Genomic DNA, 72,089 nt, shown 5'->3' with positions numbered 1-72,089 from the left:
AATCTATTGTCGCTGCCCATGACAGAACTTGGTGTAAAGCCACTGGCAGAGTACCAGGTTGTTGTCTGGTTGATGGCTGCAAAATCAATTCTGTTGAAAAGCAAACGACTGCAGACAGCAGGGGGCAGTATGATTCTCTGCTGGTTCTCCAGCAGATCAAAGAGATGTACTGATGCACCGCTCAGTGAGATATGCCTGATGAATTGAAGAGATAGAGCAGCTAATAAAAGGAAGCACAATGAGCTGTTATTGGAATTCAAGGATTAATTGAAATCTAAGTATCAGATCAGAGCCTTCTAACACATCGGACTATAAAATCTAATAAGGGCAACCAAATATGAGAATATGTGAGGTTGCAAAAACACCAGATGCAAGTAGATCCAAGACAAAACTATCTCTTCATCAAAATCAATGAACGTAGTAAGAGCTCCTTTGATATTGATAAAAAGGTGTGAGGGATTAATCTGAACTCAATTGATCAACTTTAGTAGATTTTGAAGATTTAGTAGAAGATGTGACCAAACAAAGCCACTCAGATGTACCAGTCTAATAAACTGGCTTTCTCCAGAGCTCGTCTATTTTCTTTTTTTTTTTTTTTTTTTTTTTTTTTTAAACATCACATGACAATATATTATAAATAACAGCCTGAGTGAAAGTGAGTAAACTGTTTCCGTGTCCTTTGAGGTTAGAAGGAAGCAATACCATTACTGAGCCATTGCTCATTAGGACAAGAGCAAGGCCATCAGGCCAGCAACCTCTGTCTGGCAGTTCTGGGTCAACACCAACCACACTGCAAAAACACCATTACCACGCTACATTTGTCGAAGAAATAAGACAGAAAACACTGCTGAGGCTTCAAAAGAACAAATAAATCTTTAATCTTGAGTGTCTTCAAAAGTTTCCTCGGGTTTGGTAATAACAGGGACTGTGGAGAGAGACGGAGAATCTGTGTTTCTGTTTGTTCGGAAGTCAGTGACTGTTTATATGAGGAACAAAACTAGAGGGAGAAAGATGGAGATGCTGCATTACATCTTTGATGTTACTTCAGATAGTTTACTCAGTAGAACACCATGTGGTGCTTTGAATGTGTTTTGATGCTGGCATTTTAAAAAAGGAGAAGTAGTACTTCACTGTATGATATTAATTTCTATTTAGCTATGGCTTTTGTATTAATACGAACACTGTGATTGAACTAAAATACACAAATCCATTGAGTCACAGCTGTGAGAATATTTTTCACACCTTCTTACTTCACCTTATCGTCCCTAATTTGGTTCATTATTCAAAACAATTTGGCAGATGAATTCATACCGTCAGATACATCCTGGCGAGCCTGCTGAGTCAACCCTATGAAGTCTTTCAGTTCCAGCACCACCCTACTCTATCATCAAATATGATTGACAGCGCATTATCGCCAAACCTAATCTGAGGTCATGTGATAGCCAATGGAGCATGCCCAGTATAGTGGAGCGGCAGGCGGGTGGAACACCAGGTAGCAGCATCTGTTCTCTGGGTTTTTCTAGAACACACAGTGCCTGTGGCGTTGCAGGCTTGGCTTGCCGAACATCTGTCTACGATGTGCGGGCCGGCTGGATGAGCAGACCCACAAGCCGACCAACCAGTCAAATGAACGTCCTACACACACACACACACAAATGTCCTTCAGGAATATCTAGGTTAATGTCTCTGTGATATCAATTCGACTCCACTCAGACCTTGTAATTTTTTTTTACGTTTTTGTAGCTATTTTCTTTTCATTCTCTCTAAATAAGGACCACAGTTTTTACTGCTCACAATTCACAATTCTGTAACCATATTCATCACTAAAATAACTGTGATGTGGTTGTGGCGCGATATGAAATGAGCTAAGGAAAAATCCAGGTCTGCACTCGTTGAGTGCAAACGTCATTTCTTGGCAATTCATTGTTGAAATATTCTCATTTTGCCCCACAATAGTATAGTGACAGACAAACGAAATCAGCTTGCTCCATGTTTTTAATGCCACAATAATTTTTAATGGTGCTAATTCATCTTTTATATAAATGGGTGATTTAAAATTCATAGGTTACAGCAGCATAAGTAGAGGAAACAAAACTTTTGCATTTCTATGTTCAGAATGACAAGGACCTGCTGTGAATCAAGAGGCAGGGATCGTAACCTTGCCAGGATAATTGAAGAAACTTTGAAGCCACTGTCATGCCAATCAAGTATTCATGTGTTGTCTCCCCGTGAAGAGGGTTAAACATTTCCAAGATAATTAGGACTGGGTTCAATTTGAGAAAAGGCAACCGTTTGAATGTGGTTTTAATGAATCCAAAACATTCTGTATGGGACATTGCTTTTGTTTAATTAGAATATGTTGAATTTACTGAAAAAGAAATGCATTAATGCCCCCAAGAGAAACTGCACATACTTCTAACACTGTGACAGCCACGTTGCTGCATTTGTAGCTCCTTTATTGCAATAATACATTTTGCATTGTAGCGTTGTGATAATATCATACCTGAGTAATATCAGTAGGAGTGAAAACAACACAAGCTTGATAACAACTCAACAACAACTCAACACTTCACACAGCTCAGACCAACAGAAAAGAGCAGCATGATGCATTGTACCCGCTTGCCCCCTTCAAAAACAGCCTTGCTGACAACAGATGGCCATCTCTCCCACAATGCAGAGCGGTCGCAGATGCCAACAGAAGAGGTGACAAACACTCTGCAGGTGTCTGTCCCTCTGCGTCTGTGGCATGTGCGCACATTTGTGTGTGTGTATGTGCGTGTGTGCGTGCGTTTGCAACAGGGGACAAAGAGCATCTTCTCGCAGGGAGAGGAGAGTGTAATTGATAGCAGAGGACAACCTGCAGGAAGGAAGTGCCATCATATGCTAAATGGATGGGTTGGCACAGGCTGGCACAAACTGTTGGCACAGATGCAGTAGAACTCAACATTATTCATTATGGAAACATATATGAGTATGTTGAGAATCTCTTTCTCTAACAAATGGTTTGTGAAGTAATGCTTCCAGAAGCACTTTGATCAAATCTTTGAATATTAACACTTGGTGTAAATCCATCATCTACTGATATACGTTTAGCTTCTGTAACACTGTAAACTCAGCATGCATATATCCTCTATCAATGCTTAATTTCATGCTGAAATATAGCGAAGCTTTTGCACAACTATGCAATCTGTTCCCTTTCCCTGTGCTGGTCAGGCCAGGTGTGGTGGTTGGCAGGGGCTAGCAGAGCCAGGTGAGCAGGCTGCTGGCCAGGTGCCCTCCAGAGGCCCGCTGGACTGACCAGATACCAGATGGCTGTTGAGCAGCAGCAGGCGAGCGCACACACACACAACAGCACACAGTTAGATGCACAGTGATATACACATGCGCACTCGGAAACACTCTTGAGCGCAGTAAAAAGGAGCGCATTAGGAAACATTGCAGCTCTCTGGTGAGTTTCAAAGTGAAATGCTTAATGTGTTTTTACTGTATTTCTCTCCCAGCAGCTGAGGTAAAAAGCATGCACAACACAGCCAGTACAACCCACTGCACCTCAGAGCTCACATAAATGTCACTCATAAAGTCGAAAGCTGGACTGAATCATACTTTTTTTCGAGTATTCGAGACAAAAGTTTTCGTGGTTAAAAATATCATTTGGCATTTGACTATTGGCCCATGGTTTGAACTGATACAACAACGAAAATTATACATGTATTAGAATATACGCAGTGTAACTACGCTGTGTCAAACAAGATTTATTCTGGGTCAATGTCTCCTTCAGGTTTGATTTCCTGCTCCTGAAGATTTCTGTGTAAAATAAAAGTTAACCCTTTTCCCACCCACTGGCACCAAGTCATGTTATGTGTCACACGAAAGTTCTTTAAACATATTGAATGTAAAGGCACAGTGTTTGTGTGGCAGTAGTTCATCATAACTAGCCTTGGAGCTCCTCTGTTTCCACATAGCCGCCCACGCCGGTAATAGACTGCTTTGGATCCAAGGGCTGCTAATCTAGAGCTTTGAATCTCAGCCCAAACCCGATTAGCCTGACTCCTTGGGTTTGGCTTGATTCAGGATCTAATTCCCTCTGGCTCAAATTAGGTCAGGTTTAATTTTATTCATTACCCCCCCCCCCCCCCCCCTCTAAATTGGAGCACTATGTGTTTGTTTGTGTGAATTTTGAATTAATTGAAGTGTATTTTGAAGATCTGATGTTGTAATGTTTGATGTTTGATGAAGTATGTTGTTGGGAGCCAGCTGAGAAAGGGCTCATATTAATAAAGCCAGACCATTTCAGAATAACAGGGTTAAACTGACTTTTTTGATATTATAGTTGTTGAGTTCAGTTCAGGTCTAAACAGAAATAGTGTTTATTCCATTTGATCTTCCATTATTGTTGGAATCCTCTGCATCTGACAAGATCTAGTGGCTATTGAAGAATATCCTTACAGGTTAATACAGTCCCAAGACCTGCTTAAACTCTAACAGCAACAGTTACTTATGGATTAACACAACAGTATCTAAGATATGAAATACCATATTGCTGGTTATAACCCATGTAGTTCATAATAACCAGCCTCCATGCAGAAACAATGACAGTCGCCTTTGCCACATTAACTGATGGTTCATAAATCACACTTGTGGGCCTGGTTGGGAGAAGACAGATCGACCATCTGTAAATATTTATTCAGCATCTCTATAATTAAACAGAGCCAATGCATCATGTCAGGCATACATGTGTGATGTCGCTGGCTCACACACAGCGCTGAATAATACAGAGTGGAACAACTTGGTCAACCATTTGTTGTAGATCGAAGCGGGAAGGAGACAGAGCGCTGAGGCAATGGAGGATAGATGAGTCCAACATGTTAGAGTAAAGCATGGACTGATGAATGCAAGGTGCTGTCGGACAAAGAATGACAGTACAACTGAAAGCAACAGATGAAATGATGAATGCAAGATGTTGCAGGAGAGAGAGAGCAAACGGGTGAGAAAGATGAGCAGCTGGGGCAAATAAGTCGAAAATGCCAGAGGAAAGAAAAAGACTGATGATGGTGTGTCAGTTGCTGTTTGACCTAATGCAGCCCAATAATAATGGACTCCAACCTCTCCATGTAGGAGATGATTTGGGATCATCATCACTGGGATCTAATCCATCAAATTATTTGGATTTTAACATTTGGAGGGAAGTTAGCCCGTGCGTGTGTGTGTGTGTGTGTGGGAGAGAGAGCGAGAGAGAGGAGGAAAAGTTCTTTAATTGGCAGGAATATATTCCCTATGTTCTCCATGGCCTGATGTTATTTTCACAGGAGTCACAGGCTAACAAAAGTTTAGTGATTTACCATGAGACAAGTGGCGCGGATTGTGACTGAGTGGCTGAGTACGAGTAGACAGGCAAAGGGTTAAGCTCATCTCAATATCAATTTATTTTTCTGAATATGAGATGTCACATTTCTGTGCATTTAGCTGCTAATGAGAGAAACTCTGTGTGGCTCCCTTAAAGAGGAAAACACATAGTTTTATCTCAGACCTAATTGGCACTAAGAAAAAACAGCTAAACAGCCTCTTTCAGCCTTGGCCTTTTTGTCATGAAAAGCTGCACAGTTATTTGCGTCCCTATTGTCTGTAGAAATTCACATAGTGACAAGCTTGAAATCAAAGCTTGTCTCACTAAACTTTCTCATCGCAACAGCCTGGTTGACTATTTCCTCTACATACCCAATAGCCACATGATTTTTCATGTCATTCTCATTTGTGCAGCCAGTCCCAGATATCTGAATGGAATCAGCCCGACAAGCTGCTAAAGCTCTGAAGTAGCTTTTCTTCTCCTGGATGTGAAAATTTGTAATAGCTACAGAACATTAGATGTCTCTTTATATTAGTGTTTGGCTGTAGGAGGTATGATGATGTTAGCTAGCTTGTTACTGATGTTGTGACAGTGTTTGGTGGTGGTTGCTACCAGTAGTTGGCTTACTGGCAGGGTGTGGAGCATATCACGGCATCAGTAGTGTTGGTTTCTGTTAATTCTCGTGCACACAGGGTAACTGAGCCTGTTTGTTTAGTGGCAGTAATATTCTTTAAACACACTTTGAGTGACCTTTGCTATTACAGGTAATTACAGCACATAGCCCACACAGAACATAAAGAACTGACACAGAGTAACACTTGCTCCTTAGACTTTTTATACCCACTGAGTCCATGCTGTAAAAAAGCACTTGGACAACTATTAAATGGCCCTATTAGGTTTCAAATATCTAACGCTACTTATCCATTCAGTCACAGGAGTCCTGTTTCTTGCTTTCCTCTGTCAAATGCAAGTCCAACATTCACTTATCCCTGTTCTCTTCAGAGAGAAAGTCTCTTTGGCCTGCTAGATGTTTGACTTTCTTCGACATAGTGGGTGGTTTTTCGTTTTTCTTTTTTTTTTTTTTAATCAACATCTCAACCATGCAGACCAGCAAATCCAAACAATGAGGAAAATTGCTTTCTGACTCCCAGCAGAATTGGCAGGCGTTTGATTCAACACTTATACCTGATGTATTTGCTTCGTATCTCTGAGACATTGGTCCTAAGAAGTGGCAGTAGTGAACTGTAGTGTTACGATTTAATATTTGCATTCAAACTGTATTTAGTTAAACGTATATAGTTTCTGTATGGTAATTATGCTCTCTTGTATGCTATTCTTTGTGTGTCGCTGTGTGTATGTGTGTGTAGTTTTTTTTATTTTTTTTTTAATTATTAAAAGGATTGTGTATACATTTGAATCCATATGGGACCTGCCATTTTCAATCTGGGACATTTCATGCAGACAGAACAATGTTGCCACCTCCCTCCATCCCCTGACAACTGACCCCAGATAATCTTCATCAATCTTCCCTCCTCCTCGCATTGATCAAATTTATGTGCCAAGGGAGAGAAAAGCAGTCCCATGTATATTTAAACAAAATATCTCAAGCCAATCTACATTGCAAAACTTGGAGAAATCTGACATTTAGAATGAAAAATTGATTTCACTAACAAACATTCACCAATAAATTGCTTTTAATCAAGATGATGGTTTGACGTGCCTGTGGGGTTCCTATCAATTTTAACACTTTTATTAATACATAGAATTGGAATAAATTTATTTTATGTTGTCCACAGGGACTCATGAAGTACTCCACAATAAATATTCCATTGGCCCTGTCATTCTTTCTTCATCAACATATTAATATGCAAACATTTTTTTCTGACAAACATAGCAAGTAAAATTGCACTCTGGAGAAATATTTGGAGTCAGGCTTGTAGGTGTCATTTAATACATTTCTCATCCAGACAGCAGGAAACTACCAAGACAAACTTAGAAATAAACATGACAGCTGCGCTAACTGAATATATTTTAATGTGGCTGTGATATATTTTTGTGTAGAATTCAACATGCATTTTTACGATCAGGAAAAACACTACCATCCTTTTGATCCATCCATCCATTATCAGCCACGCTGGGTTGTGAGGGGCCGGAACAAACCCCGGCTAACACTGGGTGAAGAGAGACGCTGAAAAGGGTCCCCAGTCTGTTGCAGGGCTGACATACGAAAAACAACCTTTTATGGCCTGCAACCAATTTTAGAGTCACCAGTTAACCTACAGTAATATCTTTGGACTGTGGGAGGGGAGCACAGAAATGCTAAAGGACCACAATTTAAACCCCAAAGCTTCCTGCTGAGTTGCAACAGTGCTAGCCAATGCCCCGTCCCCTTGATGCTCCAAAAACACACCAGCGACAGCAAATTTAAAGACAGTTTTAAAGGTTAGAATACGAAATACAAACTAGGCCTGTTTACTAAGATTTGGAATTATCAAATTATGCAAATTATAATATCTGATGCTGAAACACAGCACCCGTGGATTGTGTTCCAGTCATCTCTGTCGCACACTGACTGACAGGTGACCAGATGCTTTAACATAATCCATGTTGGCTAACCTTGATGGCCATGACATCCACAAGTCATGATATATATTAAGTCCACCATTAAATCCAGATCCAATGTAGCTGTACCTCCCCACAGCTATGTATCATATAGTTTTATCCACAGTCCACCCCTCCCCTTTGCTTCCTGGAAGCTCCAGCAACCCCCAACTGCACACACACAGACATACACATACCTCACATGCCCCCTCAGAGAGATGGATTGTGTCCATTCCCATCCCTCTCTCAGGCCAGCATCCAGGTGCACAACAGCTGGGATAGCCAGGGGAGGGGGCCGATGCATAAGGAGCGATGGGGGAGACAGAGGACCAGGGATGGGTGGATGGAAGTGGGGCCAGGGGGTGTAAAGGATGTTCAGGAATATGCTATAAATTTCTTCAGTAGCACGCTAGACACTTATGGTGTCTCGTTGTCTTTCTGGACAGCAGTACTAATGAATAGTGCTGCTTTGGTTGGGAGCCCAGTACCATCAAGCACACTATTACTATCCTTCCTCACGGACAGTTATAGACCTTTTATAAGTGAGCAAGAGGAAAGCGTAATAGTAGCTGTAGACAGGTGAAATAATTGCATGAGTTTTGCATGCAGAAAATACTTCCTCTTAATTTATGAGCCTCCTTTGGAGCTTCAATTAAGATTGGAAGACATATGCATCACAAGCACTAACTACTAACATATTCAGTGTGAATCAGTGACTGATCAGTAACTTTCTCCTTTTCATGTATAATTTAGCACATATGTAACTTATATTTAATAAGAATGAAACCGACATACCTCCACTGCCAGGCAGACAGACTTATTGGCTCAATATAACCATTTGTATGAGTGGGACACTTTTCGGGGAAACACACAACCATTCTTCGTATGTAACTGTAATGAACAGGTTTATGTGTTACTGACTTAATAGTCTGAAGAAGGACCAGAAAATATCACTAACACCACCCAAAACAAGCCATGACAAAATTAAACAAATTAAACCTTTAATCGATAAAATAAAAACAATCAATCTCCAAATTACCCAGTCATTTGTGTGTTTTCTTTTACACGCAAACATGCCAGTCAAGGTCACACATCATCTACAGAACAGTGCATCACTGATCAAGCTAACCTGAATTGTGAAACAGGATTTCCCAACTATCCATATGTTACAGGGTTTATACGAGGCTTCATGTGGCGTCTATAGGAGAAGTCTGCATGACATTAGAATGGTATGGGCTGGGATCCACTGAGCAGGAAACAGCGGGGTTTGAGATGACGGATGGAGTGTGATCTCCCACTGTGTGTCATGGTAAACTGTTTTTGGATGTGATTTGGCTCGGAGGAGTGGAACAGAACGGACAGAGAAAATCTAAAGCACGAGAGAGAAGTGCTCTAAAGTTACCAGCAGTACTGAAAAAATGATCAGGAATCAATGAATGATTGTTTTTGTAATGCGGCAGTAGCAGTATGGTGAGTGAAGGGCACACTAATGAACATATAAAACAATCACAGAAACAACAATAAGCCTTTCCACATTAATATGGCCCTCCTTCGTCAATACTTGCAAGGAGACCACACATAGCTAATCCACACAAACTTCGAGCACTCTCGTGTGTATGTGTGGGTGCTGTAACTCAGCGTGTCATCCATCATTCGGTAAAGCCACAGTAGGCAGTATACAGTGTGTTTGGCCTCGACTCCTCATTCAACGCTCATTAGCCATCAATCACCTCCTCTCTACCGACTGCCTGCACGGGAGACCTCCTGACTTTACGTCCTAGCAAGATGTTCACTTTGGCACATCACACCCACACACACTCCAAAAAGCATGTACTTGGTCACACCATGAAGTGTATGTCAAATATGGACGTCTGGGGAAAGGTTTACTTATTGAAATTTAGGTTACTGTGGAATATTTATGATTTGATGGTTTGCCAGTTCTTGAAGTTAAATAGCTTGTTTATTTGATGAGTTTGATGAGAAATGGAAAATGTCAAGGAGAGTCCTTAATCACCACAATCCAAGTGCAGTAAAAGGGCAGCCTTTCCCCTGATTTTTCAGCTTCTTTAAAATAGTAAATAGTACGGATTGTCATTTGGTATTCTGCATGAATACAGCTGCGAGGTTTATTGTTTGCACAATATGGGAAATTTGCCATTATTTTGCACTCGCACTGTGTAGCAGAGGAAATGTTCCATTGACAATATGTTAGTTATACCGTTTTGTGAGAAAAGCGGATCATCCTTTTCAAGCCTTCCTTCACCATATTGAACAAGCATGTGTGTTTCGGTCTGTGTATGCTTGGATGTGCATTTCCATTTCTGTGAAACATCTGAGGCTGTTTCAACTAGAAACAAACGCATGCTGGATTACAGGATGCTGCCACAACTGAGGGTGAAACTGGGGGCGGTGATGGTGAACAGGGGAGGGGGAGGAGAGAAAAAGAAGGAAAAAGATTACTTTTTTTTTTTTTATTTTTTTTATTGGATCTTTCTGGGGAGTTTTCACTTTCCCCCAGGAACATAAGGAAGCCTTGTGTATTTTTCTCCCCACTCACCTGCTGTGTAGTGTATGGAGGCCATTACTTGACATTGATAGCTGCATGGGCTATCGTCCTTGGCCTGTATATGCCACAGCTGAATGCACTCTACTGAGGAGACGTAAGGTTAGGGCGTTCCCTCGCTAAGCAAGCTACAGCGTTTGTGGTGCAAAGCTTACACAGCATCCCTCCTTCCCAATGTGTTGACTAACAAAAATCTTCTTCAAATAAGGCGGTTTAGTGGGTCTTAATTCCTGATATACAAGTGCTTTGTCATTTTCTCTCACAAGTCTTTTGCATGTGTGATATACGCAAAGTGTTTTGTGAGAAATGCTAGTGATGAAAAGCGATTTTTACTTTATATCCTCTACCCCTGACTTCCCCATATTCACTTGCTCTCTCTGTCCCCCTCTCAGACTGGTTCCTTGAATTCCTCTATCTATTCCTCCAGCTCTCTTCATCCATCTCCACCTCTCCTCTATCTATTTTTGCAATTTTCCTTTCCCTCACCAGAGTTCCCTGTGTGTGTGTCGGCCCGTATGGGAGAGGGAGAGATGGATAGAGAGAGAGCCAAAGAGAGATCTGACACATGGGCCCAGTTCCTTAATAATGTCATTCGGTGTGAACGCTATTAGCAGATTACCCATGGCCCAGGGCAGCCTAGCCATGTGCAGGAACTAGATAACCTTGTGTTCGGTAATTTAATATCAACACTTCCCCTCTTTTCTTACCATGCTTTACAACACACAAATACCCTGCTTGTCCCCCGAGGTCCTGTTTCTTGAAGAGAGAGAGAGAGAAAGAGGGGGGAGAGAGAACGAGAGAGGGAGGATTACAAGATACTGACTTCTTGAAGATCCCTTTCCTCTGCTGAGTAGTGTGGAAAATTGTCCCTTGTCCATGGATGTGAGAAAATACATAAACAGGCTTATCGTGGAAATTCCATCACATTTAATGCAGTGAATTTAACATCAAAGGAGCCGCCCATCTTTTAAAAAGCCCTAGATGGGGTCATGTCATTCCCCCCACTATCGTAGGCCCAACATTTACCACATATCAGGCCAATGTGAAAAGCGCAGAGGAAATTTCCTGTCACACAGTTTGATACTGAGCAAAGCGAAGAACGGGTGAGCGAGGCAGGAGCAGACTAAAGAGAGGGGAGAGAGAGAGAGAGAGAGATCCAGCACTTAAAGGAGCAAGCCGTTAAGGAATCAAATCCCACGCTCTATCCCCCACAAGCTGAATCACAATCCTGCATTAGCTGCGATATCACACCTCGTCCTGCTGCTGCTCTTTTTCCCACCGCCCGTGAGCCTAGCAGGAGCGAGAGGCCAGACGGCCCGGCCCTATCACTCACTGGCACCCTCTCACACCGGCATTACCGAGCCTTTATCTCATCTCCTGCAGCCCGCCACGGCCGGCCGCCTCCCGGTCCTCCAGGCTACTTTACTAATAACCTATTCCTTATCAGTCACTGTGCACCTCTGCCTGTGATCAAAGAGCCAATTAATGGAGCGGGGAAAGGTGAAGCATTCAAATAATAGAGACAGCTGTTTTTCTCTGTTTGAGAAAATCCATTTTGTATTGTTATCAGCTCCAAGCAGTCCCCCCCCCCCCCAATCCCCAACCAGCACTAAATTCAAGTCTCTGTCTGCTCCTGCCTGGCTTGATAAGAGTGAGTGAGAAAAGACAAGAGAAGAGAAAGAGGAAGAGAGGGGAGGGGGTGGGAGATGAGGGGCAAAGGAAAAGAGCTGTGGTCACAATGAATTTTCTGTGGAAGAATGTGGCAGAAATATCACAGCAGGGTCCAACTCATCCCAGGCGCTTATCAACTTTTAAGTGGTTCAACATAGAGATAAAGATGGTAAGGAGTGGAGGTGGTGTGTGTGTGTGTGTGTGTGTGTGTGTGTGGGGGGGGGGGTTAAAACTTCTACAGCAGATGAGCTGTTTTATGGTCACTGTCATTCAGTTTGAAAGGGAGCAGCAGATCTCAGCTGTTTCAGGGCCAACACAATCTTAGTTAAGAGGTTAATTGTTCTGGTGTCGGAGCAGCATATAAAAAGCTCCATCAACGATTTTCTTGTCCCATCTTTACTTTAACACTTCCTTCAGCTTCATCATTTGTGCTTGGTAAATTTAAAAGGTACAAGATGAAGCTGTTGCACCGGAGGTCTCCGTCTAACAGCTGTGTGAGATGGCCTAAAACCTAATTACTGCTCTGGTTCTGGTTCTGATAACTGTCTTTCTTCTTTCCAGCATCACTGCGAGTCCTGACACCTGAGGCTGCCATACAACCCTAAAATAGGTAATGTAGCTTTCCTACCTGCACCCGTTTATTAAATACTGCAGCTGTTTTTTGTTCTCTAAAGAGGTCACTCGCAGATGGAAACTATTCTTTGTCGCTAACACTTTGGCCAGACAGAAAGTGTTTAGAGCCAGTGAGACAAGACCACAACATTTGAACATATATTTATGGTGCTACAGTATATTGTCAAAGGGCAGTAATTTTATGCCTTGACCGATCCTGCAGAAAGTTGACTGATGATGGGATGTACATCCCACATGATTTTAACCCGAGATAACATCTGTATGGGCGGGAACAAGAGAGAAATGTTCTTATATCTTCATTTCCTTTTTTCCCCATTTATGTTTATGATTTTCACATCTGTTTGTCACGCTCAGTTATGAATTTTTCCAAACAAGGCTTTATCTTCGCGATATTGTGTTGAATTAGTCTTTATTATAATTTCTCTGTGCTTCTCTTACCGTATCAACAGTCATCACACTGGAAAAATTAATAAGCTGTGCATGAGCTTAGCAGTCATACTTTGTTTTTGGCTACACAGCCTTCATCAGAATCAACAGATTTTCCACTTACTGTCTGAATGGCACTAAATGTAGAATAAATATGAACCAGAAGGAGTTCATGACTTCTTCTCATGACACTGTTTTGCTCCAGGCGTGAGTCTGATTCAGCATTAGACTGTCAAATCTTTGGATCTGCTCATATGAATTTTACACCCAGAAAATGGAGTTGTTGTTGCGCTTCCATAAAAATGGGAAGGTAATGGGAGCAAGATCAAAATGAGGTGAACATATGCTGACTTTGTGTTACTATGGGATTGTACACTAAATGCTGTTTTTGCTCAAACGCCACAATTTCCGTTTGTAATGAAAGATAGCCTGGATGGCATTATCAGAGACAGTAGTGCCCCTCGTGCCTTATGACCTGTTAACTGAATAGTGAACGGAGTGCGTCTTTAATGTTTGGCATGCTTTTGTTAATAAATATTGGATACTGCTGCTGTTATAGAAGAACCCGAGTCTGAAGTCTCTGAGGCAGGTATTAACATATTTATTACACCGTAAAGAGAACAACAATACCAGAATTATACTGCAAAGTTTCACAGACTGACAGACCATAGTTTACAGCCCAAAAAAGAATAAAAAAAAAAGAAACCAAAAGAAATAAAATCAACAAGAAACCACAGCTCTGACATAGTAGACTGGAAAGCTCTCTAGAGGACACTGACCCTAAGCGATGGCGAGACCGCTCAGCGTCAGCCTACCACTAACCTGTGGTTTTCATGTCTCAATTAAGTATTGCACAACAACTTCAAATCATTTGAGCTCTTTTTTTCACAATAAATTTTCTCAAGAGAATGCAAAATAAACACCCTCCCACCCCTGAAGTTCAACTCACTCCCCCAGATTAATGCTATGGCCTTTGCTGTTCACTGTTGGCCCTACACATTTTCCCCAAGTTTTTTTTTTTTTTTTGTTAAGTAAGAAATGTAAATTTCCCCCCTATTGTGAAAAACAGGCATGCCTAAATTCATAGCCTTAGTCTTTTTATTTATCTATTTATTTATTCTTTTTTTTTTTTACAAGCTTTTTATTTTGTATGCCCCCCTCCCCCGCCCGACCATTGAATTTACCCCAGCTGAACAAGTCGACAAGCACTTTAGCATGTCTTCACAATGGAGAAGAGAAAAGGAGAAAAAGGTGGAAGGGAAACAGGAGAAAAAAGAGCGAGAGAGAGAGAGAGAGAGAGAGAGAAACAACATTTCTTATCTGTGACCTTAGCTTGTGCCGTCGAAATAGGAATCAACAACACTTTTCTTTAAAATTAGCACAATTATTTTTAAATCTGTTCAAACAATTCAAACTCTTGATGTATTCTAGAAACGCCACAGGCATAAAGGAACATAACAAAAGTTTTTTTTTTCACTTTTTTTTCTCATTTCTATTCATTTATGTTTCATTTATTTATGAGGTCTGCATTGTTACCAAGTAGTGATATGGTTTTGCAGCTGTATGAGCTTCGACTTTGGGTTTTTTATTTTCCTGTTCTCTTGTGCCCATTTGGTTTCGACTAGACCAGTATCAGCGCCGTGACTGATGCTCTTATCGTGCTGTAAGAGGTAGAGTGAGACTTGTTTGCCACCGAGGAATTTGTAGCAAAACACACATAGAGGAGGGAAGAAAGAAAAAAAAAATAGAGCTTCTCAAAGAATCATTGAGCGATATTGTTTGTCTTCCTTTTTTTTTTTTTTTTTTTTTTTAAACCCAGGTTTTGCCCTGAAAATGACGAATACACACGTTTGTTGTATACTTTCAAATATACTAGTGTTAAAACAGCTTGGCTGTTTCTTCACAGCTTCTGAGGAGTCACGGGTATGGTGTCAGACACCTTTTTGGATTGTTTAACCCTTTAGAGTTAAGAATGCAGGTGTGTATCTTATTTCGACAAGCAGGGAGAGATGAGGAAGTACAGAGGGAGAAAACTGCCCAGTGGGCCTCCACTTGTTCCTTGAGGTCAGAATTTGTAACGCGCTTCTGTGTAGCACCAAGGTGTTTGGGGTGAAGAGCCTTTGTGTGCGTCAGGGTAAGTGCTCTCTTACTGCGAATGAGAGGTTTGTTTGATTTAGATTGAAGGTTTACAACAAAGCTGTGACTGATTATCTGTCCCCCAAAAAATGTCATACTCTGATATAAATAAATAGAAAACTGTTGTAAATGACATTGGTGTGAAAGCCGAGTCTCACATTCACCTCTTTAAGAATAAAAAAAACTTAACTGCTTAAAGCTGAAATGGGCACTTAATCTGACATTTGTGTAATGAGAAAATGTACAAACTAGATCAAAAAATATCCCAATAATTTCTTCAAAAATGGTCACATAAGTTATTAGTGTTCATGTCACATTAGTTATTATTGCTCCAGTTAAAATGTAACACTGCTGTGAAATGCTTCTTATGTTTAAGTCACACCTTCTCATTTCACAATGCAAGATGAGTGCTGTCGGTTTCCAGGAGAAATTAAAATAAGTGATTTGATGATGCTGAACTTGGTTTTGCTCTACAAATGTGTGAACAAAACCTGTGAAAATAAATAACCAAATGCTTGTGAGAACAAACCTCTTTTCAAAAGTTGTTTAAATCAGGATTTTGGTCCTTGGTGTCGGTCTTTGGCTGTTTTTGGTGTTTTTTTTTTTTTTTTTTTTTTATCTCGTTTTAATACTGTGTGTTACCTGTCGTTTTGCAGTGTTAAAGCTGTCAATGGGACTCTACACCTCTGCATTTGGAAAGTTAGTTTGTTAAAATGTTTTTTTTGTAATTTTTTATTTGTATTTAATTTTTTATATATTTTTTTGGTCATTTTTCTGTTTTTCTAAAAAATAACAAATATTTAACAAACGTTCAGTAATGCGCATGCACTGTCTGTAACTATTGGGGCGGGGGGGGAAGAAACATTATGGCTGCTCTTGATAATATGTTAAGAAAAAAAAAAAAAAGCGAGCTCGGTGATTTTACATTTTTCCACCCTCCACCCTCATCCCCAACATCCCCAAAAATGTAAAAACAGATTATGCTATCACTACATACAAAATGGTTGATGAATTATGGCTCTATACCAACGACACAAGTATGCTGAAAAGAAGCATGCCGAAATAACCTCTGTGACAGTGCAAATACATGTATGTATGTCCCTTGTACAAAACATTTAGGTTAGCATTCCACGCAACATGCTAGTTCTCAGAAAAGATCTGGGTCGGAATCAAGTAGCAGCTCTGAGATATAGCTTGTGTCTTTTCTTGAGGACAAAGGGAAGTAAAACTTATAGTAACTACGAGGGATCTACTACTTACACACAGAGTAGAAAAGCAGCTTGGAAAAAAAGATAATGCTTCTTTTTTTTTTTTTTATCTCTTTTTGCACCAGCTGGAGAGAGAGAGAGAGAGAGAGAGAGAGAGAGAGTTATGAAGGACTTAGAGTTGTGACTGGTTGAAGTACTATGCATTGTCACAAATGTCCAACACATATACAATAAATAACCATTGATGACACCACAGGACATAAGTCTTTAACACCATGACATCTATAGAAAAAGAACATGAAGAAAGATGAAAATGTTTTTCAGAGTTGAAACAGGAGGGGAGTGTTTGGGGTGAGTCTCCACAATGTAGATTTTCAGCTCAGCGACTGCTGTCCAGGTGATTTGACAGTTTCACTTGTGGGATGATGACTTCACTTCTTGTTTGAGAGCTTCGGTAACCCCTCCCCCCCAAAACATGCACATGTGAATGGCAGTCAGTACATCTTCCACATGTGCAGTGGGCAAAGTTTCGTATCTTGTCCAAGAATTCTTCCTTTTACATCCTTTAGGGAGATGGATTTGTATTTCCCAGCCCACTGACCTGGATATTATTACAAGTGAGAGGGAAATAACATTGGTTAACAGCTGGCTCTGCTTGCAATCTGCTGCACATCTGCCCATTTCACTGCGGTCTGTGGACCAGAGATTCAGTCCATACCTCTCCCCTCTCCAGGCAGCAAATTTGTTTATGTATCCATCCGTTGGCGTGTCTCTCAGAGTATTTCAATCTAATTTCTTTCCTTACAAAGGATGCCCCTGTCATTCTGCTCCATACGTATGTTCCCTTGGTATGCTGTTTGGTAAAATGTCTTCTTGAGGTTGACTAGTCTCATGTCCCAGGTACAGGAAGGATATAAGCTTCAATTCAAGGATGGAAAATAAAAACATAAAAAAGGGGGAGGTCAGATATACATGTCTTGAGTTGGAGGGCAATCTCTGCTCAGTCTCAGTATTTACAGGAGAAAATAAGATACGCAACAATGACAGTAACATTAACAACAACAAGCACAACAACAAGAATAGCAAGTGTAACGATAAAATGATGTCAATATTTAAATTCATTCATTCAAAACAAAGAATATCTTTGTGTTTCTCTTAAATCATGGCAAGTCAATATGACCTGATTATGGACCTCCTCCTCCTTCTATGACTACGCTGCAAGATAGACGGAAGCATTGCCATTTCTTTCTGTTAGCCATGATAGCTTAGCATCTTTGCAAGGCAATGTAGACAGTCATGCTGTTGTCGGGTCAGGGTTGGCTGTTAGGGTCTGGAGGCCTTTTGCCTCCATCCTCAGTGGGTCCCTTAGCGTGGTGTGCTGTCTAGGGCAGAGGAGGACGGGGTGCTGGGGGTGGATGAGCGCGTGGTAGCAGCGGGTGGGGTAGCAGCCGGACTACCAGTCCCACTGCTGGGAGTACAGGCTGATGAGCTGATGGGAGCGGGGGTCTCTGACCCAGGGACGCCCCCCTGCTGCTGGCTGGCCTGCTGCTGCTGGGCCTGGAGGGTCTGACCGCAGACGTGATGGTGTTTCTCCCAGTCTTTGTGCTGGCAGAAGGAGCCGCAGTAGCGTGCCGTGTTGCAGCCGCTGCATGTCTCACTGGCCTTGCGTCCGCAGTTCCAGCAGCTCTGACAGACAGACAGAGGGTAATGTTAGCAAACACAAAAATGGATTCAGCAGCAGGCTTGACAATCACACAGAAAGTTGACTAATTCAGCTGATGAACTTTTGATAACTGGTGGAACTCTAATTAGGAACTGTTGTTTGATTCATTTTGTGCTTCTATCCATGCATAAAGATAATCACGTTTAATGAACGACAGCAGACAGCCACATCAAAAAAGAAGTAGTGATGCCAAGATTAGCAACAGATTCCAGTGCACCAGTGTGCACATTAACAGAGCGAAGCTCTGCTTTTATAGAAAAGCTTAAAACAAACCACAGACAGATCAAAAACCCATCTCTTATAGCATTCAGGGCCCACTATATATCTTAGAAACCACAGAGAGAGCATGCCGGGGTGCCTGCATATACAGAGGAAACAGGAGAACAAGGTTACAAACAGCTTCTCAAAGTTTTCCTCTGGGGCTCCTCTCTCATAAACATCACTCCTGCAATTAACATCAGATGTGAGTCATATATTCCTCTCACTTAACTGATTAAAAGTCAAGGTCTCCAATGGTGATTAGCAAATGAAAGCTCTTCTCCTCCTTTCGTCTCAACTGAATTGGTTCTAACCTTTCTACACATGCTAACTACTCCTTTGGAAAAAAAGAGGAAGCAATATATCTATGCTTGATTAAATGTGTTGGAGTGGAGTGTTGGATTACTTTGCTCTTCTGTATCTCCGGAAAACAACATTTCCTCTATTTGCATTTCAGCTGCAAGTAATCATTGTAATAATTTGGCGTGAGTTGCAAGGCAACAAAAGCACAGACAAAGTTTGGTTTGGCGTGTTTGTATGTGTATGCTCCTACCTCGCTGGAGTCCTCCTGCTGGTTGATGATGGAGAGCGCGTCCTCGGCTGCCTGCCGCTTGGCCTCAGCTACTGTGCGCTCCATCTTGGCCCGCTCGCTGCTGATCATCTCGTGAGCTTTGCGCTCAGCCTCTGACACGGCCTTCTGCAGCTCTGACATGGCCTGCCGCTTTACCTCATTCACCGCCTCTTCTGGAAAGAGTGTGGAGACAGAGGAAGTCAAGCCTCCCGAACCTGCAATGTAGTTCGCATTATAACACCCTGTCGTTGGCACTTCGTTCTCAGTTATAAGATGGCAAACAGTAAGTAGTGACTTGTTTTTACTTTTATCAAGGATAATGTGGTATCACTCAGAGTGGGAAAGAACATGATTGACTTTTTACTCAATTTTATTTAAATCTGCAGGAACACATATTCTGTTGTTCTGGAAATGATTGGAATTCTTTCAGTAGTAAATAAAACTACTACAGCTATTGTAGTTTGTAGCTTTCAGGGCAGAACACCTTCTTATCGAAAAACCAAATCTAAATATACAAGACAAGGCAAATTAACACAAGACTCATGAGTTGTTTTAAATCACTGCAGGGCATCATATTTGTAGACAGCCATCTAATTAGTACATTCTTATGATAGTGACTGATGTCTGCTTCATCAGTTAACTCCTCTAATGGGTCAATGAATGAGGAAAAAAGGAAAGTTGAAACAAACTCAGCTGAAGCTAAGCAAACAAAAGTATAAAATGTTCCTTTTAATTTGAGAAATATCCACAGGACAGCAGCGTGAGCCAATTAATCCCAAGTAATCACTCAGACAATTTGCTTATGAGAGGGAGCAGTGTGTTATTTTGTGGAATGAATAACCTTGCCACGTGGGTGTTAAGCAGTGGAATTCCTACTGAGCGTCAAAGCAAAAGGAGGGCTTTTTGTTTGCTCCCATCAAGCCTGTAACTTGACTAATTGTGTATGCAAATCAGGCAATTTATATTTAAATTATGCATTTCCATTGTGATCCCAGAGGCCCATGCAGTGAGGGGAAGTGGGAAACTGGTAGGACACTGTGCAAGGTGCTTGAATATTTATCACCAACTGTAAACATTTTGCCCATTTCAAACAGATGTATTCACCGTATTCACTCTATTGTGTTAAAAATCCTATTTTGCAATCCTCTCTGGGTCACATTTAAATCGGTCTCTCCTCAGCCAGCGTATGCGGCTCGAGAGAAAACGATATCGGAAATACTGAGAATAATGCCGATAGAATGAAAGATAGCAGTCGCCATTTATCTTACAGACAAAAGATAAATATAGCTTTACGTCTGACAAATATGCTTCAGTGCATTTCCTTTGGTCAAATTACACATGTACAACAAACAGAAAATCTGTTTCAATACCAGACGGAATGTGCGATTTTCTAAAGACAGAGAGGTTTTCTCCTCATAGTGACTGAGCAAAATTTTTAAACCAGGGTGGTTTTGTCTTTAACCTACTATGCTGCCTGAAGTCATGGAAATTGCCCGGGTGCTGTGTGATATATGCCTTGTGCATGGAATTGTGATTACACACCAAGTGCCTTAGATGGAAGATCGATCAAAGCTGCTGAGGGGAGGCGAGTACAGGAGAGCAGGCAGAGTCCCGATGGTGATACTCAATTCAATTTAAATGCATATTACTTGTTCTGAGTATCTCACGCATCATGCTTGGTCAAGCAAGGGGGCAATTTCTTTTCCCCGAGGGTTTAAAAAGCACATATACTGTATCTCTGACGGTGAAAACAAAGTGGATTCTTCAAGCATCCAACACTCAGCAGAAAATTCTTTCAGTTTTTCAGGATAGCAATAATGGTGATTGCAGCTGCGCTCGTGAGTTTAAAGAATGCTGTTTGTGTACACTACAAATTTAATGGCAGCTAATGAAAGCTGTTAAAGCAAGAAATTAGTTTCGATACTTGATCTTAACTGGCTCAACAAATTTGCCTGCACAATTTTACTTCACTTTCTTAAATAGAATTGCTGCATTGTCTATCACTGAGGGAATTATAAAATGCCAATAGCAAAAAGGATACCTACTGGTGCCTGTGTACTTTTAACAGAAGAAGCAGCTGCTGTAATAGCTACTTATGTCCCTTATTTGATGCAACTGATCCAATAAAAACATTTTATGACTTCATATTTGGAATGGGTCAAGTCTGGTGGTGAAACTCTTATTTAATTTTTTTTTTTTTTTTTAACATCCTACTTTATCGAATATAACTGATTTTCTGAGAGCAGCCTGACATTTGTGTTCAACTTTACAAGGAAAGAGGTTGCCTAGAACAGACTATATTGGGATAAGAGGGGAGAATGGAGTTTGAAAGAGTGCCTCTCTAACAGTTCCACCCTTCAGTCATCTGGCTAAAAAGGATGGCCTTGATTTCAGCAAAGCAAAATGTAAAAACTGCAGAGATCAACAGAAACTGTGTGTTTGTGTGTATGTGATTATGGGTGGCATAAAAGTCCAGCTCACCAGCTTTCTTCCAGATCTCTTCAGGGACATAGCCAGAAACAGGCCGATGCAGCAGCTCCCTGTGAATTTCTGGGAAGACACAAACAGACGCAAAAGGCAACAGGACTGTAAAACAAATCAGTGTGTTATAAGACATCTTTGCAACTCTCATAAAATGGTTGAGGACATGAAACTCTAATATATAAAACTTATCACTGGTGCGATCAGACTTATTAGTGGAGGACCTAGTGCTGAACCCTGCTGGACTCCATGTTCAGAATAAACTTCTCTAAGCAAGAGGCAGAGGCAAAATATGCTCATGTCAGCCAGGTAATTATGAGGCTGTCAAGTAGTTTGACATGGCAATTTGGGCAAGTGAGGCAGGCTGAGTAAGTATTACACAGTAACGATAAGTGTTACTGATGTTTTCTTCAAATTATAAATGAATAAAGAAATTGCTAGAAGGGATACCAAAAAAGAACATGAATTCAATTGTCCTAAAGGCTGTAAGTCTGCTGATGAGATTCTTGTGAACAGATAAAAGTCTTATTTTCCATCATGCCAGATATCTCTGTGCGATCTCCTACCTGATGTTGTATTTTCCTGTGTTGTGGGGCTTTGCTGCCTTGACTGCCCACTGGTGGTGCCCTTCTTCAGCTCTTCAGCATCACTGTATCGCCGGATCCAGTAGTTGAGCTCTTCTCGGTCGGCCTCCTGGCACCGCCGCAGTACCGTTAGCGAGCGCCGTGTTTTCTCCACCATGTCCATGATGCAGTTCAGCAGCTGGGGAGTTGACAGGGAGGAGACACGGCGCTGAGTTTACATACAAACATGAATGGATTCACTGAAACTAAATTAGGATGTTTTTGGGTCATGGGTTAAAGCAGCATTTATCATCTCATTTAAGTTATTTGTTTCACTTAACACGCAACACTGTGCGTTAAAAAGTAGTTTTGAAAATCTGAAAATATATTTTGAACACATTTACTGCAGAAAAGGGGATATTTCTGTTCAGATTATCTGACTGGTTGAATTGGTTGGCAATATGAAGACAAACAGCATCAGAATGTGAGACTAAAGGTTCTGGTGTATGTGGTTCAGGTAGTTTGCAAATGCAGTGACATGTTGTATCTTTAAAAGGACTAAACTGAAAAGTGAACATACAGAAAACAATTTCATCTGCATTTCTATCGTAGGAAAACATGCAAGCATGCACACTCTCGTCTCCACTCCGTTAAAAAAAAAAAAATCTGTCCACAAAACATTTAAAGGTGTTTTCAGTTTGCACATAGCAGTTAACATACGATTAGCACAAAGCAAATTTTCAGACTCATCATCAAACAATGTCACATAGTTTCAATTTAACGCTTTTACAACAACTGCGATGAAATGTGTTGATAATCTCTGTTACTTACAGAGACAGAACTGTAGTGTATAGTAATAAAAAATGTTATTACTTTTCTTACATGGTCAAGGTGCTTCCATTCCTCAGCCCACTCTCTGTCTGTCAGCCTGTGGTCGATCACTTCCTCCTGTCTGGTCCCTGCATGCATTCCTGTAAGGAAAAAAAAAAAGAGGAAGAAGAGAAAGAGAGAGATAGAAGGATAAACAAAGGGGAAGTCAGAATGACACAGAGGATCAATTTAACATTACTCTACCGCTTGCATGCTCTTACTTTCATCCATCCTTCATTTGGTCCCTGGTTGGGACACTCTCAATCCATTTATCCCCCCCCCCCTTTTTTTTTTTGGCTGTCTAGCCGTAGCGCTCACCCACCCTCAGGGTAGGACTCAAATAACGGAACTTCAACTCCAATAAACATTCATCACAAGGCGAGACATGGTAAATGTCCCCTATTTTTGGAACAGAGCCAAAATTGTCATTATAGCTTCATCAAGGCTTGGTCTACTCTGCAAAGAAAAATGTCCCAAATATGACGATATTGTGCATATATGTGTCTCTATAGTGAGATCATCCATGTTGGAGTGTCTTACTTCAGTCCACATGCTACACCAGGCCAAGATGGATACTGACTGATTATTATTATGATGCTGGCATTTAAAGAAGTGTAAAAATGAGGTAACATACTTTTGTATTTGTGAAATCTTCTTTATGTTTATCTTACTGTTCGACTGACACCATTCCAGTGGGAATAGTTTTTGGCAGGCAACTTAGTACCCTCCCTCATGTTCTCACCAATGGACCTGGCTCGCTCCCTGATCTCCCGGTGATTGGAGGCGGGGTGTCTGTACGTGTCTCGATAGTGATGGGCGATGGCCATGTCGTCCAGCCTGTAGTGCTGCGGAGGAAGCGGGCCTGGGTGGGGCAGGCCATTGGGTTGATAGGACAGCCCATTGGATGGACTGAAGCGCTGGGCGGGGCTTATGGTACATGGCCGTTTGCTGGGGTGAACATCTGGGTGAAGGCCGCCATCTCGCTCAAACCCGTTCTCTTTGGTTCTGGGTAGAAACAGGAATGAAAAGACTTTGAGTTACATTTCATTAGATGTGTCTAACTCTATATGCTAAAGGTTATTTCTCCTCGTGAGCTGAAATAATTTAATAGAAATGATCTTTTTTGTGTGAATCCAAAAACAGCTGTCAGATAAAGAACGTGTATAATTATTTCACTTGGCAAAATGTTTTACTTGTTACAAGCAAGATGAGATTTGAATATGGGACCAAATATAGCAAGATTGTTTACTGTTGTTAATGATTTGAATACATTCTTACAGTGACAGCCTGGCAAATAACAAACGAGCTCTTGTGGTGCAATGGATCAGAAGAAAAGAAAAAGGAAATAAAAGGAGGGGAGTGTAGAGGACACAGGCACAGTATGATTTTTATATTACACCTATTTTGTAAAAATGACTAATACAAAATTTGTTTGTTAGTTATTACACACAAGAGCCTGACTTGAAATGTATCATCACAGCAACTGTTCTCTCTTTTGTAAAGTAAAGCTTTGAATTCAACCTTTTACCAGACAAAGGAAATTTCATCAAAACAATTTTTCCTGGAATCATCCTGGAATCATTTTATTGAAAGCATGTCCAATCACACACACAAACATGCTCACAGAAGTAACTTCCAGGGGATCAGGTGGATTTTTGTCAGCCTGCTTCCGAAGATTAATGTGACCAGGTGTATTTGTGTGTATGTGTGTGCATGCTGGAACATGTGTGTCTAGATGTCCGTGTGTGTGTTCTTAGCTTTGTCAGTTCACAGTTAAATCTTGCCAACCTTCCCGACTATCTGTAGTTTTCCCTCTCTCACTCTCTCTCCCCATCTCTCTCTCCGGTGAACAGATTGAACTTCTTAATGAGCTGTTTTTATGGGCTCCTAATGCTCATCCACGGCTCTCCATATGCTCTTTCCCTCCATCCGTCCGTCTCTCCCAGCCTCCCTTGACTCATCCATCTATTCTTCTCCCCCCACCAACCGCACTCTTATCTCCCCAGCCTTCCTGCTGCAACAATGTTTATGTCTGCAGACTTTGGAGTACACACATGCATGCGTGCTCACAGTCACCTATACAGTGCAATCATGCGTGCACATGCAATTCAGCTCCTGTGGATAAACACCAATGATCCTCATTGTTTAGTACTATTATTTATTTACGAATGACACAAACTTCTGTCTGGACCCTTGCACTATCATGAATAATACACACACACCCACACATACATATTTAGCAACATAAGTAGCATTTATGTTATGCATTATGTTACTATTACTTTTATTTTTTTTTACATTAGTTGAGGAACCTGTCATGCCTTAATTTGAAACTGTTATTTTCTAATTCCCTTATTTAACAAGCATATTTCAGTAAGATATTTTTTATATTATATTTGCCCCCTCCCCTTTGTCTCTACACAAATTCAACATTGCTTTGACTTTGTCAGTAGGGAACGACTCATTTGCCTCACTGGAAGACTTTTATTGGTCAACATCTGCAATACATGTTTGGTTTGCTTGCGAAAAGGCAAGTGAAATGGTTCAGAATCAATCAATTACCGAGCAAGGAGAGTAATTCTGCTAAAAAGAGACACTCAGATCAGTGGGGTGTTGAATATTGGGTAATAACATTAGGTGCCATTAATGAATTTATTGCTGTAAAAAACGTGCTGAATTCTTATGCTGAATTCACCGCACGAGCCATTACAGTACACGAGCCAGTAATTTTGCACTCCCAGCTTTTTAAATAACAATTTCTCTCAGAATTTAAAAAACACATGATATGCATTTCTTTCTTATATGCAAATCGTACTGAGATATTCCTGGGCTGGTCTTCTGCAAACAATCGTAATGAACAGGATGCATTGATTTCTGTAATTAAGGATTCACATTCAAATTCCAATATTCCAACACAGGACTCCAATAAGTGGAAATGCAGAGCAGAAGTAAGCAGAAAGCAGAGGTGCTTAGCCAGCCATATTGGTGCTGGAGCCTCATCTGTATGTGTTATCAGCCCATCTCCCAAGGCACAACCACACACACACACACATGCACACATGTGAACCAACCTTACATTTTCACACATTGTGCACACATTCACACAAACGAACAGCATTTTCTCACTGAATACAGATTCCTACTTACTCCCTCCAAAAACTCTCTCTCTCACATTTGCGTACACATCTTTCCCCCTAAGCTTGCTCCCCTATGCACCAGACGGCTTGCAAATATGCAGGTATTACAGAAAAAGTCTGCCTATCCAACCGTTGGAGAAAAAGACAGGTGAGAATTATTAATATTGCGTTTGGCATTTTTGTCCCTCAGCAGATATAAAAAGTACATTTTCCTCTCCCCCTGCCTGTATTAAAAATTTGAGAGCCCGAGGAATTGCTCTTTATTTCAAAAAGCCAATGCACACATTGTACTCACCGTGCAAGAATAAAATCAAAACAAAGCACAAATACAAAGCAAAGCCTTTTTCTAAAAAGTTAAAAATGCTAATGTTTTGACCAAAAGTTTTTGTACTTATATAGTCCCATCTATTAAAGGTTTGTTAGCAAACACCACTCATTGGAGTGTTCCTAGACGACATGTCCCACTACTCATCCATTAGCGCAGGGAACATTGAGTCATCGTCTATGCCCATGACAACAAATGATTTTAATGATGTGGCTGTGAGAGATAAACACAGGCACACACACTGTAGTCACACAACCTATCATGCTTGGAGGTAAACGACATGCATACACATACACATCGACACTTAACTGTCCTCAAGATGTGCACTTGTATGTGTATTCAAGTATACGTGTGAATGTGTGTGTGCACGTGTGTATCCGGGTCTATCTCAGTTCTGGTCCATTAAGAGCTGGAGCTGGGAGCTGAGATGTCCACCGGAGCACATCATGAGGCCTGGTGGCTCACTGATCGACACTTCCCATACATACATTAACAACACTGCCCTGTTGCATCACATTGGCTCAGCTTGTGTCTCTGGAGTAATGTATGGGCTCATGGGGATGAAGGCAGACTCAAAGGGATTTATGCATGAGATCAAATAATAGAAGTAAGAAGCCTCAGCTGCTTTAATGTTCTGAGCTGGTAAATTTATAAACTCCACACTCTGATCCCTGTCGTTGTGTAACCAAGTTAAGATGCACTCAGTGCTAAAATCCTATTTCCAAAGTGGTTCTAACTTTGTGATTGCCCCCCACCTGTCTGGCGTCCTTCTCTTGCCATTCTCATTGACATCCAGCAGGAGTTCAGAGGAGTCCACTGGGGAGGTGGTGCTGGTGTCCAGGAGCAGCTGCTCGTGCTGGGCCAGGTACTGAGCAGGGTTCTGCTTGGCCAGCCTGGCACAGTGCAGCAGCTCCCTCTGAAGAAGTGGCAGGTTGGCCTGCAGAAACAAAGACAGCATTGGATCAATGGAGGAAACGGTTTTATGTTTTATGCACGAGGAAGAAAAAGCAAAAAAAAATATATAATAATGACACCAAAAGGCAAGCACTCACGTGAAGAGGTTCTGTTTCCTTTTTGGATAATTTAGGGAACAATATCAGATTATGAGCTACGCAGTGTATACGAAAAGATAGCCATTGTAGTCATAGCAAAAATATAAAAACACAAATAATAAAACAAAAGGCTATATTGCTGTGGTGGCAATTAAATGTGAAGGAAACGTGTGCCTGAAATATAGTGTTGTAATTGTAGTCTTGGGAATAATATGGCAGGTTACTGATGCTATTTGTCATAAGAAAGATGAATTGAGTTAAACTGACACATGTTAAAATGTAAAAAAAATTCATTTGCTTTCAGGAAATATATCTGGTAAAACATAAAACCATCCTGTCCCTTACAAAGAACACAAAATCACATTAATTATGATGTTATAATGATTTCAAATAACATGTTTTTCATTCAAAACACACTAATTTGAGGTCACAGCAGCTCCATTTCTTTCATGCCATCTAACCCCTGTTTGCTCATTATCGCTGAACCAAGGCCACTTCCTGTGATCCCGAGTACATTAACACTCTCTCTATGGTGCACACGCGCTTTCTTTTTAAAGAAACAACAGCTATTTTCAATCTCTTTGACATAACAAGGAGGCCTGCTTTCTTGTGCAGAGTTACAGGTCATGCAGGTATGTGAACATCGACTTCAAAGGCATCTGATGGGGTGCATTTTGAAGCAAGAAGATGAAAGTGTTGCGTCAGAATAAGAGTGGAGGCTATTTTGGTGAGGCACATCACAAGAGTCTTTGGAGGGGCATCTATGCAAGTTTTAGTTCTGTTAATCTTTGTTTTGTCCTCAATAACATAATCTCCCTCTAAGGCTCCTGCTTGGTTTTTGCCTTTCCTTATTAACTTTTTTTTTTTTTTACTTTGTAATCTTATCCATGTTATTGTCTTCTATTCCTTCCATACTTTTTCTGTCTTGTCCTACATTAGCTGATGAATTTTCTTCTATGTCGCTGACCATTCTATCTCATGTTCACCTACTCCACACACACAAAAAAAAAATTAAACAAAAAACTTACAAAACAGAACCATCACTTTTTTTTAAAACTGGTATTTATGTTTCATAATCGTACCACAATTCCTCTCCAGTAATTGGCGGTAAAAGAAATGCCAAGCACTGGCCTTCACTTTACCTGCCTGAGTTAATGGTCCGTTAACAGTTTATGATCATAATTACCCTCTGAAAAAAAGAGCGTAAAATAGATTGCTTTGATCCTGGTGAACTCATCTCTCATTAATTAGAGGTCATCCTAATTGCCAGAGATGTGGGATGCATTAACAAAAAGTCTGAGTCAAGCAATGCAGATCAGTAAGGAAGATGGATCATTTTTCATATGACAAGGTTTACGCTGATTTGCTTCAGTGCTGCTACAGTACGGTCACCAACATCTGTACTTGCATAAAAGGAATATTTCAAGTGCCGTTCGTTCAGCGGCCGCATCTAAAACCAGCTGAGGGTGATTTATTGTGAATATGTTGGATCTGTCACTTTTGTCAAATGGTGCTAAAAAAACAATTCAGAATATGCCATGTTCAGGAAATGCTGCACTTCATCAGCTTTGTGCTTCTGTGTAATTTGATGCTGGAGGAGAATGGAGGTGACTTTGTTTTTGTCCTATTTCAATTATTTCCTCTCACCACTCTCACTCTACTTAGCTAAATGTGTTTATTTCTCCGTGTCACGGCACTCACTCAGCATTCTCACTTCCACATGACACAAGAAAAACAAAACACTTGACAGCTCGGATGATGGCAAACTTAAAATAAGCACAACTTTAACTTGAAAACAGTGAAACGCTGTTATTCTGGATGCCTGGTGTCTCATGTGGCAGGCGTCTTGCCAACCAATCACGTCACTAGAACTGTGTGGTTTCTGATTACCTTCTTCCAGTAAAGAGTCCCAACCAATTTGTGGTTTAGTATTAAGAGAAGGGGAAAGGAGTTGAGTGGGTTTGTGTGTGTGTGTGTGTGGTGGTGTTGGTGTGGGGGGGGGGGGTCGGCTTGGTCTAACATTAGCGTAATGAAAAACTCTGAGCCCTGATGCGCATTGTTGCAGCTGTGCTTCAACGCATCTATAAAAGCTCCCCCACACCTCCAACCACTCTCTGCTACCATATGGTAGCTGGCATTAAGGGCCCCGCAGTGGGAAGACACTAAAATTAGACTGGGGAGAGGGAGAGGCAGAGAAGGAGCGAAGGAGGGGGGAAAAAAAAAAAAACGAGTTGCATCTTTGATTCTGCAGCCATCCCTGTGATACACTAACCATCTGGCAAGGAGAGGAGAAGGGAAGGAGGGACTGGAGGATGGATAGATGGGTAGAAAACAGTAGATAAACAGAGATATGGAGAACGAACAAATGAGAAAGTGAATGAAAAAAGTGAGTGATGGAAAAAAAAAAAAACAAGGATGAGGGAGGATTGTAAGGGAGGAGAGCACGAGGACACACACTCCCTGTTTGTGTTGTTAACAGTAATGGCGGTTCTAGTGGGACCAGTTTGTGCTACCCACGTCCACATATGGACCTCAGTGGATAATATAAGCTTGTGAATGTCAGGTCACATGCGCACACATCTGCACGTTCACTCAGCCATGCACGAACAGGCAGCAGAAAATAAGACAATATTGTCGTCTGGGACTGAGTGTCTTATTTTTATAAGTGCCATTTGCTCATATAGAGCAGAGTATGGAGAATAGATAGAGAAGAAGAGGCAGAGAAAACAAGAAGGTTCTTGCACAGCGCGTACATAAATGTTGACTATTTTATGTGTAGAAATAAACAGAAAGAACACAAGTAGGGGCTCGATCCTCGAGTGTTCCTTCCTTTGGTAATGCACCATGCTAATGGCTGAAAATGGGAAATACTTGATGAAAATGCAGCTGTAGTTGGATGAGGAATCAATGGCAAAACAAACACGAGACAAAGAGGAGAAGGAGACAGGAAAGCAATGCATGAACCGGGAGAATGTCCTTGTTCCAAAACAATATTCATTGTGCTGTGCTTGAGCACAAGTTTCTTTAAAATCTAAAAGAAAATCCAACAACTTTTCAGTTCAAATAGTGTGCAGAAAATTGTAGCCTCAACAAGGCAGCTTACTCCAGGTTAAAAAAGAGAGCTGAAAAGAGGCAGAAACGATGTGTGAGCTATTTAACTTGGAGGAGGGAGACACAAACAGACTGAACAAGAGGGGGAAAAAAAGATGACATGACAGACAAAAAGAGAGAGAGTAGCTTGTAAAATTGCAGAGAAGCTGAGTGACAAGTGAGGAAAAATCGGGTAAGGATAGATGAGAGAGCGATGACGATAAAATGGGAGATAAAGAGAAGAGAGACTCAAAAACAGGGAGAAAATGGGGATAAATATCATGAGCATAAGTGTGCATCTGGTTCTAGGTGGGCAAAATGTTTTCCAGATTTGCTCAACAGGCGGGCGATGGAGGGAGAAAAGCTCTTGTGTAGTAATTGTATATTTGAATATTTACCTTCAGAAAGGGTATGACAAAAGGTCGCAGAGGGAAGTTGGTGGCTTCTTGTAGCTTGGAGTGAAATTCTTCAATGGTTAGCGTGGAATTCTGGTGGGGAGAGAGAGACAGATAGAAAACACATGAATCCATGTGGAAGGCATTAAACGATAATATTACTTATTGGAAGCTAAGCTATATCCTGGCCTGCAGTGAATGCTTCAGGTTTTTGTAATAGGAAGCATATGGACAGGCCAGAGTGAAGAGAGGCGCAGAAAAGAAAGACACACATCTCCTTTGATTAACAAAACAAATACACATGCAGGAGTCACGTGAGAAAAATATGGGACGTGATATAGCAACAAAAACATGCTTCACATTTAGTGTTTTTAGACCAAATGAACACTGACTGCACTGATACGCTTTATCATTCATTTACATACTTGTAGAAATATGTCATTGCTGTTGAATGGTTTGTGCATCCTGCTCTAATTTCACATTAGCACGCCTTCTCGTGTATGACATGAAGGTAGCACGGGATCATTTTTGCCGTGCATTTCTGTGCAATTAAATAATACATATTGAAGATCTCACACACCAGCTTCCCGTCGCATATGTGCTCATGCATGGCATCGTCGTCCTTATCAACACAGTATATGAGCCTTCATGCTCTGTGCCTGCGTTCCCCCTCTCCATCAGTGCCAGCTAAATGACTGCCTGTCTCTTTTCACAGACCAGATAAGACCACGGTGACCAAAATACATTCCAATTGCATGTGATGGACCAGGCAAAGGTGCAGCAAGCAGGGGAGATGGGCTGCCTATACAGTGTGTATTTAGTTTTCGTCTCTATTATCGCAAAAATGAGATGGGCATGCGTGTGGCTCTTATACAAAAGGACACACACCCAAACAAAGTCTAGCCACCTTTGGGTGCCTGTAACTCATGTTAATGGCAGTGACACCATTTCTAATTTCCAACATGAGGAAAGGAAAAAGTAAAAAAAAAGAAAAAAAAGAAAAAGAAATAGAAGAGCAAGCCCATGGGAGACAAAACTGCTACATAACAAGCAGAAAATACAAAGGAAAAAAAAAATCAAGTGAGCAAGAGCATAAAAAAAGCTGCAGATATTATTTTTCCTCCCCACACTCTCAGCCTTATTTCCCAGACCTGAATTTTGTTACATTCAGCCTTACATCTGTTCATCCAGATTGCGTAGGGGCTGTTCTTGACAGCTAGTGAAACCTCCTGAGTCTCCCCCCTCCCTCTCTCCAGCACACAACTAGCTAATTAACAGTGTCACTCTTTTCAATAAGGCAGGGGGAGGCACAGAGAGGGAGAGAATGAGAAGAAGCCTTGGAGAAGGATAGTGTGTGTGCGTGTGTGTGTGTGTGAGTGTGTTGGGGGGGTTGTGCTAGCCAAAAGGACACAGGAGAGGCACGCACATATTCAGACGGTGAGAAAAATAAACATAGTGAAGCCAAAAGGAGGCTATGCTCTGTGTGGCTAATTAAAAAAATTCCTCCTTCTATCTCCGCCGCCACCTCCTTCGTCTTCCTGCACAACATTCACTCACTATTTCGGTATTCCCCTGTTCGTTATGCTCAGATTTTCTCAGATCACACAGACGCGGTAACTCTTCGGCTTGGTAAAGAGTTCTCAGTGATAAAACAACATCAGTTAAAGAGAGAAACACATCTGATCCGCAGAACTGTGATTGGACGTTTTCACTGTCACAATGTACGTCTAATTTTAATCCCGATTTTGAATTTCACAATTGCATCACATTATAATTATACATTTACTTTTTTCACTACATTAGGAATGATCACCAGTAGTGCTTTATTTGTGCGTCGTTGTAATAATACAATCACCATTTCATTCCAACAATTACAATTCCAACTGCTCCTGAGCTAAATGAACAAATAAGGGCTTGATATTCGAACTGGCTGAGTCATGCTTGGTTATCAGGCACCTGCAGAACCTTAGTGATCCTGTTAGTTTGATGTTAAAATAAGAAGTCTAATCCTCTGAGCTCTGTGCCTTTTGTTTCCCAAGCTGCTGTGCGGTGTATTTCAATTTAAATGAATTTGATGCAGTTAAGTGGATGTGGTGAGTAAAACTGGTAGTTTGATGGTTTAATGCCGTTTTTTGTTCTACTGCTTCCACTTTTGCCAGACATTGTGTTACACTGAGAAAAGTACCAATGGATGTCAATGCAGAAGGCAAATATTTAGAAATCTCTCCTAGTGTTCATGTTATACTTTTGCCTGAAGGACCAGATGGAGAGGTTTCTGACATAAGGGTGATAAAAAAAAAAAAAAAAAAAAAACTGTCAAAAATATCGTAGTTAGAGATTTATTTCAACATGCATGATATCTCTGTTACTGACAACCAACCTGTCACGGTTTAAATTTGAATGGTTCACTAAGCTCTTTCTGCTGGGTACTGCAGGCATAGTAAAGAATTATTCTGTTAGCTACCTATAGATTCACTTCATCCTCCTAATTCAAGAACTGTCTACTTTCACCTTTGACCCCTTTGAAATTCACCTCACACAGACACTTTAATACACTTTAACAGACAGTGGCTACTCACTACTAGTCCGAGCACTAATGTGCGGACCCGCTCGCCGATTTCAGGTGAGATGTCGTTGCCAAACTGTTGGAGAGTTGTGAGGAAGCGCTTAAGCTTGCTGAGCTGCCTGGCGCCACAGGCCGGCGGCAGCTGCTGATTGGCCAGTGATGATGAGGAGGAGGAGCTGGGGCCGTTGCTGTAGCCATTTGGGGGAGATGGAGCGCCGTTGAGCGCCGTGGGGGAGTGGCTACTGCCATTGGTTACTGCGAGAGACAAAGACATAAAAGGTAGCGTTAAAATGGTAACGGTTTTTAAATATATTTTCCATGGAAACACACTGAATCAAACGATCAAGCAACATCCTTGTTTACCATACGAAAACTGCTGAAAATAGCTTGAAAGCCTGCCTGCTCTGACTCTTTAACAAAGACCAGCAAAGGGAACAGCATAGGTCAGCTTCATGGCAACCTAACCACTGATTTGAAATGATTTACATTCCCCTGAAAACATTCGCAATCCTCAACATTTGTTTCCAATCAGCGTGGCTTGTTTGATCCTTTGCGGCATCCTCTCATAAAAAACATATTTCTGCATTTGGAGACATGTTGTCTTTCTCCACCTCCTTCTCCATTTCTCTCCTTCCCTGCAGCCTAAACAAGCAGGGACAGCGTGACCCCCTGTCTTGCCAGAGCGTGTGTGTGTGTGTGTGCGTGCGCGTGTGTCTATTGGGGAGTTGGTGTACAAAGAGATACAAGGCGGCATTAAGCTTTCTCTCTAATGAGATTAGGTTTTGACTAGCGATCCACTCACTCCCCCTCTGGCCGCCGTCCAAAGCCGCCACTGTAAAGAGAGGAGAGAGACGAGATACTCTAACTGCATCTGGTAACAATTACTTTGGGTGGAAATCAAAGTGTGCTGCTTTGTTAAAACCTTCGGCATGCGTAATGAGAGAGCTGGGCCTCTCCTCCCTCATCGCACGGCAGCCCCGACGTTAATTGTGGAGTGTGAGCATTTGCGAGAGAGTGCGGGAGACAGACAGATACAAAGAGAGAGAGGGTAGATACCAGAGACTAAGCAAGGGTGATTGAAAGAGAACAAAATAATGCCTCTGTTGCAGAGAAACAGCACTGTTAATGCAGATTTGAGTGCTCTGAGCATTCTGAACCACCAGGCCTTTGATTCTAGTGCTCTAAATACAAGTGGTTAAGTGTGTACTATGGTGTAATTTGCTTGTCACAGGGTTTGTACACGTCATGGCTAGGCTCCAACTGTTTGTAAGCATGGGCCTTAATGAATTTGTTGGGGGGGGGGGGGGGGGGGGGGGGGTTGGGTTGGGAATAGATGCAATAGAAAATTTGATCCATTTTCTTAGGAAGGTTTTGTGGTGTTGTTGGGTTGTTGTTTTCTTTACCTTTGTATATCATTACTATCTTCAGATTTATGTGCAGACAACTCTTGTCTCATAGAAGTTTATGCTTTGGCACAACAAACTACATTCAAATGACCTCTAGTAGCAGTAGTAGTACTGTAATTTTATTTTCTTGAATGACTCCGCATGTTTAGTATTGATGCCTGAGCTGGTTATGTTGGTTGTTGTGGACAGCCAGTGAAAAAAGTTGATGAGGTGAGACAAACAAAGACTGGGATCACATGTCTGTAGATTGGCTCCTCCAACTAAAGTACTTCAGTTGAATTTTCATCAAAATTTCAGCTCAAATGCTATTTCCCCAACCCCTAACTCAAACCTGCACCTGAACGCAACCCAAACCGATTTAAACATTTGATCTGTATTGCTGTTTATTTTCCTTGTGTGTGCTAGGTGGAGTTACTCTCATGAGGACCCATAAAAAGTGGTCCTGCTGCATTAAATTTGGAGCTACAAAAAAAAAATCTACCTTCTTCAACATGTGTGTGATAGAGACAGGAAGACTTGTAGAGGAGCATAAACATTAACATGTCAAAGTGTAACAACATGACTGAGCATCCGAGGTGATGTGCACCGCTGCTGTTACGCAGTAAAACTTTCACCCGGCTATAAATCTGGCTTTACTCACAGGTCGTTGGGGTGTAGGAGCTGTTGCGTGGTGCTCCCTGTGTACTGGGTGGGGGTGGCATGGTAGGGGGTGTCAACCTGGACTGTGTCTTGATGTCCGCAGGTGAGTCGGGCATGGTGGAGCGCTTCCCAGTGCGATCTGAAAGGAGACAAAGAAGAAAAGGAAAGGATTGTAAGATAATAGAGGAAACTGTCGGCAGTCCACATCTGTGTGCGTAGAAGGAGTTACATTAGCACCTGCATGCAAACAGGGGCAGGACTTAATTCAATAAGAAAGCTCCTGTGAGGTGCAGACATACTGGATTTGGAAATAGACCGCTCGCCACATCACATCTGCATGTCTCTCCAATGACACTGATGCATCTGCTCTGACTGTCAAATGAGCGAGAGGATGGAGAGTTAGAGACACACAGTCAGATGCCCGAGAGAGGAGCGTAAATCTGCAGTGAGTACGGGTCTCATTCCACCACCATCTGTGCCATCCTGCATGCCCGTTGTACAGAAAGGGGACACAACACCCCTCCCTCCCCTGCTAACAACTGCAGTGCTCATTACACAAAGACACACACACTCCATACTTCTCTCTCTGGATACTATTTTCACATCTGTTCAGGATGGGGACACGGCAGAAAAATTAGGAAATTAAATAATATTCATTTAAAAATACTTGACCACCTGAAAATCGAGAAACTAAAAAAAATAAAAAATAAAAAAAAAAGGACAGTAGACTGTACAGAGGTTTATGGTACTCAGACTAATAAGAAATTTCAAAGATAAAACCTCAACCAAAACTGATTCTTTGATTACAGGCCCATTTTCACTTACTTCAGTCGCCTTGCACTCAGCAGATAACTGGCCATATGAAATGCACAAGAACAGCAACAAGCCAGTATGAGAGAGGTGTAGGCTGAGCCCATATTGTGCCTGATAAGATACACAACTTCTCACTAACATGCCTGTCACAGAGTCAACAGACTGTTATCAACTGTCTCTGTGGCGCATTGTGAAGGGAAATCATAAAAAAAAAGGGGGAAGGGAGAGGAAGGAGGGTGGAGGGTGAAAAGATAAAGGATGAGGGAAGGGAGGCACTGCAGGAGAAACAAAAATGCTATCTGTGACTTGGAAACACATAGCTATCATCTCTGAGGGACTGTATGTACCTTGTCTCAAAGAAACGCACAAGCACAGCAAAGACAAAGACATGTACAAACACGCAAAGACACGGAAATCAGGGTGTTGGGGGTGCATGTTCCAGAAACAGGAGAGTCCCAGTCACACATTCTTCTTTTTGCAGACAACAGACTCTCAGGTGTATGTCCGTGTCTACTTTCTTGCATGATAAACACACACGGCGTTACACAACCCTATATTTCACATGCAACTGTGTTTATTTGCATACATTCCCACATTGTTTGTTCAGTCAGGCATGCAAAGTATATAAAATACACACTGCATTAATGTTAGTGCTGCTTTGTGCCCACTGTTTGGATCAGCAGTGTTAAGTTGAGGAAAAATGAAAGAGAAATAGTGATGTGAGGGAGACAGGGTATCCTAAGCCTGTTTAGCTATGCCCAGAGTAGCACTCTGCCTTGCTGCTGCCGAGGTGCACTGTGAATAAGTACTTTAGTCACGCTAGCTTGGCTTTAGCAGCCAAGCGAGTGAGAGATGGAGATGTCACTGAAATTCTAAATAGATCACGCTCCATAGCTCCATTTCCAGTCCAAGTTGGGTCAGTTTTGTTCCTTCTACTTGTTGACCCTTTGAAGAGGAATATGATGAAGTAGGGAAAGAATCAACATTGCCACGAGACGTAAACACACACCAATTACACAAGTGTCATGACCAGCAACATGTTTGGGAGAAATAATGGTTAGTTTCCCTGCGCTTTGAAGGATTAACATGAAGTACCGTGATATTTCAAAGAGCCTCAATGCAAATGCAGAGGAGGAGAGAAGACAAAGGCAGAGGACCATAACATCCCCTCCCCAGACAGAGGTCATACTCTTTTCTACTAACCATGAAGGACTGTCCATCTCAGACCAGTCTCTGCCTGGTGCTGTTCTTGCAGGGGTCAACTGATAAAGTCACTGGGAAGGTGGGCCTTATCTGGCTCCCAGCACATGGGTATTGAATCTGAGTGACTTAAAAGAGATTTAGACCAGGTTTGAGAACAAGAGCACCACAGCCCCTCAGTCAAAGGGTAAAAAGGTATAGAGTATGATGGACAGGTACAGTTTGGTCTAAATCTCTTGAAATTTAAGGCTCAGTTGGGTTACTTATTCAACTGTAGCGTTACAATGAATTTATTAATGTAAGTGTAACCCCGACTCAAAGTAGGCCTCGGTTTAAAACTGGAGGATTGGAATGATGTGAAGGTAAAAGGGATGAATTGCAGGGAAGCAGCATGAATGGACACAGCAGAGAGATTAGCTGAAGGAGGGAAAAAAAAAAAACCCAAGCGAAAGAGTGATTAGGAAAGCAGAGAATAGAGTAATGGAAGTGAAAGACGAGTCAATATGAAGGAAGGACGGGGGAACAGAGTGACCTTCCAAACCTTTAACTGTCTACTCACACTGCTGCACATTTGGTGACTCTCTGAGCCTTTCTCCCCTCTACCTTCTTCCACATACAGTTACAAACACACACTCACACAAACGTTCTCTCTTCATCCTCCAACCTGGCCAGACTCAGGAAGGTTTACTACTCTAATTTCACCACAGAAAAAAAGTCTGGATCTGACTATTTATTTTATAAACTCAGGATACAGAAGAATAGCTGGTGGAAACGTATAGTCTTACCTCTGGCTGCCAGCTATCATATCCGGTATGCCTGCCTAAAATATGATCTTTGAAAATACAAAGTCATTAAAAGGGACGACCGGGTGACAGGGCCCAAGGTAATTCATCATTCTCCAGTCAAACATATAGACTTTACATGTATATACTTAACAGGCCCAAGTTAAACACAGAGAAGTCACCATATCACACATGGTTACACTTATCCAGCTTAAATGGGTCTTTGAGCTCAGGCTTTCCACAGTTCTGTATATTTATTTCTAATTGCGTGGTCATTTTGGGCCAAGTTCACGAGCTGTATTGTTAGATATTAGGACATTAAATGAGGATCAAATACACCTTATTACTGTATTAACCCTTGAAACTAGAACTACATTGGGACAGTGCTGGAACATGAGATGATTCATATTAGCAAGATATCATTTGGAATCTCGATGGTACAAGTAATACCATATAATTCTGTTTTTCCAATTTACAAAAGAGATGGATGGGATGTTATTCTTTCAGGTGTTATTCACCTGAAAAGGAACAAAAAAGTATCATTATTATTTTATTTTTAATTTTTTTTTGAATAAAAAGTAACTTAGGCACAAAAGTGAAACAAGCGGATAAAAAATAACCAAAGATAACCAAAGTCTGGACTCAAGAGCCACCTGAACTCCTGCATGGTACCACGGCCCCGGCAGCAGCATGGAAAGAGTTTGGTTAAAGGCTTGTAATTGGGGATTAACACCCGGGTCAGCGGTATCATTGGATGGCAGTCGACGGGTAGGGATGAGAGAAACATAAACCCTGAAAGCATTTGAAACTCATCTGCAGTCCCCCAGGTGGAGAAGATGAAGGATAAAGAATGAATTAGTGTGAAATCCATGTACTCGGCAAACTCATACACATACACCCAGGCAATAATGTGTTCTCCCACTCACTCTATCATGTACACACAAACCCACACACACAACTACGATTTATAAACAGCATCTTCTCTGTTTTTGATTTGATTGAGAGCACTGCAAAGCATATAAGCAGAATAAAATCAATGGCTTCATACTAACCAACAAGGGCTGTGCCCAACCATTCACTCAGCAATTACTATGCCACTTGAATCAATAGCAATACTGCCTCCACAAGGTAATTTACTCAGTCTCTGGGAAAAATAAAAATATATCTTACAAGTGAAGCACATAAAAAAAAAAAACCCATATTACTGACACAACTATTCTCCAGTTTCACTAGCAAATACAGCAAGTATGTCCATTCTGGGATACCTACAGTAGCCAATTTTTTGTCTTTTTTTGTTTGGGTTTTTGGTTTTCCTTCTGTGGTTTTTTTTTTTTTTTTTTTTTAAACTTTGTGGGTTTTGGAGTAGACAAATGACATATCTGTCTTTAAAATATCTGTCTAATGCTCAAATATGTGTGTGTGTGTGTATACATATATAGCTGGAAAGTTGCATGGACATATATGAATTGCTGAGAGTACATTGAGTTATCAAAAAGTGCTACATGTATAGACAACAGCCTGACAAGCCTCCTTTTTATTATGGTGGGGTTGAACAACGGCAAGCAGCTTCATGCATAATTCAATTTAAAAAAGAACAAGCACTCTTAAACAACCTTGAAAACAAAGTCAGACGTCTCCTCCAGTCTAATGTCTGTTAAAACGTGATGGCCTATCTTAAAGCACATCTATTGTCCATTTATTAGGCCTGTTACTGCCCTGTCAGTTGCATATTGTAGGCAAGGCAGGAGATCTGTGGTCAGCCGTTGGACGATATTCCACGATTGGACAGGTATTGATGTGCAGAGCTTTAATGGAAAAGGGTGATGAGTGCTTTGACTTTGTCTAACTCACTTTACAGCTTCTCAGAAGCGCTGTTGTCCAGGAACTAATGGATTGAAGGGGATGAGGATAGCTGTTGAAGAGGCTGCTATTAGCTGTAAAGGAAGAGAAGAGCCTCACAAACGTGGGTTGATTCACTTGTGCACGCCGTCCTAGCAGGGATACCAAACCTATTGGTCATGCTTACGATCGACAGTGATAAAAATCTGGGTCTAGGTGACTTAAAAGAGATTTTGTGAAGTAGCACTTTGTACAGAGATTTGTAATCCAAATATGCGACCCTTGAGTCCACAGGGGTGTTTGTGGTACTTTGTCAAATGTATCTGCTCCATCTTTGCTCAGCTATAATGTTGATGGGTCAATTGTAAATTACACTAATATCTAACTGAATGATGCGAGCCTGTGAAGGGGTTAATTTTGGTTTGTCCTGTGTAAAACCAGGATCATCCTAAAAGCAAGGTACTGTTCGTAGAATAGCGTATATTCCAAATGTTTTGGTAAAAATATTTTTGGTAAAAATATTTTTGGTAAAAAGCGGCGGCTCTTAAGTTACAGTTTGTATGTCTTTGAGCTGTAAGCATGCCTCCTTCCCAGTTTGTTTCAGTTTAACAGATTGTAGATTGTAATCTAGCCCTCGTTCATACACGATTTTCCACAAAAAAAAAACAAAAAACCAACCAACCCCAATATTTATCCTTCAATCTAATGTTTATCGGGATCAGCTGTTTAAGAATGTTTGTTGTTCAACATCTGCTCACCTGGCTTTGTTTACTAACCTCCCTGTCATTTCAGGCCACTGCCTGTCCTGCAATCACCTCATTCCCTTCACCTTACAAATATGTTAGTAACACGCCACATGTGAGTGTTGCTAACGGTAACAGTAGAGTCACTGTTGGTGAAAAAAGTAATGCCATTAGGAATGATTGCTTTCCACCACTGGAAACCAATGGTATAAACCGCTATATTTTAGGATTCAGAATTTAAATATGTTAGCTACCCTTGTATGTCTGTAAACAGGGCTCTCAGATGGCCTCTGTTCAAATATCAGCGTTATGTTGCTCTCGTCTCCAACTAGACTAATTGCTTTACAATCTGTCTTTCTGACTCTTAGCACAATCCTCGAAATGAGGCAAAACCCTGGACAACTACCTGCCACTCACAGGGATGTCTTCACACTTACATCACCCGTTTGCATCGTCCGTGATCCTCAATGTTTGCAGAAGCTCACTTTCTTTCCTTCTTGCTGTTCTCTCCCTCATGCTTGTACCCTCTTTCAGCAAAGCTCAAAGAAAGGAGATTTTATCCCCCCGCTGACTTGTGATACACGCCTTTTCTAAGGTTACATGCAAGTTACATCACTTGCCTTAAACAAGGTTGTTGCAATGAAAGATATCTAGAAGGAATGCGGTCCCTAAGAAGGAGTTCGATATGTTAAAGAAAGGACTTCGCTAACCTCCAACTCTAGGCGAAAATACAATGATATCAAAATCTTATACGTTTCATCATCCCCTACAAAGCTGGGAGGTCATTTTGCATTCAAATCACCTTGTGAAATGAGAACAACATGGCCCAACCTTGCTATCTTAGATTATTCATAGGGGCTACAATGACTTTAAAGGCTGTCATCAGGAGATAGAGTCAGACAATCTCCATTACACACTTCATAAGCTAGAATTGCCTCTGTGTGTATGCATCCCTGTGCATGAGTGTATGTGTGCGCTGTGATTGTACAGTTGGAGACCCAGAAAATAATGTGATAACAGTGGTATTAATATGCCACTCGAGAGTACTTCACACAGGCAAATCCCATTCTTCAAAACGACAATGGATTTCAATCACGCTGGGTGAATTTTCGAGAGTTGGTGGCTGTGACATAAACAATTTGCATTGCGCTGGTGCCTGTGTGAGCACGAGATTTTATTACTCAGACATACGATATCGTCATTACGGAGTTAAATAGAAAAATGCACATAGGGTGACCCACTGATGTCCTACACACACACACACACACACACACACAGAAATACATAATCTAAACATGCATTATTCCTTCAGTGCACACACTGATTTGTAGGTGTTAAGGTGAAAACTGTGAGGCAATGAAGCTGAAGGAAGCCTGTGAATTGAACAGTAATGCCCACAACATACCAATGTCTGCGCAAAATGGTGCCTTTGGGTGTGTTATACCTCTACACACACACAGACACGTATGCACACACACATATACAATAATGTGTGAAGAGAGGGAGCAGACAGATAGGTAATGGAATAGATGAAGCGATACAGAGTTGGTGTGATAGTGGCTTGTGGTGATTGCTTTGCGTGTTGGGTACAGATGTGGAGAGGGAGCAGTGGAATGGACACAAGAGAGAGACAAAAATGGAGAGAATGAGAGGACGGATGTGTTAAAGAACACAGCTGAGGGACAGGTGGGACAATTGAGATTCAGACAGCATACACAGCGAGACAAGAGAGCTCTATCGGTATGCAAGTATAGTAACCCCTCTTCTCTTTCCATCATCCCCTCCTCTAGACCATGCACATCACACACACACACACACACACATATATAAACCCATAGTCATCAGCAGCCAGATGGAGCAATATGCAGAGCATGTCCCATCAAACTCCACCCACTTGTCAAGAAGATATATGGATGCAACGCCCTACCACAAACCCACAAACACACAAACGTATACGCACAGCTACAAGGATGCATGTGTACACTGTGAGCAAACAAAACATACAAGTCTCTACATAGGTCTGATCTCCACCATCTAATTAATTTCCCTCCCCAGCAGCCGCAGGATGCAGTGGTGAGCAGTACCACCACCACCAAGTGTCCCATCGGACTTCCCTCTTTTTCTCTTTTTTACTCTTCCGCTGTTATCCTGCTATCTCTCTCTCTGTCTATGTCTTAGTGTTGGCACCTCCCTCTTTCCTTCCTCACCTCTGTGAAGCCTTAGTGGTAAACGCACATCCTGAATCCTTTTCACTGGTGGCTGCTGCTTCCCCTAATTTTCCACCAAAATGACAGTAAATGAACCAAAGCCTTTGGCCTCCTCACAGTGAGGCGTCACCGTACTACAAATGAAGGTGTTATTCACAAATCACACCTGATGCATTACATATTCCACTAGTGATGTAGTAAATCTGAACTTATTGATATCTTATTGTCTCTCTTTCCTCTTGGGGAATTTGATGTTCATTCCTCCTGGCATTAGTAAACTAAAATCATGAAATTCTTTTCTTCAGTAATATTGCAAACCTGTGGGAATTTGGTTATCTGAAAAATGGCTCGCTAGCAAGGCAGGATTATCTCCCTAAAACCCGTCAACACTGGAGGAATGTTGCGGTTAAAGGTCAGAGTGTTAATCTATGATGGAATATTTGTATTATGAGAAAATAAAGACCTGAAGTCCATCATAACTCTGCTAATTCAGATGAAACCCAAATGTAATAATACACCATCAACAAATATGTGAGGAGCAGCATCAAAAAGAAATGTTTCCCCTTCATCATTATTCCAAACATCTTGTGTTTTAAGAGTGCTTTGTATCCATTTTACCTAAAAATCTGCTGTTATCTTACACTAATGACTGAGTATAAGACGAAAAATGATGGTGGGATCACAACTCCGGAGCAAACAGATCTGCCTCTGATCACTGCTGACAAGTCCTTTGCATCTCTCACCATATCTGCATTTTTCTCGCAGTGTAACATCGTGTGTTTACACTTTGTCAAGCCAGCAAAGACATAAGGAGATTTCTCAGTCGCACACAAAGGTCTCAACACCATCTGTTCTGTCGCACAAACATTAACACCCACACGCCTGCACATATGCACACAAACACAAAAATACGTAAACTAAACATACAAATCCTGCAGAACACCTTCGACTACACATGCACGCACACATACATGCACTCAGGACAATAAAAAATATGCGGCAAATGACATAAGAATTCTCTCGCTCTATTTCAAAAAATAGATTTATAGTAATGTCTGTTTTAACCATCTGTTGAAATAACGTCTCTGTTTCAGAGAGAGGGAAAGGAAGCAAGTGTTAAGGAACAATAAAAATGATTCACAGTGCCCGTTACACGTCCTCTTAAATTGAACCGATTCCTGCCACATCTTGTTGCCAGGCAAAATTAACCTACAGGGTCTTGTAAAAGAAAAGACAGGCAATGGGATTGGGTGGTAGGAAAAAGAAAACAGAAAACAAGAGGAGGGGGTCAAGGAGAGGTAAAGGTAAAGAAAACAACCGGATTTGTAGAGTATAGCAAGACGACAAGTTTGCCATTATTATGTGAAATATATGAAATGAAAGTTGTTTGTTCCCACAGCACGGCCATGCAGCATTCGAAGTAGTAGGAAAACTCTTGAAAGTGGTGTTTATTTATGTAAAGCTGGCTTACCATTGCCATTAAGATGACAGCATTATAATGATATGAATGTTGCTTTGTGGGGGGAAAATAGAAAGATATAAATCAGATGTAAGTATTGGCGTGTTTTGTTTGTCCATTTAATGGAAGCCAGCCTATTGAAAATTGTTTTCTGTATACAGTTTGGTTCATTTCTGATGCCATGCTCACACAGGGCCAAGTGAACCCAAATGGATCTGGGTTTTTTCCCAGGCAAGAGTCGATGCCAGCAGAGGACAACTCACACAAAACACTGTACACACATCCTACTGCTGATGGCACATGGCTTTATTTTCCCAAGCTTCACGCTCAGGCTGTGGATTACCTCACTTGCTTTTGTTATGATGTGCACGTATATGCTGTAGGACTGCAGCACATACAGGACAACATTGTGTGGGGCACACCAACAACCTCGACGTAGGAGATTAATTGTATTTCTTGGTCTATAAACACAGAGAATTTAGTGGCACAAAAACACAGCACAAACTGTTTGACCCTTATAGCACAAGAGCAATTTAAAATCACTGATGCATCCACTCAAACTCTAAACACAAACACACTGATACACAAAGCCACACCCAAGTGGCAATTGGTATCTTTTTGCCCGCTATGTCCCCTTCAGCTGGATGGAAGCATCTCCCGGCAGCCAATTTTTTATCTGTGCGTGCATGTGCATCCATGCTAAAAGGAATCATATTCCTGTCTTCAGGAGCAAAATCAATTTTCAGCTAAGAGTAAAGGCCTTTTTGTTTTTCATTCAGTCAGTCAGTCTTTTATTATGTGGAGAGGCAGAGGCAATGGGGGGGGCAGCAAGGATGGGGGAGTGCTGGATGGATGGAGTGACGAGCGAGAATACAGTTATTGTGTGAAGTAGGTAGGAAAAGAGAGGGATAAAAGGATAAAATGCATGTGGAAAAACAGCATTCAAGAAAAAAAAAGGATGAGGCGGGGAAAAAGAGGTGAGGACACTGAAGGACTGAAAGCAGGAGATAATAAATGCCCGTGAGAGACAGATGGGGAAATCAAACAGGAGAGGCAGAGGACGAGCACAGAAAAAAGAGGGCAGAGGCTAACAGTAAGGGAGGGTTCCTGGGGGGGGCGGCGATGGGGGAGGGAACAACCCGTCTGCCTGGTGTTTTCAAAATATCACATGACGGCTGCCATGTGTTGGAAATTACTGCCGGTTAACTATCTTCCCCAAAACCGCTCTGAAAAAATATGTCTGCAATTTATGAAATGTGTTCCAGGGCCTTGCTAAGTAGAACCAGATTTTCAACTCTGAAAAAAAAAAAACCTTTAACCCTCTCTGCCCCTCCTCTGAAAACCGCAACTCTCTTTTCTTTTTACACCCCCCCTCTCCCCACAGGAGATGTTTAAAAACGGGGTCTCAGCCGCATCTGGTGAGCAGGGAGGCAGAGAGCACTGGCTGGTGTGACCTCGCATCAGGGCATTTCCAGACACGCTGTTTGTTGTGTGTACTGATGTGTTTATGTGAAATATGGTGACCATGGCTCGCTAATGGCTCTGAGTGCCTCAAAGTACTGTATGGCTGTAGACACAAAGAACAGAAGCATGCCCTCTGCTCGCACACAAACAAACGCATCATCCGACCAGCGCTGCAATTGACCATGCCAGGTCAACAATTTCTCCTTTCATGTAACCATTGCACACATTCACCTGAGCTCTTTTCTCCCATTGTTTCATCATTCGCTGGCACACCTCCCTGTCAGCCTGTCCCTCACAGCCATCTGAGATCACTGACACACACACAAAGCCAGCATCTCAACATGGGTACCAACAACAAAGCTTCGACACACACACTGATCTCTGGAGCTCCAGTCACAGTCCACTGAGGACTCACAGTCTGGATTCTATGCATCCCTTCAGTGAGCTATGAAGAAGCTGACATTGCAATTAGTAGTCATGATGTTATTTGGGAAGCATTGTTTCTCAAAAATATATTTGTATTTAATTTACATGTTCTTACCTGCTGAGGAAAAACATGAAAAAAACCACAAGGTTCCCGACACTAAAGATGAAGAACTCTTTTTAATGAAAAGGTCTGAATAAGTCTGCAAAAGGAGCTGCTTTACTTTAACTAGGAATGAGCAGGATCCTTATGCAGTTGGAAAAATAACATAGTCAGCACTCATCATTGTCGGTAATGCTAAGGAATAGCAGAAAAAGCAAAGATTAATGAGCCTTCTGCTTACAATATTATAATTGATGTACATGTGATATAATTACTACATCCAATAAATACTTTGAGCCCCCATGTGGCCACAAACTAAAAACTTCATACAGACTTCATGAAAGTTAACTGTATCTGTGGGACACACGTAGCTGTGTGTGCTCTGCATGAGGCGCTTCACATCGGTGACCTCCCGACATCCACCTCCCACTCTATCGAACAACAGCAACCTTTTAACCCTAACCCCAAACGCAACACCCATATTAATGATAACATCGTTGCAAAAAACAAAACAAAACCTTGTTTTGTTTTTCTCTGGCATAAACACAAGCGTGCACACACACACAAGCGCACACTCACTCTCAGACTCAGACACACAGCCTAACTGCTCTCCAGTGCTACAGATGGATGCCACCACTCTCTCTGGAGCGTTGCCAGCGCCAGCTAGTGAACAGCTTGCCTGGCACAGCGCTCTGAGTGTGTGTGTGTGCTTGCAGAAACAGTAGCGAAATAGCCTAGTGCAGATGGGTGGCCAAAATCAGCCCCCCGCATACACACAAACACGCAAAAACGCAGACACACGCACGCACACACAAATACACATATGTTCCAGAATAGAGGCACACGCACGCATGCGCGCACACACACACACACACACACACACACACACACAGTGTCTTGGTTATGCTAAACTGTTCCCGACTGTCCACACACTGTCGCTTCCACAGCTGCTTCCTCAGAGACACACACATTCGCACAGACTCAATCACGTGCACAGTACATCCACAGCAGAGGATTGCAGATACACACATACACACACAAACATCTGTGTTTAGTTTATACTTCCCGTTTGAGGCATGGGAATTATAAAGTCCGCACACACACACGCATGCGCCTCATCTCCACCATTCCCATACCACCACAGCCCACACACAAAGAGACATATGCATTCCTATGCATCTGCCACACACAAATACACACACAATCACTTACTAATATGGTCCTTTATCCTCAGTAGCTATTCAACCTTGTATGTATCTGCTTGTTTTCTCAGCATACTGAGAAAAAACATCAAGGCGTTCAGCTGGAAAGCCTCCAGTGCTGGCAACCTGCCAGTGGAGGCCTATAGATCAGCATGATCATAGCAGTGTGTTAAGACACATCACTGTTTAATGGTTTGACAATGAAATTAAGACATGAAAGCTCTTGCTGGAACAACAGACTTAACAGAACTTAATTATAACGCAGCTGTGTACAGTTGTGACTGTTCAGAACACCCGAAGTGCGATGTGAATTCTTCTTCGTGCTCTGACGCAGTGTTTTTTCGTTGGCTGCAGCTGATGGAGAGTTGAGAGCAATCAGGAGGCTCGATGTTCATTTCGGCTGAAAGGATGTTCTCTAAGGCTCAAACAAAAGACAGAGAAACTTTACCAACTGAATAAGTCAGTTGGTAGACTGCTACTCAGTCAATGAGCTTAGGCGGCTGGCAGCAGGTGCCCTCGCCCCAGTACATAGGGGAGAGCATGGAGGCTGGCAGTGCCAACTGTGCATGGCGGAGCCGTGCCAACTCTGCCAGCCTTGCAATGTCTCTTTGCCAGTGCCATCTGGGAAGAACAGCTCTGTGCACGTACTGTACCTCTCCTCAGCTCAGAGGGCACACACACACACACACACACAGGCACAAGACATGCACTCCACATACATGCAGTAGGCACAAATATGCACGGTATGAAAGCTACACACACGCGCGCACACAGGCACAGCCGGCCACTGACAGCTCACCATCTGCGAGCTGCCTCTGACTTTTCCCTCTGCTTCTTTCTCTGCCCTTGTTTTTGCTTTCATAAACTCTCAGTCCCTCGTCTCACTTCCTCACACTCGCTCCTCATGTCTCATCATATTGGATAATTTTCCTAGCCACAGACCTGTGCCCTGTAACACAACCACCTGTGTATTACCACACATCGCATGTATTCTTCATATCATGGCATTCAAGAATAAGATGTGGGATCACTTGACAGGTCTGTTTCATGTTACCTGAAATTGAACAAGACAGACAGTGTCCCAGAGAGGCGCGCCCTAAAGCCCCCTCTCCTCTTTTTGCCCCGTCATGCCGCATCAGGTATAAAGATGCAATGAAGGACCAAAAGAGAAATCCTTAAGTGAATTGCACATACAAAATGAATACATCCAATGAACGGCACACATACAAACCAACATCAGCTTAAAATGTTCAAATACAAGACTTGGAGGATGACACGTCCGAAAAACAAAAGAAATTGATGAGCAGCCAGTATTCTTCTTCTGCAGTACAGAGTGAGTGAAAATAAGAGCAAAAGAGAGAGGACGGGAGAGGAGAAAATGAAAAAGGAGGAGGAGAAGAGAAGTAGGAAGGTAATATGAGTTCAGTACCGTGGAATTCACATCAAAGAAAAGCTAAGAAAGGTCACTGTCTTCACCAGAGTTTTGCTTTGGGTGAAGTGCTCGCTCATGTGTTTTTCATTTAAAACCTCTGAACTGCTGTTTGAAAATGAAGACCAAGGAAAGCCAGAAAAACTCCTTTTTTTTTTTTTAATCACTGTCTGTACTCCGCAATACTGTGCTATCATGCTATTTAGGCAATTAAGCCAAGTGTTGAACACAGTATCAATTAAAACAGTATACTTCTCCAGGTGGTGTTCCATTTATCTTAATGTTTTTATTCCTGTGTCAAAGTTTAACATCTTGAATCTTGAAATAAAACTAAGCTATTACTTTCCTCTACAATGCAACAGCTGTAATATTTTCAGTCACAATTCTCCCACTCTCTTCCTGCTCCTCACTCCATTTATTTCCCTCTCACTGACCACCACTACCTGCAATAACTGATTGTTTTTACCACCATCTATCGATTGCTCGTCCTTTCTTCCCACCAACTGCATAACACCATCGGAAAGATCTATGTTTGAACACCATCCCAACCCACCCCCCCACAGCGCTCCTTTCTCCTGCCTCCTTTTTTTGACTTCCACCCAACTTCCCCACTTACCCTTCTCTGTCCCTGGTCACCATGCCATCCTTCTCTCCATCCAGCCTCCCCCAAAAAACACCACATGTTCTGGCAGTGGTAGAAGAAGAAGCCTCATTACAAGGAAAATCCATTTGGAGCAGCCGTCTGCTATTTCTCCGGCCCTCTCTGAACTCTCTTGAGTAGAGATGCCCCATACCACTCCTCTCCTCTGTTTCTCTTTCTCTCTCTCTTTGTTTCTTCCTCTCTCTAACGATTTCTGTCTATTTCTCTTCTGTTTCTCGTTTTCTTTGTCTTATCTGTCTCTTGAGCTCATGCTACATGCTTTAGGCTTGGTCCCTGCATCCCAGTGCTGAAAAAAGCACAAACAGAATAAATTTGGGTTACAGCGTGGAACATATATGCAAAATCATCCAACATAATATTTCTATTATGCTCTATTAGATTAGAACATCATTTAAATCAGCAGCATTTAAATATCTTTAATTTCTTTATTACATTGTGTGGAATTATTGATTTGGATGACACCATCGTTAAAAAACAATCTCTTTTTTACGACAAATTGCTGTGGGCTCATCAGTCGTGCCTTTGACTTAACATGTATTCATTTTATCCATTGTGAACATAAAAACAATGATTATAGCAAAATTAATACTGAATAATTATATAACCTCTATTAATTTTAGTAATAGGATACTCATACTTCAGGCAGACATTAGATGTGACTACCAGGACGGAACAATGTTGTACTGAAATCTGAAAACGGTCATAATGAAAAATGTAAATCTCACACTGGAAACATTTATCTCTCTTGTCCAGTGACCTTAAACCTACAGTGTAGATCAGTTCAGGTAAACTAATGGACTGGATCGATACTCAGCAGCGGTTTTTGCAGTTAGAAAATGAATCACTGCACCACTTCCTGTCATTTTCTCTGTCCTCCTCCTCATTTCTCCTCTCCACATACCTCCCTCTTCCTGCTGCATGCTTTTTTCTTTCTCCACTTTCACTCTGTCTTTTAAAAGCTCTGCGTTTCTTTTCACCCCACATTCTTCCCTCCAGTGTGCTCTGTCTCTCTTGCTCTATCTCTCCCTCTCTCTCGCTTTCTCCTTCTGCTCTGCCATCATCACAACATCTGATTAACATATGTCTGGGCTTTCACTCCCTGTCAGCTTGCAGGCATCTGCACACATGTACACCCACACACAAAGGCACACACGTTCGCATAATCTCATGCACCAAGTCTCCAGTTTATGAAGTTAGAAGACCAAAAAAAAAAAAAGGACAAAAATTCCTCACATCCCCCTTTTAACTGAATTTACGTCATTTACTGTGTCAATGTGGATTTGTGTGTGTGCCCACGATGGTGAGGATGGGAAAAAAAAAAAAAACAAAACAACATCTTAACATTATTGCAAGCCAACAAGCATCATGTTCCTTATTGAGGTGCTTAAAATACCAGTAAAATGGGAGAGGAAGGGGGATAAAGACAACAATCAGACAGCAACAAAGTGAGTGAGATAGAGAAAGATGAAAAAGAAAGAGAGAGGTGTGTACAACAGCACAACTGCAATGGTTCCGCCAGCTCCCCTGAGTCTTGTGGCCCCTAAAATAATTCACAATAAAGAACACAGTTACTCTCTTCAAGCTTGTGTTTCCTTCCATAATCACACACTGATACGTTTGCTTCTCACATATTACAGTTATTGTAATCAAAGATCTGTTTTCTGCTCTGATGCCAGGAAGGCTCATCATTCTTACCACAACGAGCCCACGCAGATCAAGCCACATAATCAGTCCTGTTTTACTATCCTTTTTTTTTTTCTCACCTGGACAGGTTTTATTGGCTCACAGTACAAATGAAATCTTCACATATGTACAGAAACGCTGGGCTGCAGGATGCTGAAGCCTCTTTAAAGTCATTTGTTCTCGCTTCTCTCTCCACCCAGATTGGCTGGAATAAGTCCCACTTTCACCATCTCATCCGCAACAAAAACATGTAATAACAGCAACAGACGTCGGCAAGCAAACAAATACTTTAGCGTGAGGCTTGCCAAAACACATAATCCAACAGACAGCAACCAAAGCTTTGCAAAACTCCACAGCCAAATAGTGATGATTGTTTGCATTGGTCTATGTTTTGTAATACCTATAATTTCACCTGTTTGTTATAATGGGATTCCCTGCCATTTGGACACTTTTGTTAAAAAGGGACAAATACATTTGTGGCTCTTGCATGGCAAATACCACATTTACAATTGTAGGGAATATGAGTCATGCTGTGTTAAATTACGCTCTCTGTGTGTGAGTGTGTCTGAGAATGAGCATCATGGGCTTACTTTATGCAAGTACTAAACAACTCAACTTGTCAAGAAGCTACAACACTGTTGCTTTAAGTAAGCTTGCTGAATCCCATGCACAGATCTCCCTCCCCTCGTCTCCTTTCCTGCCTCCAAACACCCCCCATCCCCTCCTATTCAGACTATTAAAGAGTCATTCCGGCTATATGGGTTAATATATGGGCTTAAATTCAATACAGGCGAATAAAAGCTTTCTTCATAAAGGCGCATTAACAAACTGAATAGTCGAACAATGCTGATGGGAAGAAAACGTTTTGCTAAGGGGATTTCATTAGAGCATCAATGCCGTTTTGTGTGGGATGGACCAAACGTATGGGTATCATCAGTGTGTGTGTGTGTGTGTGTGTATGGGGGTAGGGGGGTGGGGGTTGCTGGCTCCAACAAGAAAGAACTGGAGTGACTTTTTTGTGGAAGACTTGATAAACTCAATAGAGCTTTGGAGGGCCCACTCAATGATGAGTCATTGAGGTGGACTTGAATAGTGGGGGTGATGGGATGAGAAACACACAAAATCCTCTCTCTCTCTCACACACAGACACACACACAGAATGAGCCTTAGGCCACTCTGCATATGTAGGTTGAGTAGCAACCTGAGCGTGGGGAGGAAGGCAGGAAGAGAGGAAGAAATATGCAAAGTGTGTACATGCAAAAGGATGTTAATATGAGGGTTGTGTTTGGACTGACACAGCAGTGTACCACACCACCACACACCCAAACACACATCCCTTTCCTGTCTTCCTTGCCCACTATAACCCCTGCATGTGTGCTGTCTGAAATTGATGTGTGAGCCTGTATGTATGTGTCTGTGTGCACAGCCTACAGAACGCACAGAACCTCACATAGTCTAAAGGGTTAGCTACCATTACTTATTCTCTACCCGACTCACAGGGAAGACATGGTCCAAGAGAGACACGGGAAAGGAGGCAAAAGTGTAGAGGAGAAGGAGACTGGGAGGTAGAGTCACAGAAAAGAGTTGAGAGAAAGAGAGAGTCAGTGAAAGACTGACAGACTGATACACAGACACACAGATGGGAAGATAAATGAGCAGATATTCTGGCAGTGCTACACAATACGAAGAGAAAAGGAAAGGGAACGTCAGGGCGAACGTCAGTACTCTTCCTCCCTGCAACATTCTCTCCTTCTCTCCGCTTTCGCTGTCAAAGGATCGAGCAAAGATGGCCTCAGCTTTAGTGCAATCTGATGTAACTTGCCAGAAACAGAGTCTCAATACTGCATATCAAACATAGTCATACCCCACTCATCAAACTGAAGAAAGAGGCTCTGTGAAATCTGTCCAAAATGTGTCAGACTTTAAGCTGGACTAATGAAGTCCAGTCTACGTAAGCCTTTAATTAGGGAGATACTGACAACCATGTATTGCTCCAGTATAATTTAAGAGAGGTGGAGAGGAAAAAAGGAGAGAAGAGAATAAAGGAAAGGCAAGTCACCCACAGAAACAGGAAGATCAGGAAGATCAGGAAGGCAAAGTGGAGGGAAAGGAGGTGGCTGAGTGAGATATGGAGGAGAGGAAGAAAGAATGGGACACCAGCTTGTGTAATCGGCCACAATAGATGCTCCACTGGGCTGCCTCCTGGTTACACGTTGTTTCTGAGTGTGTGTATGTATGTCTGTCCATGCATGCACAGGGGCTGCATGTGAGCAACAAAATCTGAAGGACAGGAGGTTGCATATGGGCTTGGCATCTGTATGTGTCCGTGTGTGTGTCTGTGTGTGTGTGTGTGTGTGTGTGTGTGTGTGTGTGTGTGTTGATGCAAGTGACAATAAGGAGCTGCAGAAAGACAGCAAGCTAAAGGGAGTGCAGTCGAAACGGTGCAATCAGCAGAGGAAAAAAAAAGTGAGCAAGAGATTCCCTGTGTGTGCGGCAGGTCCCCAGCCATCTGGACACTCTCTTTCCCCTCCTCCCCCTCATCCACCTCCTCCCCCCTGCTCTCCTCCCTCCTCCTTTTCCTCTCCTCTTGCCGACTGGTGTGCTATTCATGGCGGACCCATTTCACCTTTCAGTGTGTTACGCCTGCTCGCCACAATACATGCTAATGAGGTAGAACAAATGACTTTTTTGCTGTGAGTGCATGCATGTGTACGGGCCTGTGTGTGTGTGTGTGTGAGCGGATGGGTTCCTGAATTCTTCCAATCTCAGCTGCTCGCTACCAAACCAGTCGGTTAACGGCCGTACGAGTTGTTAATGGTTATGCAGAAACCATTTTTTTCTTCACCTGAAGGCACAAAATAGCAGCAAATTACTCACACGTGATCTTATGTCTCTGCACACAGATGCTGGAAACACTAAACTCGCAATATAGTCAACAATCCATTTTACACAAGAGTCTAGGGAACTGTATTTTAAATTCCCCTCCCACTGTGCCTCAAAGATCAATAGCAAATAAACCACATGATGGTATATGACAATGGGCCACTGCCCCATTTCATGCCAGTTTGGGAAACCTCCTATAAATCCTCACTCACAGCCACCTTCCATTTATCTGGCACTGAGCGACTTCATCCAGCTCCAATCTGATCTGCTCACCCATGATGAAGTGGAGAGGTGGCTGTCAGTGGAGACAGAAGAGGGGAGAGAGTGCAGTTTCCAGTTCTCTAACACACATGACACAAGATGAAGAGCGCTGGATTTGTTGCTACAGTACACGAGACAGAACAAGTGACAGCAGCAAGAGAAATGGTAACAGGGTGGAGAAAAACAACAAAAAAAAAAAAAGGGAGCAAGAAAGAAAAAGGGAGTGCCGCGGTGTTGAAAGAAAGAAGTGCTACATAGAATAGAGGAAGTCAGGAGACATTTTGGAAGAAGCAATACAAACACATAAACAAGGGGGAAGAAAAATGTGTAGGACTAAACATACAGTTTGTCAAAATCAGTTCCCCTGGAAGTCTGACCCCTTAAACTGGCTGCTACTCACGTCTCTCCTTATCACTAGGTGGCGCTAATGACACATCTGTACACCTGCCAGCGCCCCCCACTCCCCCCCTCTTCCCATGGTGAATCACTGTGACAGCCTGGCTTGGCAGTCGTAATTAACCGAGTGCGATAGCTGGTGTAGCGCTCCACAGTGAGCCACAACACAGCGAGCTGGCAGTCTCAAAGGGAGAAACTCAAAGGGAGACATGGAGTGGACTGAAGTCCTCTTTTCGAGATGCCACAGGGAACTATGGCTGTGAGTGTGTGATGAATTGTGTGTATTCCTTCAAACCCGGAGGACACACTGAGCACATATCGGAGGCACACTCTCTAAATTGTGTTTTCATAACACCCTCAACTCACTGACTGATAATGAGGGTAACTGCTAGTTAACTTTACAGTGAGGGAAAGAAAGTAGCTTTATGAGTGTTTTCATTTCTCTATTCATTGTCCTCACTGTTAAATATTGCCACTTGGCTGCTGATGAGGTCAGTGTGGGGCCAAAGGGTGCCAAATGGTCCTAAGAAAACATTGGTATCCACATTTATTAGTGTGGCTTAAGAAACATTTGAAAGCCTTGTTTTTTGAAGAATAGCAGAATTTCTGCTTTTAAGTCTGCTGACCTCAAAGAATGCCATTTGTTTTTGGAAAAAAAAAAAAACATTCTTCCCACAACAACCATAGAGCAAACTGTGTCCCTAAGTTATTTCAACACCCAAAGCATTCAAATAAACTGCTCACTTCTGCTTATCAAAGTCAGAGTTGTCTCAAAATGAGGGCCCCAACTCATATGGATATAAGTGTTTCCATACAAATAGCCCTAAAATCAGTTCCACGGCAGTTGCGATGGATTAATAGAAACTGTGCCACAGTTTTTTTTAACTAGTACAGTGACAGGAACCAGGCCATTCCTGGCTCCACTCCCGGCCCCTGGGGCCCAGAGCCCAGCCCAATTTGCCACACAATGGGCCAGCTGAATGAGAGGAACCACCGGCAATCCAGAGATAGCACCGCTGGTCAGGAACCAGAAAGGGAACCAGAAGGAACCTGAAAGGGAGGAGGGGGGGAGGGGGGGGGGCAAAAGGATGGGAACCCAGGGAACAGGGGGGAGGAGAAGGGTGGGGATGCCTGGCTGGTTGTGGTCAGGATGTGTGCGAAGGGGACAGTGTTTGTGTGTTTTGTGTTGAGGACAGTTTTGCCCTGTTCAGATAAGTGTCTTGTTCCCATTCGAGACACACCATGACTTGCACATATGCACACACAGTGGCACACACGCACACACACACACACACACTCACACATCATTGATGCAGTTTTCGCTCTCTCTCTCTCTCTCTCTCCACGTCCAGGATGTTTTTCATTTGTTTTCAAGTAATTAAAGCTGGAACAGTGATTGTGGGATGGAAGGCGGCTGGAGGACAGTTTGACGTAAGGAAGGAGGTTGGAGGGTGGTGGTCGGACTGCTGGCCCTAGACCTGACCCCTTCATCCTTGCTCTTGCCCTGAGTAAGAGGACTGTCCTATCTGTCGTCCTCAGATACTGCCTGGGGGGCATGGAACAGTATAAGTCAAACCAGAGCAGCGGTGCTGATGGGAGTCAAACCACGGACACAAACACAGGTGAAGAACGGGATAAAGTCAAAGGGAGAAAGAGGTCTGAATGTGGCGCTGGTCCTTTCACCAGATCTTCTGCTCTGCTTTGGGGGGTCTCCAGTGAAACACATACACACACACACACACACACACAGTGCCCACTGTTTCCATGACAACAAGAGCGCCAGATATGCTCTCCCAACTGTCAAAGGACCCAAGCACAAATGCATGTGCACATGTACGCACATGCTAATATACACATGCAGTGCAAAGGTAGGTGAATGCTAAAGTGATATTTTTTAACCCTGTGTTAGCTCGTGGTGTGGCAGGAAGAAAAAGGGGAACTGAAAGATGAATAGCAGAAAGAAAAGGGAGAAAAAGAGAGAGAGAAAGCAGGAATTGCTGACTAAGACTGAATTACATTTTTTGTTGGCAGAGAAAAATATCTATTTGAATGAAACTTTGCACAGTTTTTAACACCGTCATATTCATATCACAATCCCGATTTATATTTGCAAGGTGTGAATAAAAACACTGGCACAGCGGTGTGCCCCAAAACTACACAAAAACCCCAGCCTGTCTATCCATGTGTCCATCTCCATGAAACAATGCAGCCTCTCAATAACACTTTGAAAAACAAGACGTTGTATGAGCTGCATACTATTTATGCCACATTTTACAAGTTTTCTTCCACATACCATGAATACAACATTTCTTCCAACCACTTAAATCCCACTTGGGCTATAATTTTCTACTACAGTAGAGCAGCTATATATAGTATATAGTGCGGCTTGCATGTAGCTGTGGTTCGGAGTTGCTGAGTGAACTCCTTCACATGGACTAGTTAAATATAGGTTGACTGATTTCATATGTTATTTCTTCCCAAATGCTAAAATGCTTCCAGTATAGAGGCAGTTTAGCTGCCTGAAAGAGAGAGACTCTCAAAAACACATTAGAAGTCTGAAAGCTGAAGCTTGTATCTGAGCTCAGCAATTTGGAAACTCATAAATGTTGTTTAACATCTTGTACGGGGTTATTTCATTCTCTCTCTCTGTTGTCTGTCACTACCTTCATCTCCCTCTCCCTCCTTCTGTGGCTTCTGGCGTCAATCTCCAGTGGTTTAGAGTCGCACACAAATGTGTCCCACTTGCTTTTCCTCTCCGCTTACACTATTTTCAGGGTCTTGTTCTCCAACTGGCACAGGCAAACAGGCTTACATCAGAGCCACAACCTCACTCACCCTGTCTAATAACCTGGCTTTCATTCTAAAACACAAGAATCCCATTTTTGGATAGTTCCCACTGGTCTGACTAAGCCCTAAAGTCTAACAGCCTGACAGCCTGACAGTCTGAGCTCATGAGTGTTTAGTCCACAACAATTATGTCAGATTACTAGATGACTATTAATCTCCTGATTATTACAAGGGAATCTTTATTCAATATTTCAAACATGCACACGTTTCTGTCAAAAAGGTAGATGAGTTTAGTTTTGTTCCAGCAATGACTTTGGCAAAGTCCGCAGTACATTTCCTCACAAGACAGATATCTTATTTTGTGACGAATCTTCATCTCATCTCCACATTTTCACCTTGCAGCACCTCTCTGTTTGTCCCCTCCTCTTACCCAATCTTTAGTTTTGTTTCTCTAACCCCCTTTTGTAATCACAATCTTAATCCTTTGCAGTCAGTCCCCCGTGAAGAGACCACCCGCACCCGACACAGGCACACACAAACACACACATGAAGTGCAAACAGAGGTCTGCTCAACGCAAAAGCGCCACTCATCAGGCTCAAGCCTCACTTCCAACTAATCACCACCTGCAAAGCCATTTTTGGTTGCTTTGTTACTTTGATACACAAACAACTTAATGCTCTGATCAAACATTTGGGGTACCATGTGAAAAAAACCAACACTGAACGACTGAATTATTACAACCAACTCAGTTCATTTAGCTACAAGTGTAATCCATCTTATATGGTAATGGTAAATAAACATGGGTTCAGTCTAAACACACAAATGTGTTTGAGCCGTTGTATTTGTGTGTCCTCCTCTAATCAGCTGGTCTTGTTATTGTCCTACCAGGCAAAAGCCTAGGGCAGTGCACAACAAATGCATTAGTGTCTTTGGCAGAAAGGGGCATCTGTCATGTGTGGGCACATGTTTTTTTGTGATTCTGTCTTGTAGCCTTGGGCAAAGCGGCGAAGACCCTTGTTTTATGCAAATAGCCAACTATGCTTTCTGGTCTGGGTCATGCTGGGATAAAAATATATTTTATGCTACATTTTAGTGTTTATTTTAATTTCATAAAATTATGTGAGACTGTGTTGTGCTACAGTAAAATATGATTTAATGGCACACAACAATAACAGTGTTCTTGGTGTGCCTTTGTTAAGCAGCTAATAGAAAATAAAACAAGGGTATGTGGTAGAGTGAGAGTGGTATGTATGATGTATTCACGCAAGAAGCAGACGGAGAAAAGCAGGGGCAGGTTTTTTCATTTATTTTACTGTACAGTAATATGTCGCACCATATAATCCTGAGATGCTACGCCCCCCATCAAACACACTGATGACATACACCACTTAACACAACCCTCAAAGCTCCTTCTCTATTCCCTCACTTTAGATTGACAACTCTGCCATATGGTGCCGAGCTGCATATCTTTGTCTGAATATTCAACTTACTGTCTGCGAGAACAATTTGGTGAGCACACACCTGCCTATCTGTTTGTAGATGCACGGTGTGTATTTGATGTGTAGCTCAGGTCTGTGTGTGAGATGGTTAAATTCGCAAACATGAAGTCACAGCTGCGCCACAATACGCGAGGTCTGTGCAGCTGTGAATTATACTTGGACAATTTAATACAACCAAAGAGGAAATAGCAAATTAAGGTCTTCGTTTCTGCTGCGCTGCTAAAGCGCACAGCTAAGAAAAACATTTGTGTGCATTCACTCTCAAATAAACTTCCCTCCTTCCTGCACCTGAATTGACGCAAGACGTCTCAGATTCTTAGACCAAGAGCAGCAGCTTGATGTTCTTCAGGCCTAAATTGGTAGTTGAGGTGCAGACAGAGACCCAAGGGTCCTACTCAAATACTTAGGGGAAAGAGGCTTTCCTCTCACTAAAGCATCCTCAAACTAACATCTAGGTAGTAATTTGTCCTCTCGCTGGGGAGGCATAAAAACCAGAACCCCAAATTCTTTGCAGTTATGGAAAAAATGAAAAAAGTCAAAAAAAAAAAAAAAAAAAAAAAAAGCAAAAATACTTTATCTCCCCCCTAACTGAAAGTTATTACATTTTCTGAATGGTATGACTTTCTAATGGCTAGCATATGTGAATATGTGTGCACAGAGAGAGAGCAGTAGTTGAGGATAAGTTAATAGCACAAGCAGAGGAGGAACTACGAACCCTTGGCTTATAAAGGATACTTGTTTCCCCACTGCACTGAAAACCAGATGTTGATAAAGAGACATAAGGGGGAGGAGAGAAGACAGATGGGTAAGAAATTACCATCACTTGGGCCAAACATCTTGAAACATCTGCAAAAAAATTTCGGACCTTACAAGGGGAGATGGATTTATGCTCTCTCCTGGATTTTTATTGCTCTGTGAGAGCCCTTCTCCCTCCTCTGCTCTGCGCCTACTCTCAATGTAACCAGGACTAAAGAGTTTTTACCGCAATCTGGAGCTGTTTAAATCCTGGAAAAAGCTTGGATTCTTCCACAAATGGCTTTATCATGTCGAGAAGACAAACACATCGGTAGACTGAAGGAACCATAAAACTTCAGAGTGTGCCACAATATCAAGTCTGCACAAGTTCACATCACGCAGGCTAACTGGATATGAAACACTATAAATGTCAAGGTACATTGCAGTGCAGAGACGACGGTGTGTAGACAACCTGCATACGTGGGACCAAAAACATCCTTTATATCATATTTCTAAAAGAGGAGTTTAGTTACTATGGAGACACATCATCTATGTTACTATGAAACACACAGCTGAGGATGACATGTCCATATGGTGAGAGTACAACAGAGGGAAAGAACAGATGCTTTGATGAAAGGGCTGTCAATCGCAAATCCATAGGAGCAGCTCAGGTCATGAATGTATATCAGACGACACAACAGATACAGAGACACACACACACACACAGATAGATCTATTTGTCTCAGCGATAGATAGAGAAAAATAACATTAGATGAACCGTACTGCACTGTCCCCTCCGTTTTTCTGAGCTTTTCCATCTGTGACATACATACACGAGCACACATGCACACACATCTGAGGAGAAGCATCTCTTGAGATCGCTATCTATTCATCAATACGTTGCTAGAGCCTCACACCTAATCCCTATGTCCAACTGAATTACAACAGCTTTCTTTACTTTAGCACAATTTTCAGCCAGAAAACCAGGACTTTTCTGCTACATGAAAAATGGAGAGTATCATTATTCTGAGCATAATCTTTTTTGGGGGGGGTAGAAATGCCATTAAATATAATTTTTTATTGAGATAAAAATTTTGTGCAATTTTGTTCCTGCCAAAGACTGTGATCATACAAACATACACCAGTTCGAGCTATTATAGGTTAGATGGGGATGAAGGTGGGGGGGGGGCACTATGAACAGGATGCACGACAAGTTAAACAAAATGGGGCTTTTACTTGGCCTCATTTTGGGAAAATTGACCAGCTTCCATTTCTTTATGTAACCCCCACTGTCTCCTCTGCCACGCTCGTCTTTCTCTTTCCATAAAATGGCCCATCCTTGAAATAACTGACACTCTGCATTTATCACTCGAGGCACCTGCTGTCTGTTTGACAACAAGACAATTGGACGGAGCAAGCGACCGTCGTTCCATTGTCCTATCTCCCTGTTTGTCTGTGACACTAACCGACAACAGCTGGAAGCCCTCTCTTCCTACAATACCCATCATGCAAGTCAAATTCAACCACAAAAGAGAAGGGCTTCATTATTTGGCTGCACTGGTGTGGATTAAACTAGCAAAGAGAGGAAACAGTGATTTAGTTGTGTCTGCTGATGTTAGATAAAAGGCTTGAAGGCAACAGTGAAAATGTCTGCTCTGCAGTTGTTGACTGTATTCTATTATGAATATTAATGAAACACATCTTAAACGCAGATGTGCGTTGGCTTTTTGCACTTACTCCCTCACACACATGTGGGTGTACAGAATCACAATATGTGGACGTATGCATCTCCTCGCACACAGAAACACACAAACTCCTACATACCCATCTCTTCTTCTCTCTCTAGCTGTAATTGACTGAACACGTCAATACTCGGAGGGAAAAAAACAGAGGGTCCACTGTCTGCATCTATTGATCCGCGCTCCTCTCCTTCTCTCGCTCCCTCTCTCCCTCCCTGTCTGCTGATCTTAATTACACTTCTTTTCACCAGGCTAGTCGAGAATCCACTCCTGTGGCTGCCCTTTTCATAAAGTGTATCATCCAAATCCATACATCAAAATTAACACAAGAATCTCCGGCTATAAATCAGATATTGGGGGTCACCAAAAGGAAAAGCCCTGGTGTTGGTCGTAAAAAAAATTTTAGATAAAGAAAAGGGTGGGAAGTTAATTATTTGCACATGGTCATGCAGGTCAGTGTTAACATTGTTGAATTTTTATGCAGTGAGCAACCTGGGGTGAGGTGAGGAAAACCGCTAAAGCGTGACGATGCTGAGGTGAGTTTCTCCCCACCCTTGCTCTCACTCGTTTTCATCTACTTCAATTTTCTTTGTGTCGCTCTTTGTCAGTTTGTCTGATTTTCTGTCTGCCTGTTTGTTTGTTTTAAGAGCTGTCAGTCTGAGCCCACCCCTCAACCTCTCTCTCTCACACACACACGTACACACAAAAACATGTAAGGACAAAAACGACTTTAATGACTAAGTTTTATGGACTGGTAGCAAAGCAAGCTGGTCTATTCTTCAACAATTGTCCTCTTGTGAACTGCGGAGAAAAAGAGGCTCCTAATCGCACAGTTTCACACTTCACCTCATTAATCAAACCTGTGCGTGTGTGTGGGTGTGAGTGTGTGTATGTGTGTGTGTGTGCTCCCACCTTCCATCATCCCAAACCTCTGCTGAATCACAAACAAAAGCTATTAGAGACAGCAAGTGCAGTAATCTCTTTCCACACACGCCCACACATGTACGCACTTTTCATATTAACCTTCACAAAAGACATGGAACATACACAACCACACACAGACACACACACTTTCATCTACCACCCGCAAATTCCTCTCCTTTCCATTGTCTAATCTTTAAACGTAAATTGGGCGACAGGTGAATATCGAGGTGGTGAGGGATAACAGGTAACATCTTCACTTGGCCACATTATCGCCAGTCCACATCACTAAGAAGCTCCCATTGAATATTGTTGCCGTTGTAAGAATGTGGGGAGAAACACACTTCTGTGTGCGTCCTTATTATATCCTTTGGACATACTGTACAGACACCTGCATGTGTGCTTACATTCACACACAAGCACACAGTTGGAGAATCACAACCAGTGGCTTATCTTTTGGAATAAGAAAAGGGGTCTTGTCAGGATGGCACATTGTATGTATGTGTGTGTGTCTGTGTGTGTGTATGTGAAGGGAAGGCAATGTGCATTAGGGCGATTACAATATCAGCCGACTCCAGATGGAGGCAGGAAAATAAACAGTAGGAAAGGGAGAGAGAGAGAAACCGAGAGCAAGGGGGCAGGCATCATGAGAAGGAGCTTAAGAGAGAGATTCTGTGTGTGTGTGTGTGTGTGTGTGTATGGCATTCTGCCTGTGTGTGATACAGTTAAAGAAAGTGAAGTTAATTAGCAACTCAATCCCAGTCTATATACAGAGGACTGAGAGGACAGAGTGTGTGTGCGCCTTTCTGCTGCCCTGCACATGTCTGTCAGTGTGTGTTTTAGCCCAAGAACAGGAGTTGATAGAAAGGAGTTGTTAGAAAAATTACATTTCCCAGCTCTGTCTTTAATTTTATGGGTGAGGAAGAAAGAAAAAGAGGGGTTCACATTCAGTGAATACATTTCTATGAATATAATTTCCTATTTGTTTCCTAAACGGCTTGTGTTGTTAACAAACTGTCGAGAATTTACTGCATCCATGAAACGTGATGAATGTCCGGACTCTGCCCTGTTGGCCTCTTCTCCAGGTGCCCTATAAGTCTTATGTTATCTGGAGTAAAAACACGAACAACACCAATAAAATCAGTTTGTAGCACTGAGTGTTGACTTTGACATTAAATAAGCCCCGGTAAAGGCCAACTCACAGCTACAATAAAGCAGAGACCTCTTGTTTTTGTGAGCAAAGGGAGAGCGCCCACTAATGCAGATACACAACAAGCTCCAAAACAAATGCATAGCCTACATTGAGACACATATACTTGCCGGTCTTTAATACCTCTGGCGCTCTTTCATGGGTGATGAAATTCAATAAGCAGTGAAAAGAACTGCCCTCTCGCTGATAACCATCAATAGGCCTATCGATCTACAAGGGCATGCATGTGTGTTTGGGTGTGTGTGTGTGTGTGTGTGTTATTCCACGGCCGTGAATAATCACAATGGATCTGTGCATCTTGAAGGAGTGCGTGGACCAGTGGGTTTTATTTGTTTATATATTTGTTAGTTTGGATCATTATTCATTTTGATGTTAGAAATAAGAGCAAATCACTTCAGAAAGTAAAACGTTAAAACCAACACTCGCTCACTTAAAACCAAAAGAGACTACACAAGCAGTGTAGGTGATTGATGGATTATCAGTTCTGAGCCACATGGTGATAAAATTTTGCACCAAACCACGTGAATAACGGCTCTGTGGTATTGGAATAGCTGAAATATATGCAGCTGATAGTAGGGGCTTCAGGGTGTAGCTGGCATATTAACTCTGTTGAGTCATCATCGCTTGTTCACCATATCTCAAACCTGGACCGCATCCAAACGTCTGTGCTGTCATACTTAAAAGAAGTGCTTTGTAATTGCATCACGGCCCCAGAGCCTCCGTGTGACTCCGCACTAAAGGGGAAATCAGCTGAAATAATAGTCATTTATTGTTTGAGGCTGTGATCTAAATGTTGTGTTTGAATGCAGTATAAGTCACTAGAAAGCTATTAGCTGTGGTTAGCATCAAACAGCACTAAAGGGAAGAATGCAGATAATCAAAGCAAAGTGACCGTGTGTGTGTCTGTGCGTGTGTGTGTGCGTGCGTGTGCGTGTGTGTGTGCGTGTGTGTGCGTGTGCGTGTGTGCGTGCGTGTGTGTGTGTGCGTGTGTGCGCTGATGACACACAGCATTTTCAACTTGCCAACTTGGGAGGATGTAGTTTCTCTGTGTGTTTGTGCGCGTGCGTGAAGGCGAGAATAAAATGGCTGCCATCATTTTTTGCAAGGCCACATCCGTGTCTGCAAGCAGCAGCCTGATGCATTTGACCCTATAGCCTGAGATGGAGGGAGGGAGGGAGGAGGGGGGAGGACAGGTGTGAGGCAGGCTGGTGGCTGGGCAGATGGCCCCTGGAAGTGCTGGTGGCTGATGCTGAACCGCAGTTATAGCAGCTAACGTTCACGCAGGCCTTTTTATTTCTACAGTGTGTGCAGCTACACACTCGCACACAGTGATAACCTGCAAACATCACTTATTTACTCTCCCCTCATCACCAGCTTTGTTTACCTTTCATGTACTCGTTCCCTCCCTCTCTCTCTTTATCTCTGTAAACACACACTCCAGGTAATGGTCTTTTCAGTCAAGTCACTACTTTTACAGAAGTCCCAATGGTTAAAGAATGAAAACACACAAACATACAAAACAAAACAGATGACACTAAATAGGACCATTGCGGGAAATAATAATAATAAATAATTAAAATTAAAACTATGTATGTATGTCCACATATCATCTGCCATGACAGCTCTCAAATACTGGTATACTTTGTTTTCTAATAGAAATTGCAACTTTGCTCCCTTTCATCTACATTTAACTCACCAAAAACTAAATCAGCGGAGGGTCAAGCCTTTAAGAGGAGTTTACAGTCAACCTATTGGATGTCTACAAAGCTTTATACTGGACTATTTGGCGTGCATGAAAAAATGATGAAATAATGGAAAAGCCCAGTGGGTTTCCAAAGACATTTCTCTGTGTCCAATCCAAGCCGTGAGAACAGGCGGGCATCAACAGCAGGTTGTGTCCCGGCAGCCTCCCTCTCTAACCCGCATGTCTGCTCTTTTCCCAGTCTGTATAAAAAAAACCCCTCCACTATAGCCTGAACCCTTCAATTTCAAACCTACACCGCTCCATTAAAAAAGAATCTGCTTCTCTGCCTTTTCGGATAATGTGGTGATGACAAAGTCGCAGCGGGTGGAGATGGAAACTTCACATGGTTTAGGGAAGATGCGTTTGACAGTTGTAACAGAGCTCATGGTGGATGTTTTCAAAAGCAAACTCTGAAATGCAAAGACGGAGAAAAAAAAAGCTTTCTAGGAGAGGAGAGGATGAGAGGAGGCTTTCTAAACACAGACAGAGTCGCAGCCTCCACGAATCTTTCCACGTAAACTGCGAACAACCACAATTTCTTAGTAAAAAAAAAAAAAAAAAAAGAAGAAGAGGAATGACACAATGCGTTGGCTGTTGGTTTGTTTTAGAAAGTAGTGACCATTAGTCTAATTAGTAATCAGTGTTGCTTCAGTTCAAATATAAACCCTTCCTGTGCCAGATACTGTCCACCCCCTGCTGAAGACTTCGCTTTCCGAGGACTGTCAGCTGATGGAGGGGCCACCTCACTTTGAGAAAAGATTTCTCACTAATAAAAAAATAATAATAATAAGTAAATAAGTAAAAAAAAAAAAGGCTCCACCAAAACTTGACCTGACTGCTTAAATCGCCTGTTGCCGGAGAACAAACTCCTCGTCCGGGCTTCAAGCTCATGAATTCATATCTGCTTTTTGTACAAACGGATCCCTGCCGGAGCACACAGCCGCTCCACACAGACCGCGGAGGCTGCCGACCGGCCGTCCGCAGGCGCAACAATGGCTCAAGTGCTTCAACAGAATATTTAGATTTCCCTCGGCTCTCTCTCTTTCTCTTTTTTATTTATTTATGTTTTTTGTAAATTGGGTGAATCCACAACTTAAAAATCATTATCTTGAGGCACATCCATAAAAGCCTATTCCAATTCGCCAGCATAAATGAAATGCGTTTGGAAACCTACAGACAATTTTCCTCTTATTATTATTCAACAAAACGCATTTCTGTAAATTAGCTCATTTAGAAAAAATCACGATAGTTTCCTTTAATTTGAAGCGTCTCCCATTCATACATCCTGCCTGCTTTGCATGAATATATACGAAACAAAGCACAAGTAAAATAAAAAATAAAAAAAAACTCATCGGGATTTGGGTCAATGTGATTTTTCTATTTAAATTTGGCTCCCATATGTTGATATGAGGGCATGACACACTACAGCTGAGAGGAAGGTAGATGCGTACTCACACTGAAAAGAGGCAGAAATTCCCACCATGCGGTACGTTGGTGTGAGGAGGGGGGGGGGGGGGGGGGTAAATAATTTCCAGTCCCTTTGACTCCGAGCAACGTCCCCGAGATGATCCGCTCGAATCGGGAAGACGAGAGCTACAGAGTCCAGCAGCCGGCTCCGAGGGGCTCCGGCGGCTTCAGTACTTCCACAAAATGTGGCTCAAACTCCCCACAAAGCAGAAGGACAGCACTGAACTATCAGTCACAGAGGATGTGCAGAGCTGGGAAGTCTTGTAGAGAAAAAAAAAAAGAGAGAAAGAAGAAGAAGAAGAAAAAACAGAAGCAGAGAAGGAGGAGAGATGAGAAAGAGATGGAGAGGAAGGATGCAGTCGTGCGCAGGGCACCCGAGATGTGGGTATTTTTCTTTCACTCGTCTTTGCAATTTTTCTTTCTTCTCCTGAATCCCTGAAAACGTCGATGGTGGAAATCGGTTTGGAGAAAATAAAATGTTTAAAAAAAAAAAAAAAATGTCATGCACACACCCTGGATCTCGGGGCTCCCAGTTTTCTGCTTCTCTGTCGGCGTGGGGAAGAGGAGTAGCCGCACTCTGCCTCCAGTCGGCGGTGCGCAGCAGAGCCAGGTGGCGGTGGGCGGGACCGGAGCGCTGCTGAGGAGGAGGAGGAGGAGGAGGAGGAGGAGATGACTGGGCAGCAGCCAGCATCTGTGCTCCAAAACAGGTTGGAAAAAGCAGGGTCAGGTCAAGTCGAAGTGTTTTCTACTGTGCAGTTGCTTTTTCACGTCAATGACTCCCCGGGAGACAATACCCCGCTAAGATTTCCTTTTTATACAAGGACGCAAGAAAACGCGTGGATGTCGGCGTATTTTTATTGGTGATATATGAATGGTCAGGTTAACAAGTATTTCTTGAGAATATGACTACATTTTCACACTTAAATGGCAAACTGGAAGTGTTTCTGCAGTCACCATTTTCAAATAAAGTTCATCAATGGTGATCGAGCCTACTGATGACATCATGCAGAAGTGTCTACTATAACTCTGCAAAATCATTTGAACACTAGTTGGTAACACAAACTTACTGACATGTACTCCATCACCATGAAATGCATATATGTGGTTCAAAAGCAAACATGCAATAGGGATTTTTTTCACCATAGGTTTTGCCAAAGATAGACTGACAGGATCTTTTGAAAGTGTTGTCACTGCCACATATTCATCGATGCCATCTATCTCTGCAGACCTGGGCAAAACTTTAGCAATTGTTGAATTTATAATAGTCTAGAATAAAGAGGTCAGTTCTGGGTGCAGTCTGATGGGGTGAGACGGCGAGCATAATTACATCACAATAGAAATAGAAGCAAAACAACAGGGTTGGTTTCCCCCTTCTGAGACAGCTCTTGGCAAATAAAGGAGTTAAGTCTGACGCTGAACTGTAAACGTAATGAAATCAAATGTAATCAGTTGTTATGCTAACATTGGCAAAGTATCAATGGCAAAAACTGGAATAGGACAAGGTGGGAAGAATGAAAGACAAAATCTACAGCCCCCTTTCTTTCCAAAAATGGTAATTTATATTTTCAAGTTTAGCCAAAGCTTCAATGGGGTTTCAGCATTCTGGCACTGTCAAATCAAGTGCGTGTTTTTAAATTAGTCTCTAATTCAACAACAATATAGATTATTGGGTTGTTGAAATTGCACCCTGAAGGTGACAGCATACCAGACAAGTGTTGTCATGCTACAATTAAAAAAAAAAATGCTAGTCAAGCTTATAAAAAGATTGTGGTTCGGTTTTAGGCAAAACATGGTTTATGAAAAGATTGTTGCTCGGGTTAAAATAAGCACTTCCTTAAGGTTAGGGGATAATGACGACGGATTTGTGCCTCAATCTTGCGGGAGCAGTGAGACACAGAAGAGCCATCCCCCATTACTTACAATGAAAATGCATTATCAAGGGTTTTCTTTTTAGCCACTCTTGACACAATAAAAATGCACAAGAACAAATGTGCGTGGGTTGGAAAAAATATATCTTAATGTCACATCGAAATTCTACTTTGCTTTCTGTGGGCAATTATGAGGCATTTTATTTATTAGTCTATTTTCTCTTATTTTTCGTCCTACGTTGGGACCTCTTGGCGTGCTCTCGTGGTCTTTGGTCCCTGCTTTGAGAGCCACTTGCACAGACAGCCGTGGAGTGTCATGGACACAAACCAGCCAGCTGAGCGTTAGAGGAGCTGGTTGGCTGTTGTGTGTGTGTGTGTGTGTGGGTGTGCATCAAAAAAATGTAGGACTGCATGATGCATGTCTACACTTACACTTGCATGCACATACTGTATCTCTATCTCTCCCTCGGCTGAAAAAGGAACAGGCAGGCTGGTCTGCAGTAACCTAAGGCAAACACTTTCCCCAAACCATCTGGAAGTCATCTCGTCTGCAGAGCCAGGGAAAGCACAGAGCAGAAGCTACGTTTACAACTCGGTGATAACAACTGGTCCACTTGAACTACATGGTTGAACAAGTCATGCACCATAGACTGTTCATAACATATCATAAAAGGTTCTTTTCTATTATATCCTGTTTTCCAATTCTCATTTTCTTAGTGCCCTTTCGTCTGGCTGAATAATGATGTATAATTTCACCCTTTTCTTGAAGAACATTTGGCTGACTTGGTGACACAGTTTAATACAAAACAACTCGCTATAGATCATTTCAATCTTACAGTCAGGTTCCAGCTGAATATAATCTCACTCAGTGCGTTTTGGAAAAGAATTTATCTGTTTTGAATTTCCATTTCCACCTAATGGAGCATCATCACAATGAAGTAACTCTGGCTACTTTTGTCTGATACGCACTGTATATAAAACTCTCGGTGAATTGCTGGCAAACCAACGTGGAGCTCATTGTTCTCCCAGTGCAACGTCTGTGGGGAAAGGATGATGCCATTAATGGCAATTGTTTCCACCAGTGCCACTGTACATTTCTCTCCTTCATTTCATCGCTCTCTCTCACTCCCTCCCTCACCTCTTCCTTGTCATCTGGAGCACTTCAGTGGTGAGTTGCACTGTGCTCTCAAAGGGAATATGGATAGATACATGCCCTGGCACTTTCACAAGCACGGAGTAAGCACTGTGTGCTCCACTTCCACGTAGGCAGCAGATTTTGCGGGATTTGTGAATAAATATAGGGAGAGAAGGTGCAGAAAGCAGAAAAAAAAAAAATAGGAAAGGAAAATGAGACTTGACTAATGATGAAATGAAGGAAGAAAGGAAGTCTAAAATGAGTACATGCCTCAGAGATAACGTGTCCACTTAATCAGACACAAGAAAGTTCAGGACGGGTCCAGAGGTAATGTGCCCACTCAGACTGAGCTACCAAACGTGACCAGAAAAAACAGCGGTCTGCGAGGATGCTGTCACCCCTCACTTATTTGTGTCCTCTAGTTTGTTCCCGGAGAGCTACTACTTTCATGACAATCACAGTGAAACAGCTTGATGGCCGGAGGCACAAGGATAGGCATTGAGGAAACCTGCAAGGGAAAAGAGAATAGGGCAATGATCCGTGTGTATGTGTGTGTGGTTTGGAGTGTGTGTGTCCTGTGATAACGGTGTGTGAGAGCAGGAAACACACAGTGCCTGTTTTTGCTGCAGGGGTTCCTGGAAGTCAGCCGCCCAGTGTGATCGGCGACGACGTACATACATGCACACTGACGCACACAGACACACACGAACACACACAAACACGCACGCACACACACAGGATACCTCGCCTCTGAAAGGGAAAAACATGCTGCGTCTGATACATGTGCACACAGACAAGCAGACTTCCTGCATTTTCCCACCTACTGGGCGGCCACCTGTAACACAGTCACACAAAAAGACACACACACACACACACACACACACACCAACTCACAGAAATACTGAATGAGGCAGATATAAGTTGCAAGTTGACTGTAAACAAGTGCCAATCGAACCCCTATAATTATCTGCCACTGGATCAACATCGCCTGAGGCCAAGCAGACTATCACTAACAGCACTGGTGACAACAGGACGAGATGAGAGACAAGGAAGTAAAGCAGCACATTTAGTGCCGTGCTTTATGATCTCTATGGATCATTCAGACAGTACAGTTGAAGGTGGTGAGAGATGCTGTGCTATAAAGGTTGAGCTGAAGTCAGAAACACTTCCATGTGTGTCCAGTTAAGTTTCTTGACATGACATGATGTATAGTGGAAACAGCTGATCACTCCCAGCCAATAAAGGCCTGCATCCATCACATCCATCACATACCTGGAAATCACCATTTGGATTTTCATCAACCACCATCACAATCATTCCTCAGCCAAATATGTTTGCTGCTATAGTCACAGTTGATACAACACCACCCCAATTAGTGAGTATTGTGTAAATGCTATTTCTTTCTTATTGAGCAACAAACATCTTTCTTCAGTTTTGAAGGACAAAATTCCTCTTCTGATTGGATTTTGGTAGAGAACTCATTAACAAAATAAATGGGATGCACTAGCAAGTAAATTAAATTTTTCCTTTTTTTTTTCTAAGAATAATGTTCAAGGTTACAATAACTCTTGGTATTGTTCGCAGGTGGGTCAGTAGAGGTCGACCACTTTGTGTGAAAACAGTAAAGTTGATGGAGACGGGCAGGGGGGATTCTGTTGACTACCTCAGATTCAGAATTTGAAATTCCAACCTTAGACACTGCTGCTCTGTGACATGACTCATTGAAGCACACACATACAGCGCTGAACTGACTCAAACACTGTTATTTATCTTGCCC

General features: G+C 42.2%; 1 protein-coding gene across 4 annotated transcripts; it reads right to left on the bottom strand.

Annotated features, from left to right (window-relative positions):
* Positions 1–14,228: 14,228 nt before the first annotated feature.
* runx1t1 (RUNX1 partner transcriptional co-repressor 1) lies at positions 14,229–67,349 on the bottom strand. 4 transcript variants are annotated; one of them, XM_029514271.1, is made up of 11 exons: positions 67,298–67,349; positions 35,660–35,797; positions 33,627–33,868; positions 31,051–31,140; positions 27,266–27,447; positions 23,791–24,053; positions 23,052–23,149; positions 22,182–22,377; positions 21,616–21,684; positions 19,117–19,349; positions 14,229–18,268 (listed from the first exon to the last, which is right to left on the bottom strand). In XM_029514271.1, exons 1-11 carry the CDS (start codon positions 67,323–67,325, stop codon positions 17,948–17,950), a joined length of 1,860 nt encoding a protein of 619 aa, XP_029370131.1. In that variant the 5' UTR covers positions 67,326–67,349; the 3' UTR covers positions 14,229–17,947. The 4 variants fall into 4 exon arrangements, with proteins under 4 accessions (XP_029370131.1, XP_029370133.1, XP_029370132.1 ...); XM_029514273.1 differs by having other exon boundaries at positions 19,117–19,307; XM_029514272.1 differs by having other exon boundaries at positions 23,061–23,149.
* Between the last annotated feature and the right edge of the window lie 4,740 nt (positions 67,350–72,089).

The sequence above is a fragment of the Echeneis naucrates genome, chromosome 11 (genome assembly GCF_900963305.1).
Source record: "Echeneis naucrates chromosome 11, fEcheNa1.1, whole genome shotgun sequence".
Lineage (NCBI taxonomy): Eukaryota > Metazoa > Chordata > Actinopteri > Carangiformes > Echeneidae > Echeneis > Echeneis naucrates.
The sequence above is the reverse complement of the archived record's forward strand: the minus strand, read 5'-3'. Positions and strand labels throughout refer to the sequence as shown.

What these genes read in the sequence shown, in the direction of transcription:
- runx1t1 (XM_029514271.1), bottom strand. Translation starts at nt 67,325, where the DNA reads ATGGTGGGAATTTCTGCCTCTTTTCAGT. An exon ending in CTCCTACACCCCAACGACCT is followed by an intron (nt 33,869 to 35,659) that starts GTGAGTAAAGCC and finishes TGTCTCTCGCAG; the next exon opens with TAACCAATGGCAGTAGCCAC. An exon ending in AGAGATCTGGAAGAAAGCTG is followed by an intron (nt 19,350 to 21,615) that starts GTGAGCTGGACT and finishes ACTACATTGCAG; the next exon opens with GTTCGGGAGGCTTGACTTCC.